Below are 71,424 nucleotides of genomic sequence, written 5' to 3'. Positions count from 1 at the left end.
GAGACCCTTCTTCAGACTGACCCACTCACCCACACCTGCAACAGGCCCCAACACTACAACACGCAACAATCCCTGCGGTACACCACTAGTCTCAAGCCTCCAGTCGGAAAAAAACCCAACCTTCCACCATCACCCTCCGCTTCCTGCTATCAACCCAATGCTCTATCCATTTTTTTCTATTCGAGGGAGAGCAAGCCGACCGGCTGAACAATCACCAATGACATTACTTAGGACTCATGAGGTTAAACTAGATTGGCAGGGGAACAGGAACCAATGCGGGAGTGAGGCTGGAAGTCGATTCGGATGCCAATGAACGCAGGTTGAGTAGACCAGATAGGCAGGAGCATAGACCTCTAACTGGGATAAATGAAACATCATTAGACATGGATGAGGTGACCAATGATTGGAGGGTGTTTCTATTTAAAAAGGGCTGTAAGGTAAAGCCTGGGAACTGTAGACAAGCAAGAATAACATCTGTGGCAGGCAAGTTACTGGAGAGCAAGGCATTTGACAAGGTTCCACATGGTAGGCTGCTCTGCATGGGATCCAAGGGGATAGCTGACTAGATAGAAAATTGGTTTCATGGAAGGAAGCACTGCATGATGGTGGAAGGTTATTTATCAGACTGGAGGCCGGTGTTAGTGGTGTGCCTCAGGGTTTGATGCTGGCCCTCTGCTGTTTGTCATCCACATTATTTGGATGAGAATGTACAAGACATGATTAGAGAGTTTGCAGAAGACACTAATGGGCCTGAGCTATTGGGTCAAGCAGGCTAGGACTTTATTTCTTGGAAAGCAGGAGGATGAGGGGTGATCTTATGGAGGTAGATAAAATCATGAAAGAAATTCATAAGGGAAAAGCACAATCTTTTACCCAGAGTAAGGGAATCAAGAACCAGGGGGCATGTGTTTAAGGTGGGGGGGGGGGGGGGAGGGCAGGGGGGCTGGAAGAGGTAGTTCTGGCAGATATTATCACAACGTTTAAAGAACATTTGAACAGATACTATGGGAGATAATACAATATTATTTTATACATTAGACATTGTTGTTTAAGGTTTGTAACTACTTAGGCATTAGGCGCCTCTCTGTAACTAATTAAGGCGCTCTAGACATTCGTTACCCTTGACACGTGTCTGTAACTGCTGCTCAGGGGGAGGAGAAACATTGATGGATGAACCAGGATAGAAGACAAGGGTGAAAGGTGACATGTGAAGAAATACAGACATCCATCAATGAGTGGGGTTTAATGGTGGAAGGGTAAACAGGGTGACTGCAAAGAGATGAATAACTGTATAGAGGAGTATGAGGGCGAGATAAGGAAAAGAAGATAAGGCTGAAAGAATCCTATAAAAATAGGCTGCCCGATGTACTAAGTGGGCAGTCAGATGGTTGACATCCTGATTGTTCCAGCCGTTGTTTGCAAATAAAGGCTTTTAACTTCTTGAAGAATTCTCCGTGTCATCTGCTTCATTTTGAACACCGGTAACCACGACAAAATTGGCGTAGTCGGCAGGATCGGAAAGAGGCCCGTTCGATAATGGACGACAAGCTAAAGGCGCTTCCAAGCCCGTCAGGGGCTCCCCGGTTCAACAGGTAAAGGGTGGCCACCCGCAAAAAAGGTAGGCGGTTTTCCGCTTTATTTGGACTAATAGCCTGTTGAAAACGGGGGACCACTGGTGGCACAGGAGCGCCCAGGCGGTCCAAGGGCCTCTCCGATCCAAAGAATCTGTCTAAACTATTCTAAAAAGAGGCTGCGCAGTGGGGTAAGTAGAAAATAGATAAGTTAAGAAAGTAGATTTAGTTGAGTAAGAGTTTGTGACGTCACTAAGATCTCGTGGATACCGCCCTAAGAGGATAGGGGACTGAATAGACGAGGCGTCCTGTGGATACCGCTCTAGTTAACTGGGGATTACTCTGGTTAGTTAGGGGTCTGGACGGACAGGATAAAAAGTCCTGTGGGTACCGCTCTAGTTAACCGGGGATTACTCTGGTCGGCTAGGGGTCTGTACGGGCAGGATCAAAAAATTGGAATAATTGGATAACATAAAAAATAAAAATTGCAAAATATTAAAGGAATATAGTAGAACTGTAGAAAATAGAAATAGCGTAGTAGGTAGCCTAGTGACTATAGAGACTGAACAAAGTGAGAACAACGACTGCATTTAAACTGACTGACCAAGTGCACTAAAATAAGACAAGTACAATGAATAAAATAACTGCAGTTGAAATACTAAGTAAGAAATTCCCCGTATCCAAAGAGGATATTAAAAAACACTCTGAAAAATGGGAGAAAAGGACGAAAAAATTGGTTACGAAATGGCCCATGGAATGATATAAATATGATATAAATTTTGATATAAATTTTGATATAAATATGTGTGATGAAATGGAAGTGTTAATTAAGAACTATAAGCCTAAGGATAAATCAAAAACCCGAGTAACGAAAAAGGAAAAAGAACTAGACGTACTTAAATTGTTTAGAATAGAAGGAGAAAGGCTGAGGAAAGCATACCAGAAAAAGAATACCACCCCAAACAAGGGTGAAAACCCCCCAAAACAGCATGAAAGTCAGGAGCTTCAGGAGGAAAAATCAACTCTGTACCCCAGCCTAAGGGACCCTGAGTATCCCCCTCCCTATTTCAGCCAGGACGGAATAAAACAGTGCCCTTTGGTGAAAGGGATAGTGCAGATAGAGGGAGAAGTCGAAGTTTGGAGGAATGGGCAAGACATAAAGGAATATAGACAAAGAAGGGGACAGCGAGAAAAGGAAAGGATGAAGCAGGAGGAACGGGAACTAGAAGGAGACATTAGAAGGTTGCAGGACCTCAGGGACCTCAGGGACAGAAAGATTTATGAGACCCGTCAGGCAGCAGATGAGGGGTGTGAGGGAAACAACAACGCAGAATCACAGGCAAGTAATCAGCAGGCATCAGAGAGAGGGCAAAACTGTGAGAGTGAAGCAGAATTAGAAAGTGATGGGGAAATAACAAGGGAGCGTAGAAGGGAAATAAAGGCATCCATGAAGCGCTTAGAGATTGAGATAAGGGAGATGGAAAGAACTATAGAAAGAGAAAGAAAGGAAAGCGAGGGGTACGCCCAGGAAGGAATGAGGTGGGAAAGCATACAGGTAGAACCACAACAAGAGATGGCAAGCGAGAGACAGGAGCTAAAGGGTGGAATGATGCCGTTACTTGTGAAAAAGGCAGGACAAACTCAGTATATTCCTTGGGCGACCCGAGACCTAGAAGGGCTGAAAAACACCTTGCCCAGCATATATAACGGGGCAGGAAAATGGATTAGGGCCTTTGAGGAGGAAACTACAGGACGATTATTGGCTATGGGAGATTTGAAGGCACTACTGGTGAAAGTAATAGGAACCACGAAATTAGCAGAACTATGTGAAATGGCTGGGATAAAAAACGCAGCAAGTAACCCGATGATTGATGGCACGCCATTTGATCAAGTCAGGCAGAGGGTATGGCAGGCCCTCAGAGACTGTTACCCGCTCAAGGTGGACTTAAAGACATTGAAAGGAGACCCGCTGGGGGACACTGAGAACCCAGCGGCTTATCTGGAGGATCAACTGAAAAAGTGGAGACTCGAAACCAAACAAAACATAGACGGTAACGAGTTGATGACCGCTTTGGTTCGGACCGCTATAGTGGACGTAATGTCTCCTCGAGTTAAGTCCAGACTGGAGGAGGTGGTGGAATTGTCAACCATATCCCACTCCCAGTTCAGGGACCACCTGGTTCATGCAGTCGACAAATGTCGTACGGAGAGACAAAAAATGGTGAACCAATAAGAAGAGGTGCAGAGAAAGTTGATGCAAATGCAACTAGAAGAACTAAAAAAGAAAGAACGTGCGGCTCGGCCGTTGGACTTAACATCGCCCGGTGTGGCCGCGGGACGTTTCGGTGCCCGGGGCGGCTCGGCCGGGGGGCCTTCCATCCCCTTGCGGGGGCTGTGCGTGTCGTTTGCCTCGGTAGGGGTCGAGCTGCCTGTCCGTGGGCGTGGGGAAGAGAGGGGAAGTTTTGTTGCCTCCATCACAGTGAGGGGGTGTTTGGAGTCACTGTGATGGATGTTTGTGTTGGGGTCGGGTGTCCTGTGTTCTTTTCTTTTTTGCTGTATTTTGTGTGACTGCTGAAATTTCGCTCGGTGTTGTGCCGAGTGACAATAAAGTGTTGTTATGTTATGTTATGTTATGTTATGTTATGTGAAAAAGGAAAGAAAATGCTGGCAGTAACAGCAGACCTGGCTGAAACAGCAGAAGTGAACGATACACTGACGCAGAGTGAGTCCTATGGTAGAGCCAGACGGGGGCTGGATAATCCCATGCCAATAATAAATGTCTTTGGGGGAGCTTCTCCTCAAATGTCCTATCAGGGGCAAATCAGATCAGGGAATCAGCCCCGACAGGATTGGGGCCCTCAATGGGGAGCACAAGGAAGGGGAAGAGGAAGGCCAGTAAGTAGACAGGTAGTTGATAGGGTCTCGACCCGAAACGTCACCCATTCCTTCTCTCCCGAGATGCTGCCTGACCTGCTGAGTTACTCCAGCATTTTGTGAATAAATCGATTTGTACCAGCATCTGCAGTTATTTTCTTATACAGTTGATAGAATATGTTGGGGATGTAATCAGGTAGGGCACCTGAGGAGGAACTGCCCACACCGACCGTGACCCGGCCCATACCAACAGGGACCCACAGGGGATGAGCAGGGTTTTAACCCAGGGCAAGCCCTAGCGGGCTCGGCAGGAGGCCCGCCTGGACTCATGAACCCCTATGCTAGATACTAGGGGTGCCCAGAGAACCCGGATGGGAAGGGACTTTACCCAATGATAACGCGACAGGCAGAAGAGGAACCCATGGCGGTTAACACCTATGATGATAGATACTGGGGCTACATATACTTGTGTGCAGCCGCAGTATGCCTCCCACCTTCCCATGTCAGGAAAATTTGTTAAAACTGTAGGGTTCTCGGGAAAAACACAGTTAACACGATGCACAACCCCCGTAAGTTTAAAAATGAGCAATAGAGAAATAGTATTGCCAGTATTGGTGTCCAAAGGAACCCCCATTAATCTGCTAGGCAGGGATGCCTTGTTGAAACTGGAATTAAAGTTAGAATGTACCAAAAATGGCCTGAATGTGGAGAAATTGAATACCCAGCTGTTTATGGGGGAAGCTAGAAAAGCTAATGTATTTTGGGTAGGAAATATAGAAGATCAAATTTGGAATACGTGGAACAGATGTAAAGAGGGAGTAATGACAATATTACCTGAAGCAACCCCGCCCAAGATTGAGCTACATTGTACGGTACGTTTTGACGAGACCCAGGACATAGAGCAAGAGAGGTTGTGGTGCCTGGGAGCATGCGGCCAGCAGCATCTAAGGGCAGAAGCCATAACAATTGGAAAACAAGGGGCAGCCTTGCAAATTAAATGGAACACCTTTCTTGACAAGTGGTATAGTGTGCCAGGAGCTGCACCTCATGTGACATTACTAGTAAATAAGGGACATCAGTCCAGGGACTTGGGGCTCATGATGAAGCAAGTAAACACTATGGTTAACTGGAAAAAAATTACACCGAAGGTATGGAAATCTGAGGACGATAATTATGTCAAGATAGAGGTGAGCCCGGTGTGGCCGCGGGACGTTTCAGTGCCCGGTGCGGCTCGGCCGCGGGACGTTTCAATGCCCGGTGCGGCTTGGCCGCTGGACTTAACATCGCCCGGTGTGGCCGCGGGACGTTTCAGTGCCCGGTGCGGCTTGGCCGCTGGACTTAACATCGTCAGCGCTGTTCGGCCGCGGGACGTTTCAGTGCCCGGTGCGGCTCGGCCGTTGGACTTAACATCGCCCGGTGTGGCCGCGGGACGTTTCGGTGCCCGGGGCGGCTCGGCCGGGGGGCCTTCCATCCCCTTGCGGGGGCTGTGCGTGTCGTTTGCCTCGGTAGGGGTCGAGCTGCCTGTCCGTGGGTGCGGGGGGAAGAGAGGGGAAGTTTTGTTGCCTCCATCACAGTGAGGGGGTGTTGGAGTCACTGTGATGGATGTTTGTGTTGCGGTCGGGTGTCCTGTGTTCTTTTCTTTTTTGCTGTATTTTGTGTGACTGCTGAAATTTCGCTCGGTGTTGTGCCGAGTGACAATAAAGTGTTGTTATGTTATGTTATGTTATGTTATATGATGGGAACAACAAAAGAGGTTGAAATTAGCCCCCAGCACCATCTCTTTTTAGTACAGAAGGGAGAAGGTCAGACAAAGGAAAACATGTTCAACAGGCTGCCACGTGGCTTATGGTCACAACATGATACAGATGTCGGGAAAGTGAAATCCGCAAACCCAGTAGAAATAGAACTAAAACAAGGGGCGATTCCGCCAAGGAGACCACAATACCCCTTAAAGCCAGAAGCAGAGGAAGGCATAGCAATAACTATACAGGGTCTGTTGGAAGCGGGAGTACTTGTTAGAACAAAAAGTCCCTGTAACACCCCGCTATTACCAGTTTTAAAAGCAGACAAGTCAAGGTGGAGATTAGTGCATGATCTACGAGCAATCAATGAGGTAGTGAGAGATTGGCCAGCAGTGGTTCCAAACCCACACACACTGCTGACTAACATTCCACCGGAGGCAGCGTACTTTTCAGTGATTGATCTCTGCTCAGCATTCTTTAGCGTGCCGTTAGCGGAAAGATGCCAGTTTTTGTTTGCATTTACTTACAGGGGCATTCAATATACTTATACTAGGATGCCGCAGGGATTTAAACACTCGCCTCATGTTTTCAATCAGGTACTGAAGGCAGATTTGGAAGGTATATCCCTACGTAGTACGTTAATACAATATGTGGATGATTTGTTGGTCTGCTCTGAAAGTGAGGAGCAATGTGAGCAAGACACCCTGACTCTTTTAGAAAGGCTGGCGCACAGAGGCCATAAAATGTCCAGGAAAAAGTTGCAGTTTTGTAAGCGACAGGTAGAATATTTAGGACGGTTGATCTCCAAGGGAGTAAAGGCTATAGCACCAGATCAAATTGAGGCAATAATTAAAGCTCCCAAGCCTCGGACAGTAAAGTAAATGATGACATTTTTGGGAATGTCTGGATATAGCTCAGACTGGATTGGAGAATATGCTGAACTTGTGATGCCATTGAGAAAAATACTGAAGGAAGGAGGACACACAAATTTGAGAAACTTTTTACAATGGAATGAGGAGCCGGAGACAGCTTTTAACACCATTAAGCGAGAGTTACAGGCAGCCCCAGCCCTGGCCCTGCCAAATTATGAGAGAATCTTTCACTTATACGTTTCCAACAGGCAGGAGGGCTACGCTGCAGCAGTACTGACGCAGGAAACAGGCATAGGTAACGCTAAGCAGCCTGTAGCATACTACAGTACAAAATTGGTGTAAGTGGGCACAGTATACGGCACACACTATGCAACAATCACAATGTATCGTATGCGCCAAAGCCAAGGAACAAATACTGGCTATACCAGACCCTCACAACTATACGCATTGTTCAAGATTAGACTCTTCAGAGGTTAAACAGAGTGCAGGTTACGGGCACCAACTCTTTGGCTGGCTAGAAAACATTCTAGGCGGATGGGGAGCGTGGTTGGTTAAAGTCGGGATGACTATCGGAATCACCCTACTTATAATTGCTATTGTATTGTGTTGTGTTTTTCCATGTATTAAATCTCTTCTAGTGAAAGCTACTGCGAATCAGCTGCCGTTGTTCCAGGATACAGGCACCTCCAAGAGAAACAGATCCCTCCGATAGAATACTATACTGATGAGCAATTTACTCTGGAGAATTACTAAGAACGTAGTTGTAAGGGAAGCTGGGTCTTTTTTCCTACCCTAGACATATGGGGGTAGGTTTTTGGCCGAGTGACCCAGGATATTAGCATGATGGAAGGAGAACACTGACAAACTGCACATTATTTATAAAATCCTAAGTTGGGGGGCTAATGGTTGAGAGTGGATTTATGATTTGAGTTAACAACATGTGCATTTTTGTGGTTTTCTTTTTCTGTGAGACCGTGTAGGTCTCAAAGGGGGGAAATATGGGAGATAATACGATATTATTTTAAACATTAGACATTGTTGTTTAAGGTTTGTAACTACTTAGGCATTAGGCGCCTCTCTGTAACTAATTAAGGCACTCTAGACATTCCTTACCCTTGACACGTGTCTGTAACTGCTGCTCAGGAGGAGGAGAAACATTGATGGATGAACCAGGATAGAAGACAAGGGTGAAAGGTGACATGTGAAGAAATACAGACATTCATCAATGAGTGGGGTTTAATGGTGGCAGGGTAAACAGGGTGACTGCAAAGAGATGAATAACTGTAAAGAGGAGTATGAGGGCGAGATAAGGAAAAGAAGGTAAGGCTGAAAGAATCCTATAAAAATAGGCTGCCCGGTGTACTAAGTGGGCAGTCAGATGGTTGACATCCTGATTGTTCCAGCCGTTGTTTGCAAATAAAGGCTTTTAACTTCTTGAAGAATTCTCCGTGTCATCTGCTTCATTTTGAACACCGGTAACCACAACAAAATATGTATAGGATAGATTTAGAGTGATGTGCACCAAAGGCAGGCAGGTGGGATTAGTGCAGATGGGTCAAGTTTGTCCAAAGGTCTTGTCTCCATGTTGCACGACTATGACTGTATGAGAGGATTGTGAGTGGCTTGATAGAGAACATAGAACAGTACAGCACATGAACGGACCCAAAGGGCCACAAAGTTTGTGCTGAACCCATCTGCGAGTACATGATCCATACCCCTCCATTCCCTGCACTTCCACATCTGAAAGCCTCTTAAACACCACTATAATATCTGCCCCCACCACCACCCATGGTAAGCACATTCCAGTCCCCCACGATTGTAAAAAAAACTTTTGGTGTATCTCCATTAAACGTTCCCCCTCTCTCCTTATAGTTATGCCCTATCTTTGCCTCTTAAAATTTAAATACGATAAAATCTCCCCTCAACCTCCAATGTTCCAGAGAAAACAATCCAAGTCAATGCAACCTCCACCTCTACCTTAAACCCTCTAATCCAGGCAGCATTCTGCTATACCTCCTCTGCACCCTCTCTAAAGCCTCCATATCTTTCCTGTAAGGGGGGGCAACCAGAACTGCATGCAATACTCCAAATGCTGCCTAACCAGAGTCCTCTAGAGCTGCATCATGACTTCCTGACTATTGTACTTAATAACCCTAGCAGAAGAGGGGATGCAGGTTATCGGAAATTGTCCGAACCCCACTTCTTAGAATGGGCCTGTTGTTTGAGCATGAATGCACATCTGGTACAGAAGCAAGGAATCACAAAATGCTGGAGTAACTCATGGGGTCAGGCAGCATCTCAGGAGAGAAGGAATGGGTGCCGTTTTGGGTCGAGACCCTTCTTCAAACTGATGTTAGTGAAGATGAGGGAGTGGGGGCCTGGAAACCAGAAGTTATTGAGGAGACGGAGAGCATGTGAGGTGTTTTGGAATTAGGTGGGGAGGGATTTGACCAGGGGGGATAGCATGGAGTCGAGGTAAGTGGAAATTAATTTGGTGGGACAGGAACAGGCAGAAACAATGGATCTGCCAGGACAGTTCTGTTTGTGGATTTTTGGGAGGAGGTAAAATCAAGCCGTGCGGGGCTGGGGAACAATAAGGTTGGGGGCATTAGAGGGCAGAGCGCCGGAATTGGTCAGATCAGTGATAGTGTTGGTGATTACGGTCTGGTGCTCATCGGTGGGGTCATGGTCCAAGGATAAGTAGGAGAGGGTGTCTGAGAGTTGTCGTCTGGCCTCAGTCCGGTAGAGGTCAGCAGGCCAGACTACCACGGCACCTCCCTTGTCAGCGGGTACAGAAGCAAAGTCACTAAGTGATGGATCTTATGTAGTTGCTGCTTCTGCAGAAACCAGATCTCTGCTGCCCCCTTCTGCTCGTTGCATGTTCACACACCCAACTCTCACAGCCGGTGACATCTCTGTTTTGGACCAAAAGGTTCTTTATCAGCAGCAATCATTTCACTCTCTGACCCCAGCACAATCTCACAAAATGGATTCTGACTTTCCAGCTAGAAATAGCCCATCTTTGCCTCATCCTGGGGACCAGAGTGAGAGCAAAAAAAGAACCAGCTGGTCACCTGCACTGATCCTCAGATTACTTACTCCCTTCAAGTTCCCAGTTTCTGGGAGAATCTTCCCTCTGTGCATTCGCAAGTAACATTATTTAACCAAGGAGATTTCTAAAAGAACAGTTGCCCTGACATCTCATGAGAAGCTTGTCCACAATAGACAATAGACAATAGACAATAGACAATAGACAATAGACAATAGACAATAGACAATAGACAATAGGTGCAGGAGTAGGCCATTCAGCCCTTCGAGCCAGCACCGCCATTCAATACGATCATGGCTGATCACTCTCAATCAGTACCCCGTTCCTGCCTTCTCCCCATACCCCCTCACTCCGCTATCCTTAAGAGCTCTATCCAGCTCTCTCTTGAAAGCATCCAACGAACTGGCCTCCACTGCCTTCTGAGGCAGAGAATTCCACACCTTCACCACTCTCTGACTGAAAAAGTTCTTCCTCATCTCCGTTCTAAATGGCCTACCCCTTATTCTTAAACTGTGGCCCCTTGTTCTGGACTCCCCCAACATTGGGAACATGCTTCCTGCCTCTAATGTGTCCAATCCCCTAATTATCTTATATGTTTCAATAAGATCCCCCCTCATCCTTCTAAATTCCAGTGTATACAAGCCTAATTGCTCCAGCCTTTCAACATACGACAGTCCCACCATTCCGGGAATTAACCTAGTGAACCGACGTTGCACGCCCTCCACTGCGCAAAGATGGCGAGTTGGACCGCCATGTGTCTCCGTTGCAGTAATAGAAGTGAGAGACACAGTCTGTGATGGGGACAAAGATCAGGAAGGTTCAGCCAGAAACTTGGGTCAATGGAGACAGACTGCAGCCACAGACTCCACACGCAGGTCAATCACTGACCTGCCCCACCCCCAGGCTCCACATTTATACTCTCTGCAGGGTTAGTGAGTGGGAGAGTTCAGACCTCACACCCTGCCTCTCCAACCAACATAGGCGCTCAGCCCAATAAACACCAGCAGGCACAGGCCCATTGCTCATTATATGTCCAGGGGCATAGCTTTAAGGTCAAAGAAGCAAAGTTTAAAGGAGATGGATGTGCAGGGGCAAGATTTTAACAGGAGGTAGTGGGTGCCTGGAGCACCCTGTCAGGAGATGTGTCAGTAGATGTGGGTGGTGGGTGCCTGGAGCACCCTGTCAGGAGATGTGGGTGGTGGGTGCCTGGAGCACCCTGTCAGGGCTGGTGGACGAGGCAGATACGACAGTGGTGTTTCAGAGACACGTGGACATGCTGGGAATGTGGAGGCAGGTGAGATTAACAGATCTTGGATCATATTAGGCACAGACACCAAGGCCAAAGGGTCTGTTCCTGTGTAGGAAGGAACTGCAGATGCTGATTTACAATGAAGATAGACACAAAGTGCTGGAGTAACTCAGCGGGTCAGGCAGCATCTCCGGAGAGAAGGAATGGGTGATACTTTGGGACAGACCCTTCTTCAGACTCATCCCGTGCCCAGAGTTCATCCCATGTCCCAGCAGTGTTCTGCCTGTTGCTGTGCTTTACACTTCCATGTTCTATGTACCTGCTCACACCCTCTCATTCTCACTGCAAGGTGGAATTTTACCCAGCAACATTTACCTGGAATAAAGCCCGTCCCAACGTGCGGTCCCCGTCCCTGCAGCGGAGTTCAAACACCGACCCCCTCTCCGGCTGGGATCCCTTTCACTCCACTATCTGCGGTGCGATCATTCCACAGATCAACTGCAGGTGGCAGTGCCTCCTCATCCTTGCACACAAAGTACTGGACAGCGGGTCAGGCAGCATCTGTGGAGAACATGGATAGGTGACGTTTCACAGAGTTCTTGAGTAACTCAGCGGGTCAGGCAGCATCTCTGCGTGGATTTGCACGTTCTCTCAAGTCAAGTCAAGTCAAGTTTATTTGTCACATACATATACAAGATGTGCAGTGAAATGAAAGTGGCAATGCCTGCAGATTGAGCTAAACTACAAAACAGAACACAAAAAATAAATTAATACAGTAAATTAAATTAGTCCCTGATGATATGAGAGTTAACAGTCCTGATGTCCTGTGGGAAGAAACTGTCTCATCCTCTCTGTTTTCACAGCGTGACAGCGGAGGCGTTTGCCTGACCGTAGCAGCTGGAACAGTCCGTTGCTGGGGTGGTAGGGGTCCCCCATAATGTTGCTGGCTCTGGATCTGCACCTCCTGATGTATAAGTCCTGCAGGGGGGCGAGTGTAGTTCCCATAGTGTGTTCAGCCGAACGCACTACTCTCCGCAGAGCCTCCCTGTCCTGGGCAGAGCTGTTCCCAAACCAGATTGTGATGTTCCCGGACAAGTTCTCGGTCAGTTTGTGGATTTTACCCAGGGTTCTCGGTTTCCACCTGCATCTCAAAGATAAGTGGGTTGATTGGTGAAGAACCGGCTGTAAAATGTGTCTGATCTGAGTGAGTCGTTCGGATCTGGAGACAGACACATAGTGCTGGAGTAACTCAGCGGGTCAGGCAGCATCTGTGGAGAACATGGATAGGTGACGTTTCACAGAGTGCTGGAGTATATTCCTTTATTCGTCCCACACCAGGAAAATTAACTCAGTGGGTCAGGCAGCATCTGTGGGGAACATGGATAGGTGACGTTTCACAGAGTGCTGGGGTAACTCAGCGGGTCAGGCAGCATCTGTGGAACATGGATAGGTGACATTTCGGGACGTGACCCTTCAGACGGATGTGGGGATTTGATGGGAAAGTGGAAAGAATAAAATGGGATTTATAAAGAATGAGAGTGAATGGCCGTTTGATGTTGAGCGGCCAGCGAGGGGCAGGGCCGACCTGCCTCTGACTACGAAGGGGTGGAATCAGCTCTTTAATTCGTTGATCTGTTCATGGTATTTCTACCTGATTGGGCCCACAGCCCCTGAGGGGGAAGTGCAAGGACTCCACTGGCCCCTGGTGACCATACTTGACCAATAAAAGTATGATCCAAAGTTGAACAATCATCAGTAGAACATCACAAAAGAATGATGTTCATTGTGCTTTGATGGAATTTCCAAAATTATTCAAAATGTTAAAATTTTCATTTTGGTAGCCACCGTTTCTGTCTTTCTCTGGATCAAGGATACATTCAGTACACATCCTGCCCTGACCATAACTCAAGTTCCCTTTGATCTAATGCCTCCCCTTTGCTAGCTTGCTTCGTTCTGTTCCTGTTTTGCCTGTTAGAACAATGTTAATTCCATAACATCATAAAATTAGTCAGAGAGAGATGCAACATGGAAACAGGCTCTTCAGCCCACTAAACCATTGCCAACTATCAACTGCCCATTTACTGTCATCCTGCCCATTAAGTCCTTTACAGGCCAATTAATCCATCAACCCATGTGCCTGTGGCAGGCAAACACAGAGAGAAGGCAGTCCACCTCCTCACTAAATGCTGCCTGACCTGCTGAGTTCTTCCAGCACTTTGTGTTTTGCCTCAAGACTCCATCATCTTCAGCCTCTTGTGCCTGTCAGTAGGAGGAAACCAGAGTATCTGGGGTGACATCATGGTCACGGGAAGAACATGCAAACTCCACATGGACAGCACTGGAGGATCAAACTTTGGTCACTGGTGCTGCACCACTGTTCCACCCTGGGGCAGCTTAGATTTGTTTTGCACAATAATATTTAAAGTGAACGCTTCATAATACACTGATCAGAGCTGCCACCAAAGCAATGGGTCTGTGCGCCAATATCAGAATGATCAGCATGTAAAGAGTTAAGAGGACCCTGCCGACCCACTGTCCAACGCAGTAAACTCAGCGAGACTGGTTCTGTTATCTCCCTCCCGCCGCTCAGCTCCTCCCTACTGCAGTCATTTGACAAAAAAATTATCTTCCACCCTTCAGGTTTGGAGAAGGGAGAGGGAGGACGTGCCAACAGAAAGTATTGCCGCCATGTCAGAAAAGAAGGATCAGGAGAGCTTGCAGTTAGCGATGAAGATGCCGGCGCTTCCCTCCGGAGATGGCTGCTCGGAGCTGAGGTCGGCCATGCTGAAGTGGTGAGATTCTCATTCTCTATTAAAATGTGGAGGCTGCGAAACCTAGTGGAAAATGTGCAGCAAATTACGAGTGGCTTACTGATAGTTAGGACAGGTTTGGAGGGATATGGGCCAAATGCAGGCAGGTGGGATTAGTGTGGATGGGACATGTAGGTTGGTGTGGGCATGTTGGGCCCAAGGGCCTGTTTCTCTGCCGTGTATGACTATGCTGGACACCTCACTGATCAGGCACTTAATATTCTGCAGCATCTATGCCGTCTCACAGCTCCAGCGATCCAAGTTCCATCCAAACCTTGGGTGCTGTCTGTATGGAGTTTGCAGGTTTTCCCTGTGACCACAGCAGTTTTCTCCGAATGTTCCAGTTTCCTCCCACATCCCCACAGGTCAGTGGGTGAATCATAGAGACATGCTGCATGACCAAGATGCCCAATCTAAGATACTCCCATTTGCCTGGGTTTAGCCCAGAACCCTTTCAAACTTTCCTATCCATGTAACTGACCAAGTATCTTTTAAATGCTGTTATACTAATGGCCTCAACTACCTCCTCTGGCAGCTCGTTCCATATACCCACAAACCTTTACCCACATATTCCCACCACCTTCTGTGTGGAAATGTTGGTGGGTGAAGAACGGTGTGTAGTTACATGAAATTGTAGAATTCAATGTTCGTGCCGTTTGGTTGTAAACTACCCAAGTGAAATATGAGGAGCTGTTCCTCCAGATGGTGTGTGCCCTGACTCTTGCAATGGTGGAAGTCCAGGACAGAAAGGTCAGTGTGGGAATCGGAAGGAGTTAAGAAAGACACAAAATGCTGGAGTAACTCAGCAGGACAGGCAGCATCTCTGGATAAAATGGGTGATGCTTTGGGTTGAGGCCATTCTTCAGACTGGAGTTAAAATGGTTAGCTACTGGGAGATCCAGCAGGCCTTGACAGACCGAGAGTAAACATTTGGTCTTGCCGATGTACAAGCGGCTACATCAGGAATCCCGAGGTGCACGTGAACCATCGTCTCCACTAGGACTGCTGGAGTCCTCACCCCTTTCTGCCTTCTGCAGAGACTACTCCCTCTGCAACTCCTTGGTCCATTCATCCCTTCCCACCTAAACCACCCCCTCCCCACGCACACCCCCCTGAAATCTCAGGAGATGTAACATCTGCCCTTGTACCTCCTCCATCTAGAGACCCCAACAGTCATTGTAGGTGAGACAGATGTTCACTTGCGGCTCCTCTAATCTTCCGTACAGGAAACATTGAAATCCTTAATTTTAGGTAACTAAACCGTCATTTATCACTCCCCACCCCCTTGTTCACTCCCCACCCCCTTTCTTTCTATTACCTTGCCCCTGTACCCCACCTGGGCTCGCATTTATTTCTCCCCTTCCACCTACAACACTGTTGTTCTATAAGGCGCTGGTCAGACCGCATTTGTCAGCAGTTCTCAGCCCCACATCTGGGGAGGAATGTGCTGGCATTGGAGAGGGTCCAGAGGGTTCACAAGAATAATCCCAGGGCTGATTGGGTTAACATATGATGGGCATTTGACGGCACCTGCCCTGTACTCGCTGGAGTTTAGAAGGATGAGAGGGGATTTCATTGAATAGTGAGCGGCCTGGATAGAGCAGATGAGACGAGGATGTTTCCACTAGTAGGAGAGTCTAGGACCAGATGGCACAGCCTCAGAATTAATGGACGTTCCATTAGAGGATTTGACGAGGAATTTCTGTAACCAGAAAGTGGTACATCTGTGAAATTCATCGCCGCAGACCGTGGAAGCCAAGTAATTGGGTCTTCTTAAAGTGCAGATTGACAAGTTCTAGATTAGTAAGGGTGTCAAAGGAAAGATAGATCAGCCATGATTGAATGCCAGAGTACTCGATGGGCCGAATGGCCAAAGTCTGCCCCTATGACTTATGAACCTCACTTCTATACTTAATGCCCTGAATGATGAAGGCCAGCATGCCAAAAGCCTTCTACTCCATCCTATTTACTTCTGACTGCATTTTCAGGGAACTATGTACTTGTGCAACCTGCTCCCTCTGTTCTACAGTACTCCACAGGCCTCTACCATTCACTATGAAGGTCCTGTCCTGACTTCCCAAATTGCAACACCTCAAACGTATCAGAATTGAAATTTGCCATTCATGGCTCACCTACCAAGCTGAGATGCAGTAATTCTCGATAAACATCTTCCAATACCACCTATTCCATTCTCATCTGCAAACTTTACTGGCTATGCCTTATCTTCTCATTCAAATTATTTATATAAATGACAAACAGCAATGGTGACAGGGGAACCCTGCACTTATGGGGTACACCTGTTGCTGAGGGAATGATCACAGGAAAAACCTGCACTAACTGTTCCAAGTGCTTTTCCAGGTGAAGTCAATCTTCTCTTCACTCTTTCCAGCTGAATGCCATCTTTCCTACAGCAAGGAGACCAAAACTGAATATAATGCTCCAAACCTGGCCTCACTAACATCTTGTACAACTGTACCAATACCCCACTTCTATACCCTGACTATGAAGGCCAATGTACCAAACGCCTTCTTTACCACCCTATCTACCTGTGCTGCCACTTTCAGGAAACTATGTACTTGATCCCAATGTTTAAAAAACAGTTAAACAGGTACATGAATAGGACAGGTTTGGAGGGATATGGGCCAAAGGCGGGCACATGGGACTAGTGTACCTGGGACATGTTGGCCGGTGTGGACAAGTTGGGCTGAAGGGCCTGTTTCCACACTGTAACACTTTATCCCCTTGAAATGGTGGTGTCAGTGATGCCTGACAAATTAACTGGCAGTGGTGAAGCCTCGCGGGTCAGTCGGCGGTGTGGCGGTGGATGAAGGCACGGGGGAACCACCGTGAGGGGGAGGGAGGGGGAAGAACAATGGAGGACCCGGCGTGGGGTACTTTGTAACTTTGTCAGTGCCGTTTGTGGCAACTGTTTGCATACCTTGGGTGTGCAAGCAAAGGGTTTCACTGTGCCTTGTCACATGTGACAATAATATATTCCACTACACCAAGTGGACCTGTTGGGCCCAAACCTCTCCTGCATTAGTGAAGCACCCTCTTCCCCACCCCTCCCCTCTTCCTCCCCCCTCCCTCCTTAGGAAATAGATTTAAACTTAAAAATGTGAATAATTTTAAAAATATAACACCGATTTCAATGAAACCTCTTTCATTAGCACCAAAGGGACGACGGTGAGTAAGGTGGGTCGAAAATTGTCGCGCTATCGTGTACCGTTTTGGCTGTAGTTCAGGAACAAACAAACGTGCGAGAGTTGTAGTATATAGATTCCATCCATCCCTCTGCTTTACAACACTCCCCATTGACTCCGAAGGTCCTGCCCCACTTTGACTTCCCAAAATGCAACACCTTGCACATCTGCATTAAAATCCATTACCCATTCCTCCACCCACTTATGCAGCTGATGAAGATCCTGCTGTAATTTTTAATAACCATCTTCACTGTTTAAGGTACCACCTACTTTAGTGTCATCTGCAAACTTACTAATCATGCCTTGTACATTCTCTTCAAAATTGTTATTAATAACCACAAACAGCACTGGGCCCAGTACCGATCCCTGAGGCACACCACTAGTCACAAACCTCCAGTCTGAAAAGCAATCATCCACCACCAGCACCCTTTGCTTCGCTTCAAGAAGCCAATTCACTATCCAGTCTAGCCCATCACCTGCACAAATGGAGGATGACAGGCAGCCCTGCTTGTGACTGCGGCTATCCAGACCAGACCAGACCATCCCACACATCGTGAATGGCTGCTGAGGCTTTCCCCTGGTGGCATCAAGGCCATCCACCCAGCAACTGATGCTGCCCTGGCCTGGATGTCCACCCTTGACCTACAACTTTAGACTGTGCACGCCATACGCAACAAGACAATCCAGTCAACGAGTTCTCCCTGGATCCCATGGGATCTAACCTTCCAGAATGATCTACCATGTGGAACCTTATCAAAGTCCATGTAGCCAATGACTACAGCCTTATCATCATTAATCTTCTTGGTTACTTATTAAAAAAATGCAATCAAATTTGTAAGACTCTATCTCTCACAAACCAGACCATGCTGACAATCCCTCATCAGCCTCTATCTTTGCAAATGATCAGCCATGATCACAATGAATGGTGGTGCTGGTTTGAAGAGCCGAATGGCCTACTCATGCACCTATTGATTATTGTAAATCCAAAGATGCAAAGACCCGAGTTTGATTCCCATGTGGCAGCTTCAGAATTTAAATTTATTTAATGAAATTTGGAATAAAACACTCATTGCCAGCAACTGTCATCATAAAACGTAAAAACACTTTAGTTCACTGATATTCTTCTGGGGAGGAGTTCTGCCATTTTGTCCTGGTTGTGACTGAGACTGACCAGGGACTCCTGTGGAAGGCCCAGAAACCAAACGGTAAACAGCCGTCCACCATGGTGGATCCAAACTGGGGAAGGTCCTCAATGTACAAACTGTCCCGGACATATTGTTCCATGAGGATGAGACATGAGGATGAGACATGAGGAGGTCACCTCAACATCTGATCAGTTTGCATCAGAACATTCCCTGAGTGTCTCGCAAATCTGCTCACCACAATGTTCCTTCAACCTCGTAATCTGCTCCCTAATTCGAGCTGACGGGCTTTTGCCTGTTTATCTGACAGGAGCTGCCGCAGGGTAGGGCGAGGGTACATGGCAGTCATGCCTAATCTCCAGCCCACAGGGTCCCGCCTGCTGACTCAGATCTCTGTCGATATATGGAGCCAGCGTACAAGTCTCAGGCTGTTCCTGGCTGACTGCCTCCACCGTCACATTGTCCAAGTGTAATGAAGTCTGACTGACCATTAGTGCTGGCTTCCTGGGAACTAATCAGCCAGACAAACCCTCACATATGGGCTATGGAGGAGTTCCTTCAGTGTTGTGCAACACAGACAAAAAGCAGCAGAGTTTCAAACATACATCTGACATTTACGAAGTTGTGTAAGGTAGCCAGGGTTCAGTGATGGCTCCATCAGAGCTGGCAAATGGAAGGTACCAACCAGGCACAATATCACCCACCAGAAACATACAGCAACTGTATCTATTCAACCGTAAACTCAAAATACAACAATCCGTACACATCCTTAAAGTTATAGAGTCATCCAGTGGTCCTTCAACCCAACATCCATGCCAGCCACCAGGCCCCATCTAAATAGTGGCATTGCACTCAGTTTGACCCATAGCCCTCTAAACCTTTTCCATCCCTGGACCTGCCTCAACTACCTCCACTGGCAGTTTTTTTCCATTTACTGGTAGTTGACGCAGATACGTTTAATAGGCATTTGGACAGGTGTATGGATAGGAACATTTTCAAAAGATATGGGACAAACATAGTCAAGTCAAGTTTATTTGTCACATGCACATACACGATGTGCAGTGAAATGAAAGTGGCAATGCCTGCGGATTGTGCAAAAAAAAAAGAATTACAGTTACAGCATATAAATTAAAGTTAATACAGAGAAGACAAAATTTAGTCCCTGGAGTTATAAAAGTTAACAGTCCTGATGGCCTGTGGGAAGAAACTCCGTCTCATCCTCTCCGTTTTCACAGCGTGACAGCGGAGGCGTTTGCCTGACCGTAGCATCTGGAACAGTCCGTTGCTGGGGTGGCAGGGGTCCCTCATGATCTTGCTTGCTCTGGATCTGCACCTCCTGATGTATAGATCCTGCAGGGGGGCGAGTGTAGTTCCAATGGTGCATTCTGCCGAACGCACTACTCTCTGCAGGGCCATCCTGTCCTGGGCAGAGCTGTTCCCAAACCAGACTGTAATGTTGCCGGACAGGAAGCTCTCTACAGCCCCAGAGTAGAAGCAATGAAGGATCTTCAGAGACACTCTGAATTTCCTCAGCTGTCTAAGGTGGTAGAGGCGTTGCTTTGCCTTACCCACCAGTGCAGCAATGTGCATTGCCCATGTCAGATCCTCTTTGATGTGGACTCCCAGGTATTTAAAACTGCTCACCCTATCCACAGTAGACCCATTTATCTCCAGTGGCGTGTACGTCCTTGGATGTTGAGCCCTTCTAAAGTCCACAATCAGCTCCTTAGATTTTTTGACATTCAAGAGGAGGCTATTGTCCTGACACCAGAGTGCCAGATCAGCCACCTCCTCCCGGTAGAGTAGGCCTTCTCATCGTTGTTGGAGATCCGGCCCACCACCACAGTGTCATCAATAAACTTGATGATGGAGTTTGAGCTGAACCTGGCCATACAGTCATGTGTGCACAGGGAGTACAGTAGGGGGCTAAGGACACAACCCTGGGGGGATCCTATGTTCAGGGTGAGGGAGCTAGATGTGTGTTCCCCCATCCTGACCACTTGGGGCCTGGCCGTGAAAAAGTCCAGGACCCAGGCACACAGAGGGGTGCTGAGCCAGTCTGGTGGGGACTATGGTATTGAAAGCTGAACTAAAGTCAATGAACAGCATCCCCACATAGCCCCCCTGGCTGTCCAGATGAGAGAGAGCGGTGTGCAGAACCTGGGAGACTGCATCATCCGTGGGCCTGTTCGGACGGTATGCGAACTGTAGTGGGTCCATGTTGCGAGGAAGGAGGGCACAGATGTGCTTCTTGATTAGCCTCTCGAAGCATTTCATGACAACCGAGGTGAGGGCCACCGGTCGGTAGTCATTTAAACACGCTGGAGAGGCATTCTTTGGCACCGGTACAATAATGGATCTATTGAAGCATGCAGGGACCACGGACTTTGCCAAGGAGAGGTTGAATATTGTGGTGAGCACTGGAGCAAGCTGAGTAGCACAAGACTTTAGTACTCGCCCAGATGTACTATCTGGGCCTCCAGCTTTCCTCGTGTTCACACGCGTCAGAGCCCACCTCACCTCATGCTCGGACACCGAGAATGTGTGCACATCCCCGGCGGTGGGTCCCCCTCCAGCCTCGCTAGCCAGCGCCCTGTCGGTGTTGTTTTTAGACGGCGAGCTAGGGGTGTTACCCGTCTCGAACCGTGCTTGACTCAGGATGATGTCCAATGACAGACACAAAATGCTGGAGTAACTCAGTGGGACAGGCAGTATCTCTGGAGAGAAGGAATGAGTGATGTTTCAGGTTGAGACCCTTCTTCATACCTCCAATGCCCTGGTGAGCCTCTTTAGTCAGGAGCTGAAACTGCTGGCAATACCTGGTGGCCAGTGCACAAAGCCTGATCCACCCCACTCACACTGTCCCAACCCCACTCGAGACCACGCACTTGACCCATCACTACAACCCAAATATGGACTACTCCAAATGAACAGAGTATTTATTTATAACTAGGGCATCTATTTATGGAGAACTCAGCATCAGCACACTTATTGGGACTTTGAACTGTTTCAAAGCCAACCTGACCCAGGAGACTGGCAGAGACCGGCCAGTTCTTAACCCTAACCCTTGTCTGTGCTCGTGGCACAATGTGTAGATTTGCTGCCTCACAGCTCCAGTGACCAGAGTTCAATCCTGACATTGGGTGCTGTGTGTGTGCAGTTTGCACGTTCTCCCTGAGACCGTGTGGGTTTCCTCTCACGTCACAAAGACACATGGGTTGGTAGGTTGATTTGTCACAAGTGTGTAGATGAATGCTGGAATGTGGATGAGTAAATGGGAATGTGGGGAAAGTAAATGGGATCAGTATAGGATTGGTGTAAAGTGAATGCTTTGCAGTCGGCACAGAGCCAATGGGCCGAAAGGACTGTCCACAGTTTCCCAGGCTCATCCCTACTGGGAATGTGGGGACAGGTTTTTGGGGAATTATCCCTGGGCAGGTTGGACCAAAGCTTTTATTTGAGATGAAATTTGAGGATTTCATGTATTTCCCCATAAAATGTCTTGTTTGATTTCAAACCATTTACAGCATTGCAAAGAAAGGCGAGGGCAACTGCCAGGAGGAAACGGAAGCCTACAACAGCTGTGTGAAAACGTTAGGATTTAAAGTTGAACATCAGGAGCACTGGTGAGCATCTGAGAGCACTGGTCTAGTATAAGTGTTTGGGACAATCTAGACAGCCTTCAAAAAGTTCAGGAGACAGAGAGCTGCAGAGACATAGGCCCTGATGCTGCTCGACTGGAAATATCTAACACGCCTTTGCTGCTCGGTCTTCCCCCCATGTTCCTCCACCAACGAGGAGACAAAAGTCTGGGAAATGCTCCTTTCTGTATCTCCAATCTCACCATGTCCACCTACAACTGTTCCTTTCACAAAAACTGAAATGACATTTGTTCTAGAGTTCAAGGTTGCATTTTATGGGTAGCTTTATCGCCTGGTTGTACAATGCTCCATCATTCAGAGCTAGAAACACTCAGCTGGTCAAGCAAACTTCACACAGACAGCACCAGAGGTTGGGATTGAAACCAGGGCTCTGGAGCTTTGAGACAGGAGCTCTACCAGCTGTGTCACCCAAACGCCTGTTGTAAGTTTCCGTCAGTTTGGGATTTGAGCATTCTCTCTCCCGTTTCCAATGGGCTCCTGTAGGAATGTCGGGGTTCCTGTCATCTCTCTGCACTGATACGGGGGGTTTGCTCAGGACACCTGATCCTGGTTGGACCCGACTAGATATCACTAGATATCACTAGATATCACTAGATATCACGAGAGAGAAGCCACAGCAAGGGACAAGGATGCCAATTCCGTCTGAAAAAGGTTTACTATTGTCACGTGTATCGAGCTAGAGTAAAACATTTTGTTTTGCATTCTTGCATCAAATTTTATACACCTATCAAATCTGCCCCTCAGCCTCCAACATTGCAGGATAAACAATCCAATTCTAACCCTCTCCCTTTAGCCAAACCCCTCAAATCCTGGCAGCATTCTGGTAAACTTCTTCCACACCCTCTCCAAAGCTTCCACATCTTTGCTGTAATGGGGGCGACCAGAATTGCATGAAATACTTTAAATGTGGCCTAACCAAAGTTCTATAGAGCTGCATCATGACTGCTGTATTCAATGCCGCAATGAAGCATACCATACAGCTTCTTTACCATCCGATCTACTTGTGCTGCCACCTTTAGTGAGTTATGAACATGGACTCCAAGATCCCTCTGCACATCAGTGCTATTAAGGACTTCCCATTAACTCTACCCTCTCTTTACATTCAACGTCCCAAAGTGCAAACCCTCACACTTGCTCAGATTACAATCGCCATTTCTCTGCCCATTTCTGCAGCCGATCTATATCCTGTTGCATCTTTGACAGCCATTCTCACTTCTGCAACCCCTCCAGCTTTGTCATCGTCAGCAAATTTACTCATTAACCCATTTTACGTTTAGGTAGATATAAGGTAGATAGATGGTCAGTCTTTTTTCCAGGGTGGAAATGTCAAAGACTAGAAGGCATGGACCTAAAGTGAGAAGGGAAGAATTTAAAGGACATTTAGGAGGCAAGTTTTTTTTACCAGAGTGGTTGGTTCCTAGAACGCTCTGGCAGCAGGGAGGTTAGAAACAAATACAGTAGCAATGTGTACGAAGCATTTAGAAAGATCGTGAACAGGCAGAGAATGGAGGGATATACGTACCTTGTACAGGCAGATGAGATTAGTTTAGATTGGCACCATGATCAGCACAGCCATTGGGACCCAGTGCCTGTGTTGTTCCATGCACCATGTATGTTCTCAAACCCACCCTCAATACTTGAACCCCCAACCTGTAGAGGTTTGGCTGCTTCGGCCTGCACCCCTCTGTGAAATATGCATGACACCAATTAACACATCTTTCTATTTTTCTGCAGATCTCACCGTCTCTGCAACGGCCAGAATCTATCCCCCTCGTTCTTCCAGAGTTTCCCCATTTGTTTCCATTTGGTCCCACCCATAACAGCCATCTGCTTGGTAAATAAACCACAGCAGAACAACCACATTGACCCGTTTCATTTGGATTGAATTATTGGTGGTAGCCACTGCCAACAGAGTGAGTGGTGTGCACACAACTCATCACATACCTGTGACTTGCAAGAGCCTTTCCTTGGTATGACAGCCATACACCAATGCATTATGGAATGAATTATCCAATCAAGATGCACACTGACCCATGATACAAACAAAACAGAGCTTGGTCTTAAACAAAATCCCTTCACCTTGGTTAGCAATGGGATTGTGTGACATTACACAGAATGGCGTCACATTCATCAACTTTTCAAATCAAACTGCAGGTAATCAAAAGAAGCTGAAAGGCTCAATTTATACTGAAATAAATGATTAACCTGGGATGGGGTTAGTTGAAAATTTCCCACTCTGCATCCTGTACCTTCTGTTCAATATCTCAATCTATTCCAATGTCTTACAGCCCACCTTTGGTTTACTTCGTATCCATCACCAGTCTCCACGCACAGGTGATGATACATTGGTAAATTTAATAAAAACAGAAAATGCCAGGAACATTTAACAGGGCAGTTGGGAGGAAAAAGAGCCAATGTTTCAAAGACTCATCATCTGAAGAGGTCCCAGGTCCTCAACCTCAAACACTAATCCTGGTTTCCTTTTACGTGGATGTTAGGGACCTTCCACATTTGTAAAACCAGTTGCTTGACGTTTTCTCTCCTGAAGAAGCATAAGACATTTCATTCGTCACCAATTCACCATTAATGCAGGCTCTCCCTCATCAGACAGTGACATACATTCCTCAATCTCCCACTCCACACTGATGAAATAAAAATTAACTGCAGGCACTGGAAGTTTGAAATAAATAAAGTGCTGGAAATTCCACGCAGGTCAGGCAGCATCCAAGGGCAGAAAAACGTTTCCAGTCAAGAGCCCTTTCCCAGCTTTACATTTCCAGCATCGGCATTTCTGATGTTTATTGGATTTAAGGCACTGCCCTCTGTTAAAGCTAATAAATCACAAGTGGCTACATTTTCATGCTTTGAGAGATGCAGAATAAAAGCAAGCTGTTCTTTCTATCCATCCCAACAAAAAATGCTGATGATAAAATTAATTTCACTTCCACTTTTAAAGAGCGAAATTAGAATGAACAAAATTAAACAAGTTTTTAATTTCTTATATATATTGAGCAGCTCAGAGGCTAATCAAAAGGTATTAGATCGTGTTAGGTGTTAGATCTAGAGGTTAGTCTGAAGGTGCCAGAGCCCAACGCTATGCCCCAATGACAATCAGGTCATGCTAATTCATGCAGCATTTACATAGCAGGCCACTCGGCCCCTCAAGCCCTGCCGTTCCATGAGATCATGGATGCTCTCACCTTCTGTACCCCTTTACCGCCACCTTCAAATCCGTGAGCCTCTTTAAATATCTATGATCTGGCCTTCACACCCTAGAGCCTACACACACCGAGCCCTTCAGGCAAGGGTTTGTTGCTGGGGTATCTATAGCTGAACACAGCACAAAGCCCTCCATGTCCCTACCATAATGAACCTAGGACCTTCCTTTGCTACTATATGTCATCCAATGTCTACACCCCCTCATCTACAGCAGGGTACACTTGAAGCAGGAGACTGTCGCCCATTGCCACACCAGCCCATCGAGTGGATCAACTCATCACCTCTGAAGAATCAGCCAGTGGGCAGCGAGACCAAGGGCCCCGACAACAGAGAAAGAGAATATAGCAGAATTAAGAAGTCATGTTGCAACTTTACAAAACAATGGTTAGACCAAACTTGGAGTATTGTGCACTGTCTGGCCACACTGTGGGAAAGATGTGCTGCTCAGAAGGTGCAGAGACTCACCGGTTTTTGGTACCCGGCATAGAGGGGGTTGTAGGGGTGAGAGAAGTAGGTTGGGCTTGTTTCCCCAGGAGTGAAGGAGGCTGAGGGATGACGATAGAAGTATACACAATTATGAGCCCTAGATTGGGTGGAATCCTCTTCCCACAGTACACGAAGCAACATCGAAGGGCATGGGTTTAAGGCACAAGGAAGGAGATTTAGGAGGGACTTGATGGGTAATTTAATTCACATGGAAATGGTTCATTGATGAGGTGGTGACAGAAGATGTGGGGGAATCAGGTACAATGACTGTTTTAAGAGACATCTAGACTGGTTCTAGAAAGGGCAAGAATGATCCATCCGAGTGAGGGCAAATGGGCAAAAAGCATGGCATGGATGTGGTAGGGTGAAGGGCTCGTTTCTATGCTTAATCTACAATAAAGATGTAACATGCTGAGGTCAGGACTAGGTTGTTTTCAAGTTACATCTACCAGCGCTGCACTGGCCACTGCCTGCCTTCCTCCCCTGCTCCCCTTCATGATCCCCCTTTCTCCCCCTGGCCCTCCAACCTCCCCTCAAACCCCTCCCTCTGGCCCCTAAACTTCTCTCTCAACCTCTCTCTCCCCCCCCCCTTCCTCTCCCTCAATCCGACTCCACCCCCTGATGCCCTCCCTCCCCCGATGCCCTCCCTCCTCGATGCCCTCCCTCCCCCGATGCCCTCCCTCCCCCGATGCCCTCCCTCCTCGATGCCCTCCCTCCCCCGATGCCCTCCCTGCCCCGCCCTCTCCCGGTGTTGACCAAGGCCCAGCTGAGTCACCCGCAGAAGGCGATGCTGAAAAGAGAACCACAAAGATTCTGCTTGTTTCAAAAATAACCAAATGGAGTATAATTTATTACACCAGACCAGTTAATCATACAAAAACCAAAGGAAACTAGTTTCCTAAATAAAAAAGCATCTGCAAGAAAAGTAACTGCTCAGTGGCCTGACATTACACACACTGTGTACGTACACACACACACACCGCGTGTACACACACCAAATGCACAGACTGTGTACACACACTGCGTGTACATACACACACCGCGTGTACACACACACACACACACACACACCACCAAGTGTGCACACACACACACTCTTGTGGTGCATCACCACTGACATTTGTACAGACCTTATTTTGCCAGATTTCATTTTCAGCTGTGCAAGAAAGGGAACATTTTCAGACAAACTACAGGTGCACTTGCTTCCCACAAGCAGCCCACAGCGCATAGGTAGGTTGCAGGAATGAAAGGAGGTGCTTGGACTGGAGTGTTGGACAGAGAGTGGACACCAGGTCCCCGAAACGGACTCTCCCACAAACAGCCCACATCATTCTCCCAACACGACCTGCCGTGGTGGGCAGGTTCATTGGCATTTGCTGTCTGGGATACAAACACCAATTTGCTTCAAACCTATTAATTTTAATAAATAAACTGAAGTCACGCAACACATTCACACCATGCATCATGTTGTTAAACTTACTGTGGAAATATTGGGTACAAATTCAGTCCGAAAATAGATTTGTGTTGATTTGTTTTAGTGTTTTAGTTATCAGGGAACGTACTGGCATCAGAGACAGGTCCAGCAGGAGCAGTTACTGGGTGGGGTGGACACAGGGGTGGGTGGACACAGGGCTGGGGTGGGCACTGGGGTGGGGTGGACACAGGGGTGGGTGGACACAGGGGTGGGGTGGACACAGTGGTGGGTGGACACAGGGGTGGGGTGGACACAGGGGTGGGTGGACACAGGGGTGGGGTGGACACAGGGGTGGGGTGGACACAGGGGTGGGTGGACACAGGGGTGGGGTGGACACAGGGGTGGGTGGACACAGGGGTGGGGTGGACACAGGGGTGGGGTGGACACAGGGGTGGGTGGACACAGGGGTGGGGTCTACACAGGGGTGGGGTGGACACAGGGGTGGGGTGGACACAGGGGTGGGGTGGGGTGGACACAGGGGTGGGTGGACACAGGGGTGGGTGGACACAGGGGTGGGTGGACACAGGGGTGGGTGGACACAGGGGTGGGTGGACACAGTGTACACATGAGCAGTGTTACTGGGTGGGGTGGACACGGGGGTGGGGTGGACACAGGGGTGGGGTGGGGTGGACACAGGGGGTGGGGTGGACACAGGGGTGGGGTGGACACAGGGGTGGGTGGACACAGGGGTGGGTGGACACAGGGGTGGGTGGACACTGGGGTGGGGTGGGGTGGACACAGGGGTGGGTGGACACAGGGGTGGGTGGACACAGGGGTGGGTGGACACAGGGGTGGGTGGACGGTGGGGTGGGTGGACACAGGGGTGGGGTGGACACAGTGGTGGGTGGACACAGGGGTGGGGTGGACACAGGGGTGGGTGGACACAGGGGTGGGGTGGACACAGGGGTGGGGTGGACACAGGGGTGGGTGGACACAGGGGTGGGGTGGACACAGGGGTGGGTGGACACAGGGGTGGGGTGGACACAGGGGTGGGGTGGACACAGGGGTGGGTGGACACAGGGGTGGGGTCTACACAGGGGTGGGGTGGACACAGGGGTGGGGTGGACACAGGGGTGGGGTGGGGTGGACACAGGGGTGGGTGGACACAGGGGTGGGTGGACACAGGGGTGGGTGGACACAGGGGTGGGTGGACACAGGGGTGGGTGGACACAGTGTACACATGAGCAGTGTTACTGGGTGGGGTGGACACGGGGGTGGGGTGGACACAGGGGTGGGGTGGGGTGGACACAGGGGGTGGGGTGGACACAGGGGTGGGGTGGACACAGGGGTGGGTGGACACAGGGGTGGGTGGACACAGGGGTGGGTGGACACTGGGGTGGGGTGGGGTGGACACAGGGGTGGGTGGACACAGGGGTGGGTGGACACAGGGGTGGGTGGACACAGGGGTGGGTGGACGGTGGGGTGGGTGGACACAGGGGTGGGGTGGACACAGGGGTGGGGTGGACACAGGGGTGGGGTGGACACAGGGGTGGGGTGGACACAGGGGTGGGTGGACACAGGGGTGGGGTGGGTGGACACAGGGGTGGGTGGACACAGGGGTGGGTGGACACAGGGGTGGGTGGACACAGGGGTGGGTGGCACAGGGGTGGGTGGACACAGGGGTGGGTGGACATGGGCAGTGGGCATCCTGGGCAATGGCAGGACCAGGCACCCATGTGGGCATCACTGCTGTGTTTAGGTGACAAAACCCATTCTGCTGCCAACATTGGCAGAACAGCAGGAGGCCCGGGCTCATTTGTCCCCAATGTTCAGGGGCTTTCACCCAAACACTGCAGGGATACGGGGCTAAAGCAAACAGAGCAAAGAGCGTTCATTGTGAGAGGCTGAAATGCCTACGGAGGTCACCCTGGCAGCTCTGGTGGTGCACAGCCATTCACCTGATCACTACACCAAGCCCGATGGAATCCAGACGCAGGGGTGACCAGAGCAGATGTATGAAGTTAGAGAATTAGGTATTCAGGCCAAGATATTGCAACATAATCCACGACGGATTTTACGTTCATACTCATTAACTCCTTTATCCACCTCTGCAAAGTTGTCACGCTGCAACTGCACCATCCTGGCAGCGGGGGCGCTGCACCAAGTGGTCACAATTAAAGCGCTCTAAACCCCACAATTATGAACGCCCACGGTGAACGCCCACGGTGAACGTCCACGGGGAACCTGCACGGTGAACGCCCACGGTGAATGGCCACGGTGAACGCGCACGGTGAATGGCCACGGTGAACGTGCAGTGAACGCGCATGGTGAACGCCCACGGTGAACGCCCACAATGAACGCGCACGGTGAACATGCAGTGAACGCCCACGGTGAACGCTCACGGGGAACGCCCACGGTGAACCTGCACGGGGAACGCCCACGGTGAACGCCCACAGTGAACGCCCATGGTGAACACGCAGTGAACGCCCACACTGAACGCACAATGAACGCACAATGAACGCACAATGAACGCACAATGAACACACAATGAACACACAAGGGACAAGTGCTCGGCGAGGCTTTAATTGTCCACAGAATGTTGATTCAGTCACCTCACGACAGCCAAAGAACAAGCGCTGGACACGATCAGAAACTCACTTCCTTTGGGTTTTAGTGCTCACACCTTTTGGCAGACATCTGAAATAACTGATCATTTAAAATATTCAGTCGACCTTTGCACGGAGGAGATTGGGTGATGAAGCCGAGCTTTTAGCCGCAAGTACTGTAATGACCCGACTCTTCCCCGCCCAGTAGGACAGAGACTCAGAGGTGACATGTTCCCCAGCCCAGACATCGCTACCTTGGTGTGAGTGTAGCAGAGGCGCACACACACACAAACACACACACACACACAAACACACACACACAAACACACACACACAGGAGTGCACACACACACACACACAGGCGCACGCGCACGCACGCACACACACACACACACACACACAGAGACACACACACACACAGGAGTGCACACACACACACAGGCGCACGCACGCGCGCACACACACGCGCGCGCGCACGCACACACAGGCACACACACACACAGGCGCACACACACACAGGAATGCGCACGCACACACACGGGAGCATGCATTCAGCACACACAGGAGTGCACACACACATGCGCACACACACAAACACACACACACACAGGCACACACACACACACAGGCGCACACACACACACACAGGCGCACACACACACACACAGGCGCACACACACACACACACACAGGCACACACACACACAGGCGCACACACACAGGCGCACACACACACACACACACACACACAGGCACACACACACAGGCACACACATACACACACAGGCGCACACACACACACACACACACAGGAACGCGCACACGCACACACACACGGGAGCATGCACACAGCACACACAGGAGTGCACACACACAGGCGCACACGCACAGGCGCTCACACACAAACACACAGGTGCGCGCACACACACAAACACACATATGCGCGCACACAGGCACACACGCACAGGCACACACACAGGCACACACACACAGGCACACACACAGGCATACACATACACACAAACACGCACACACACAGGGACAAAGACGCACAGGCACCCACAGAAAGGCACACAAACACAGGCACACAGAACATGGCCATAAAGACTCGATGTGAGTGGATGCAGACGAGCTGGGCCATATCCTCTGAGCAATGGGTTTCTTCCTCAGTCTCCTGGCCCCTGCGTTTGCTCATCTCCCTCCTGACGTCTCCCCATTGGCAGAGGCACCTTCAGTACTTGCCTGAACGTGGGTCGGTGTGGATTTGGAGTGCTCCCTGCCCCACACTTTGGTGTTCATAAATACAATAGTGGCAAAGGAGGGGTAAAGAAAAATAATGAGAAGTGGGAACAACAACGTGTGGGTGCCAGGCTATCGCCAGCTCCCTCTGGTAGCTCCGTGTGACACGCGTCTTCCCACAGGACCCTGCAGATTCTCCCAATCATTCCCGTAAAGAAAAAAAAGAAACTAAAATTGTTCTCCCCGTGCAGATTATATTACACCCCGTGGTAGTTACAAAGCGGAGCAGCCTCTCAGTCTTTGCGCAGGTTTTTCAGCCGCTTCTCCAGATCAGCGTCGGCATCCTCCAGCACCGCAGCCTCAGCCTTCTTCCCAGCAGCCACACTCAGCGATGCCCCGGTACTCGGCAGGTCTGCAACGCCAAAGGAACAGTGAGCAGCAAGCCAACAGCGGAACAGCCCAAACCACTCAGTCCGCCCCCTCCTGACCACCCCGTCCCCACCAGTCCTCCCGCCAGCTCCCTTGGGTTCACTGGCTGCAGGCCTTTGGAACTGCGCAATCTCACCGGTCAGAATATTCCCAGTATCTCACTACTGACACTGACCGGCACACTCACCCCGGCACACTCACCCCGGCACACCCACCCTACTGACCGGCACACTCACCCCCGGCACATTCACCCCCGGCACACTCACCCCCGGCACACTCACCCCTGGCCCACCCACCCCACTGACCGGCACACTCACCCCGGCACACCCACCCCACTGACCGGCACACTCACCCCCGGCACACTCACCCCCGGCCCACCCACCCCACTGACCGGCACACTCACCCCCGGCACACTCACCCCACTGACCGGCACACTCACCCCCGGCACACTCACCCCACTGACCGGCACTCACCCCGGCACACCCACCCCACTGACCGGCACACTCACCCCCGGCACACTCACCCCCGGCACACTCACCCCACTGACCGGCACAATCACCCCCAGCACACTCACCCCCGGCACACTTACCCCACTGACCGGCACTCACCCCACTGACCGGCACACTCACCCCACTGACCGGCACACTCACCCCCGGCCCACCCACCCCACTGACCGGCACACTTACCCCACTGACCGGCACACTCACCCCACTGACCGGCACACTCACCCCACTGACCGGCACACTGACCGGCACACTCACCTCCGGCCCACCCACCCCACTGACCGGCACACTCACCCCTGGCACACTCACCCCACTGACCAGCACACCCATCCGCAGAATGGCAGCGGGAATGACTGCCGGTCAGCTCACGGGTTTGATAAATCGCCCGGCCGCACAACAGCAACGAGTGCCGGAAATCTGCTCACGTCTGTATCTGCACTGACGCTCCACGTACACCTGTCTACAATCTGAAGCTCCTATACACCTATGTCTACAGTGTATACGCTCCATGTACACCTGTGTCTACGGTGTATACGCTCCATGTACACCTGTGTATACGCTCCATGTACACCTGTGTCTACAGTGTGACGCTCCTGTACACCTGTATCCATGCCGATCGTTGGCGATACTCACTGGACAGCTCGTCGGTCAGGTTCAGTCCAAGTTCATCCAGGACTTGAGAGACAATTGCATCGCTGAAAGGCAAGAGCGAGTCAGTGGTCACAGGTAACGACCCAGGGGAAGGGTCAACTCAGGGGAAGGGTCAACCCAGGGGAGGGGTCAACCCAGGGGAGGGGTCAACCCAGGGGAGGGGTCAGGGGTCATCCAGTTTGAGGTTGAGATTTCTTGTTCTGGAGATTTGACAAGGAAACCTAGGGTGCTGAGAGGGTGAGACAGGATCGATCAGTATTCCTTGCTCCTGTCTCTGCCCCCAGACAGCAACATGTCTACCCTGGACCACCATGATCCACCACAGTGCAGTTCACCAACACCAGTGTAACCCCAGCAGGGAAAGAGTTGCAGGCCGCCACCATCCCGTGTGTGAAACACTTCTAGAAATCACCCAGCCTTAGTGTTTGTCCCCTTATTTTGAATTCCAATAACCAGAGAGAATCACCTTGGTCACTCCCTCTTCTCCCATCGAGCAGCACACACATGTTTGAAAGCGCTTCTGCCAGATTCAGGAACGTCTCGACCCAAAACGGCACCCATTCCTTCCCTCCCGAGATGCTGCCTGACCCACTGAGTTACTCCAGCATTTTGTGTCCACCTTCCTCCCTGCTACCATCAGACTAGTGAACAATGTTCCCATAAGCTAGGATGTGGTCTCAATCTTCTCATTGTGGCCCTTACTCATTTTTAAAATCTTTCTCTGGAACTGTGACACTTTAACATTGTAATACTATATTCTGCCCACCAGTATTTCTTCTTTGCACGACCTGTTGCCCTTGATTCCCCCCCCGAGCCACTCTCCTCGATACCCCCCTCACGGAAACCACCTCCCCCCCGGCCTCCCCTCCCCCAACAACTCACCCACAGGAACCCCCTCCCCCGAACAGGTCATTGCCGACACTGTGCTTGCTGTGTACGCAGGTAATGTGACCTCTGTCCCCCCCTCCCGGACCCTGTTCCTGACCCCCGTCCCCTTCGACCTGTGACACATTCCTCACTGACCTCTCTTCCTCGTCATCTTCATCGCCCATGGCATCATCAATGGCATCGTTCATCATCTCCTCCTTCATGTCCATGATCTCCGTCTGCTTCTCAAACTCCATCATGATCTTCTGAATTTGGGGTAACTTCAGCTGTAAGGCAGGGAACGTGGGGAGGGGATGTGAGTCGCTCTGACCAATAGCTATGATTCATCTAAACTTGATGTTCAAACATGATCCACAGATCCTCCCAAATGCTCAGGTTTGGACAGATAGGGTTCTGAAAGGGAAGGACTTTTATGGTTACTGACAACAGAGCCCCTGTAGCGACTGAATAACGAGTGTGGAATTTGCCCGTGTCAGACATCTCACATTGTAGCTCACCTCTCGCCCCTCACACTCTGTGGAATAGTACTTCAGTCAGTGCCCAAAGTCCCTCTATCTGGCAACTACACAGTGCTACAACTGGCCATTCTGTGGCCTGACACCACTGTTGCACAGCCAAGGACCATTCTCTGGGTTCCTTTCCTCAGTGTCTCCAACCTCCCTTTGTAACCCACACTCAACCAATTTCTTCCACACACCAAAGACAAGAAAATAAGATTAGTTGGCCAATCATCCCCTCAAGCCTGGCCCACCATTCCACATGATCACAGCTGGTCTGCCTAGACCGTATTCCCATCCCCCTTCATTTCCCAATCTTTCAACAGCGCAACTCCAGCAGCTCTAGTCATCTGGTCGGGGTAGCGTCGGGGACAGACAGGTCCGGTGATCAACAGCCTCTGTGACTCGCATCTGCTCTGCACCTCGAGATACTCCCACTACATCAGCCCATCATGCCCCTCCAGAGACAGACACAGAGTGCTGGAGTAACTCAGCGGGTCAGGCAGCATCTCTGGAGAACATGGATAGGTGGCATGTCAGGTCAGGACTCTTCAGTCCCAAACCGAAACCTCACCCATCCTTTTTCTCTGCTGCCTGACCGGCTGAGTTACTCCAGCACTCTGTGTGTCTTCTGTATAAGCCAGCATCTGCAGTTCCTTTCTACACATGCCCCTTCAGAGTCTTGTACTTTTCTAAACTCCAAAGAATATAGCTAGATTTTTCTCAAGTCACATTTCAAGAGAGAGTTGAAGTTAGATTTAGCTCTTGGAGCTAAAGTAATTAAGGGGTATGGGGAAAAAGCAGGAAGGGGGTACTGATTTTAGATGATCAGCCATGATCATATTGAATGACGGTGCTGGCTCAAAGGGCCGAATGGCCTACTCCAGCACCTATTTTTCTATGTTCCAATGTCAGGATAATCTCCCAGGAGTTAATCTGGTGAAACTCTTTGGACTGCTTCCAATGCCAATGCACCCTTCTTGAATAAGGAAGTCATCCTGCCAACTTCCTTGTTCATATAATCACACCTGTCACTATAGTTGTGCCCAGAACACACTCGTCACCAGCAGAACACATTCGTCACCAGCAGAACACACTCGTCACCAGCAGAACGCACTGGTCACCAGCAGAACACACTGGTCACCAGCAGAACGCACTCGTCACCAGCAGAACACACTCGTCACCAGCAGAACACACTCGTCACCAGCAGAAAGCACTCATCACCAGCAGAACACACTCGTCACCAGCAGAACACACTCATCACCAGCATAGCTGCTGGTCAGCTCACCTGGCGGTTCATAGTGGCCATCGCCTTAGTCACGCCCTTCATGGCCTGGGCCATGGTGTTGTTGGATTTCAGAGTCTGGATCTTCAGTGACACAGCCTGGATGTTGGCCTTCATCATGATGAATTTCTTCACATAGCGGCGAGTTCTCACCAAGTCTTTTGCCATTATTTTCACTGCATCCTAAGGTTTGGCAAAAAAAGTCTCATTTGTGGGAAGTGCATTTATTCAGTCCAGAAACAAGCCACTATTTTTTTACTATATAAAAATGAATGGTAAATGCTAATACAGGTGAGTGTACAAGAGGCAATGATGAGAGAATTTACAGCACAGAAACAGGCAACCCAGGACTCTGCTTCTCCCTCCCTGTAGCAGAGCCGCTGCCTCTCAACTCCATGATCTCGGTTCAATCCGTCCTCCAGCCATTTCTGTGTGGAGTTTGCACGTTCTCCAATAGCACGGAGACTTCCAGCAAGAGCTCCCACATCCCCAAGATATGAAGTTTTTTTTTTGTGTTTTTTTTTTTTTAATTTGAAAAGCATATGTACAAATAGAAATAAAAGACACATTTGTTACAGAGTTCTTACATAGCTTCAATTTTTAAATTTTTAAAGAGAGAAAGTAAAAATAAAAAAAACTATAAACTATTGGGAAGAGAGAATAAGAGGATTAAAAAAAAAGATATAACTATAAAAATTAAAGGGAGTAGATCCGGGAGACAATAACCACAGTTGTACATCCAACCCCTAACTCAAGTTTCAACTTTTAATTTAAAAAATTTATTTTAGTCCTGTGCCAAACCCATTTACTTTTCTAAAAATTCAATAAATGGAGACCATATTTTTTTAAATAACTCAGGTTTGTCAATTAAGGCAAATCTTATTTTTTTCCAAATGCAGGGTCTCTGTCATTTCCGTAGTCCACATTTTAATTGTGGGGGTTATTGGTTTTTTCCAAAATTTAAGTATTAATTTTTTCGCAGTTATTAGACTGTAATCAAGAAAATATACCTGACTTGTTGTAAAATTTGTAGTATGTTCTGATAATCCTAATATAATTAATTTTGGATCCATATCCAATTGTTTGTTAATAACTTTAGAAACTATTTTAAAAATCTCCAACCAGAAGTTTTGCATTTTTATACGTTATGAAAATATGAGTTAAATTAGCTTCTTGAAATTGACATTTATCACAAATAGGAGAGATACTAGGAAAAATCCTATTTAATTTCGTCTTCGAATAATGTAATCTATGTATTATTTTAAATTGTATTAAGGAATGTCTAGTATTTAATGAACATTGGTGTATATGTTGTAAACTTTCATCCCATATATCTTGCATTATGAGTTGATTCAATTCGTCCTCCCATGCTCGTCTATAAGATTCTGATGACGGAATGTCAGTGTCAAGGAGAGTATTATAAATAAAGGATATTAATTTATTTGAATTATAATGTCGATTCAGGCATACATCAAGTGTTTCTGGACCTCTAAACTTATATTCTTGCATGTGTAATTTTACATAATCTCTAAGTTGTAAATATCTAAAATAATTATTAACATGTAATCCGTACTTCTGCTGTAAATCCTGAAAAGAAAGAAAAGTTCCCTTATGATAAAGATCTCCCACCCTTTTAATTCCATAACTTTTCCATTGAGCAAATCCTCTATCTAAGACAGACGGTTTAAAAGAAGGGTTATTCGTAATAGGAAGGAAAACAGATAATTTACTCAATTTTAACGTAAGATTTAATTGTTTCCAGGTACGGATAACACTGTGTATAATGGGATTACCTCCATATGTTTTTTTATTTAAATTTATTGGAGCTAAGAGGATCGCACCAATATCAAATGGTAAACAATCCTCTTTCTCCATCTTTAACCAATCCGGTTGTTGATCAGAATCATCCAACCAGCAGGTTATATTTTTAATATTAACCGCCCAATAATAAAATAAGAAGTTAGGTAAGGCAATTCCTCCATTAGTTTTAGACTTACATAGATGTCTTTTATTTATTCTATGAGTCTTGTAGTCCCAAATAAAATTAGTAACAATTGAATCAATTTTAAAAAAAAACTTTTTTGGAAGATAGATCGGAATTGCTTGAAATAAGTATAGTAGCTGTGGGAGAAAGATCATCTTTATAGCATTACTACGACCAACTAATGATATAGGAAGTGTTTTCCAAAATTGGATATTTCTGTGTAATTTAGTGAGTAAAGGAGGAAAATTTAATTTAAATAAAGAAGTATATTTCCTAGCCACGTAAATTCCAAGATATTTAAACTTTTCATAGGCAATTTTAAAAGGAAATTGTTGAAGTATGGCCGGATTATGCTCCATTATTGGCATAATTTCACTTTTGTACCAGTTAATTCTATAACCTGAAAATGAACCAAATTGAGTTATGAGATTTAATAAATTCGGAATGCTAATTTCTGGCTTTGTAATATATATTAATACATCATCCGCATATAAAGAAATTTTATTGGTTGTATGTTTAGTGTTATAGATATGAAGTTTGGTACTTTAATTAGCCAGTGCAAACTGCCCCGAGTATATAGGCGAATGGTAGAATTTGTAAGAGTTGTTGGGCATGTGGAAACTACATAGTACAGTTGGTGTAATTGGGAGCTCGGTGGTCCACACACACTCAGTGGGCCAAAGGGCCTATTCCCATGCAAAGGGCTTAAAGTCACCACTGCAGCTTCCTGTTCCTCATTTATTGAGCTCTTGCTTAAACACTTGTTAGTTGACTCAATCCTTCCTCTGTGTTTCACACTCAGAGAGGAACACTCTCTGTTCTACCAGATCTGGTCATTTAATTAGCAAGGCATTTGATAAAGTCCCTCATGGTAGGATGACCAAGATTAAGATTCACAGGATCCAGTCACTTAACTGCTTAGATTCAGAACTGGCTTATTCATAGAAGACAGAGTGTTGCGATGGAAGTGTGTTACGTTGGCTGGAGTCTGTGACCAGGGGAACATCGTGGGGATCTGTGCTAGGATGGTAACTCCATCATCCATTTCCACCCAGCTCGGTCAAGTGTAAGACCAGGCCAGGACCACACTGGCTCGGCAACATTGGGCAAGAACCAAATGTGACACAAAGAAAGACATTTTATTTTACACACCGAATAATTGACTCTGTAAGAGGAGTAGCAGAGGCAGATTCAACGGCAGTGTTCAAAAGGGGACAAGATAATAATCTGGCAAGGGAGTATTTGCAGGGTAGAGCAGAGGATGACGGATGGGAGAGGATGTGGGATGGGGTAGCGAATGGTTCTTGGCCCCATGTCGTGACCACCCTATCATTCTGGAAGTAAACCTCTGTCACGTTTAATCAGAATGTTTTCAAATTTCAGCAACTGTTTTTCATCCCACTCACGGGTCATTTTTGCCATCTCACTGACCACTCACTGGACTTGCAGCACCTTTAACACTTTAAGACAGCGATTCTCACAATCAGTACGATTTGATTTTTCTGGTCCTGATACAGAATGCTGGAGTTTAACCGGCCTCCCTCCAAGAACAAACACCTCAAACAGTGCTTTCAGTAATTTAACACCCCATGGGCAGCCCAAGCTAAAACATAACTAATCGACTGATTGCATCCGTAGAGTCCAGTGTTCATGGCCACGAGTGACAGCAAAGACATGCTGGTCACAGAGGTATGAGCTCTCAGCTGATCCAACAGGTCACCACAGATTCCCTATCACCCTGCAAGCAGGGCATGGTACTGCCATGAAATTGCTCACCGTGAAAAGATGTACTCCTTTAAACTGGAGATGTAATAGACAGGGGCCACTGATTCCACCACTGGCACAATATCACTGGAAATACCACTGGCACAATGGTTTAATTACCAGCGTCTAGTTTTATTTTAAATTTCCAGCATCCGCAGTTTTTGTAATTGTGAATGTATTTAATGCGCCAAGCGCAGTCAAGCAGGGCTCGTGTAGACGGGGAACATGTTGATCAGCATGGGCAAGTTGGACCGAAGGGCCTGTTTCTACATTCTATATGACTCGCACACCAGGTGAAATTTATAAAAGCCACTTAACCTACAAATCCACATATCTTCTTAACATAGGAAGAACCCGGAGGAAACCCCCGCTGCAAACTCCACACAGACAGCACCTGAAGTAAGGATTGAACCTGGGTCTTGGTTCTATCCGCTGCGGTAAACAATTTCACAGGTGTCCACCTTCTGGAGAAGGGATTGTCTCCTAATTTCTGTTCCATGTAGCCTGACCTATATTATGCGACCCCTGGTCTGGACACCAGCGTTCGGGAACATCCTCCCTGACACTGCAGCACGATAGGCCAACAGTTTATCCCCCGTGAGAACCATTGGTTCCGACAGAGACTGCCGGATACCTACCATCTGTCCCTGCTTTGCCATTTTCTTGATGTCGGCGATGACTTTCTTCTCCTGCTGCTCCAGCTTCATCCGCTCACGGTCCATCTCCCTCATGGCCCGGGTTAGGGCCCGCTGGTTCTGCCGCAGCATCTCCTCTGGGGTCTTCCTCTTTCCAAATATGGCATTCATGGTGCTTCACTGTCTGGTACAGGGAAGAGAAACCAGCGAGAGGGTCAGCAGAGTCTGACCACTGAGTTAGGACATCCACAGCCCTCCCCTGCACCTCCCTTCAGCTGCCAACTTATCCTCCCCACCTCAGCCTTCTCAGCAGCAGGCCAGTGCTGCCACGCCTGTCCTGCCCCTCACACAGTAACACGGTTTCCTACTTCAAATTGTGCTTTCTGAGGGGAGCATTGTTACCGTGCGTGCCATGGCTGACCCCACGATCCCCCTGGAGGGCAGCATCTCACCGGGCAACCAGGCGGTGTGGCAGTGGGGCTGGCAGCCCAGCCTGCTGCTCCAGTGGCAACAATGCCACCCACCCAAAGCCAGGTCGCAGTGGAAGGGCTCAAGCACATTGAAGCATCCACCTTGGGTATAGGAGGGCACCGTGAGGACCCAGCAAACTCACGTTCCCCCTCCACCCCCAACCCCTACCACGTTCCCCCAACCCCCCCCCACCCTCCACCCCCTCACCCTCCACCCCCAACCCCCCCCACCCCCAACCCCTACCACGTTCCCCCAACCCCCCCCACCCTCCACCCCCTCACCCTCCACCCCCAACCCCTACCACGTTCCCCCAACCCCCCCCACCCTCCACCCCCTCACCCTCCACCCCCAACCCCCCCCACCCCCCCCACCCCCAACCCCTACCACGTTCCCCCAACCCCCCCCACCCTCCACCCCCTCACCCTCCACCCCCAACCCCTACCACGTTCCCCCCCACCCCCAACCCCCAACCCCCAACCCCCAACCCCCCCCCCCACCCCCCCCCCCACCCCCCACGTTCCCCCTCCACCCCCAACCCACCAGTCTCTCCCTCATCTCCCCACCCACTCACTCACTACCACACCCTTCCCTACCCGACCCTACCCACTCCCCACACCCCTTGAGGGGGAGGGGGAGGGACTGAGGGGGGGTCGGGGTCGAAGTTACCGGTCGCGGAAGTTGTTTGCTGTTGTTGGCGCTGATGTGACGTCGGTCGATGGCGTTTCTGCGTCGTGACGCATGGTATCACGTGATCAGGTCGGCGTAGGTGGGGCAGGGCCCGGCGTAAGGGGCGGGGCCCAGCGTAGTGGGCGGGGCCAACGTAGTGGGCCGGCGTGGGGCGCGGGTTCGAGTCCCGGCACCGCCACGCTCCGTCCGAACCCGGGCTGTAGTGACCACCGGCCCGGGCTGCAGCAGAGGCAGGACGTGGCCGACGGCGAGATACGAGAGCGCCGTGCGGACTCTTTTTCAGATCCCTTTTTAAAGTCTTTCCCCTTTCATTTTCAGCCGATGAGCTGCGCCTCCGCAGCCTGGCGGTGGAAAAGACTCGTAATTCACCTGAGAGACACACAACATGCTGGAGTAACTCAGCGGGACAGGCAGCATCCCTGGAGAGGAATGAGTGAGGTCTCGGGTCGAGACCCTTCTTTAGACTGAGGGTCAGGGGAGAGGGAGACAGAGATAAGCAAGGGTAAAATGTGAAAACGAGACATCAAAGGGGATGCAGTTCAAGGAGTTCACCTTATCTGTGACCCTCGTGACTTTATGCTCCACGGAAAAGAGGGCCTGCCGCTCCTTCGGACTTTCAAGACCTGGTAATATCCTCCACTCCTTTTTTTTGCACTCTTTCCAGTTTAATGACAGAAAAGCTTTCTGGGACAGGGTGACCAGTGCTTCGCTCTAATCCTTCAATCAGTTGTTTTATATCTACGCATTATTGACCTTCCTACATAATGATGCGTCAAGTCTGCCTTTCCCCAAGACATTGATTTCCTTCCTGTAAAACCTGGGCCAAAATTCTCCACTGTCGTAGCCATGGCCTTATCTAGATTTTATATAATTTGAGACTGATTTTCGAAATGCTCCAAGTCTTGGAAATATTTCATATTAGGATTGTATTTTTGTAAGATAAAATAGGGCAGGAGGGAATGGAGAGACCCAGGGTACAAGTATAGTTCCCTGAAAGTGGTGTCACAGGTAGATAGGATGGATGGTGCCTTCCCTTCATCAGTCAAGGCACTGAGTACAAAAGTTGGAATATCATGTTATAACTGGATACAATGATGGTGAGACCACATTTGGGGTACTGCAGTCCGAGTCACTATGCTGGAAGAATAATGTTATTAAGCTGGAAAGGATGCAGAAAAGAATTACAAGGATATTACCTGGATTGGAGGAGAGTATAAGGAGAGGCTGCATCAGCTGGGACGTTTTTCCCTGGCGCATAGAAGGCTGTGGGTTCACCATGTAAAGTTATATAAAATCGTGAGGGTCATGGATAAGATGAATGGCCAGTCTTTTCCCAGTGGGGGAGTCAAAACTCAGAAGGCATAGCTTTAAAGAGGAGAAAAGGTGTATTCACTGGATGCATTCAAAAGAAAGTTAGAGCACTTAGGGCTCTCCTTCAAGCCATTGCACTTTGACAAGCCCGTTGTATACAGGTATCTGCTCTAATATCTGCCTACACGCTGCTCTATGAAGCACTTTTACTTCTTGATGCAAGTTAGGAAGGATACACGTGGTAATGACTTGGATGAAGATTAAAAGTACCATTAGCAAATTTGTAGATGATACAAAGCTGGGTGGTAGTGTGAACTGTGAGGAAGATGCTATGAGGTTGCAGGGTGACTTGGACAGGTTGTGTGAGTGGGCGGATGCATGGCAGATGCAGTTTAATGTGGATAAGTGTGAGGTTATCCACTTTGGTGGTAAATATAGGAAGGCAGATTATTATCTGAATGGTGTCAAGTTAGGAAAAGGGGACGTACGAGATCTGGGTGTCCTAGTGCATCAGTCACTGAAAGGAAGCATGCAGGTACAGCAGGCAGTGAAGAAAGCCAATGGAATGTTGGCCTTCATAACAAGAGGAGTTGAGTATAGGAGCAAAGAGGTCCTTCTGCAGTTGTACAGGGCCCTAGTGAGACCGCACCTGGAGTACTGTGTGCAGTATTGGTCTCCAAATTTGAGGAAGGATATTCTTGCTATTGAGGGCGTGCAGCGTAGGTTTACTAGGTTAATTCCAGGAATGGCGGGACTGTCATAGGTTGAAAGACTGGAGCAACTAGGCTTGTATACACTGGAACTTAGAAGGATGAGAGGGGATCTTATCAAAACATATAAGATTATTAAGGGGTTAGACACGTTAGAGGCAGGAAACATGTTCCCAATGTTGGGGGAGTCCAGAACCAGGGGCCACAGTTTAAGAATAAGGGGTAGGCCATTTAGAATGGAGATGAGGAAAAACTTTTTCAGTCAGAGAGTTGTAAATCTGTGGAATTCTCTGCCTCAGAAGGCAGTGGAGGCCAGTTCTCTGACTGCATTCAAGAGAGAGCTAGATAGAGCTCTTAAGGATAGCGGAATCAGGGGGTATGGGGAGAAGGCAGGAACGGGATACTGATTGAGAATGATCAGCCATGATCACATTGAATGGTGGTGCTGGCTCGAAGGGCCGAATGGCCTACTCCTGCACCTATTGTCTATAAAGGTTTGGGTGACTTCACAAGTCAGGGATAACGCAGGTTTCAGCAGAGGGAAGGCTTGTGGCTTCAATAAAGGCAACGTTTTAAATTCCCCCAAGTATTATCTGAGAGACATTGATCAGATAGGCAAAGCAGCATTTTTGTTTGCAAGAACTTTTTTCGAAAATCTACTGTGTTGGCTTCAAATTGAGCATAATTTTTAAAAATTGCAAGTGATCGTGGAAGAAGTCAACTGGAATTTTTTTTTAATTGAAATACAGTACATTCTCCTCAAGCATGAACATATGGTGCCAATGTGCAGGTGGTGTGAATAAAACATACCAGCTAAAGAGGTACAATTCTTACCAAAAAACACATAGATCTGAACCTTTTTTTGGAGAACCTGTTTTTTTTCCTCTCATTCAGGTGAAGATAAACCACACAGATTCCCTCTGGGGCAGGTTTGCAACAGAACATCTCCTCAGTATAAACATATAAACACATGCATTACACATGACAGGAGAGCTGATCACAGGCCTCAGCTTCATGAGTAAACCAAGGTTCCGTCAGGAGAGAAACAGTGGGGTGAATTCCTTTGGTGTCGATCAACAGGGATTCTATGTTGTTCTAGATTTCCACTGTTCGGGTTGAGTGATAAACATCATATGCTCAACAGAATTGGATTCGTAACCACATTATCACCAGATTGGTCACTTGCACAGCAACATGCATCACATCTTCCTTGACATTTGTCAGCAACACTCATAATCCTGGACAGAAAGAGGTTCTGCTGAGCTGAACCAACAGAAACATTTCTGCAACAGCAGCACTGTAACATAGTGCACAAAATGACTGAGAGCCAAGGAGGAAGATTTGGCATCAAACCAGCCCTCAGACCAAAGGCAAAAGGAACTTGAGGCTATCCCAATGTGACATGGGTTCCAGATTCAGGCAGCAACACAATTGTAACCGAGAGTTGGACATTTCTGATTAAACGCCAGGCAATGCAAACATAACGAGTGAAGGGAGACATGGTGCAAAGTTTCAAGCCCGTTTTTATTCAGCTTCCTGGCTCACATCACACTGTTCTTATTGATCCCGGGGAAAACTGGTGTTGGAACAAATCAGAAACACTGCGCTGCTCCCCACAGGTTTTGCACTTCATGCTACAGCAGCCCCAACTGCACCAGTTCAACACCGCCCTTCACCAGGATATTCACCCTGGGGACAGCACAGCGCCCCGTGTCCTGTGAAGGGCCTGCCTGGTCTCACTCTTCTACTTGCACCCCAGCCCCTCAAAACAGAAAGCAGGGCTTTCAATCCAGCCACAATAACTCACTGCATGGGCCCAGAGCTAAACAGGTGTTCCAGGTCAAGTAACTGTACCTTGCCAGACAACCTCAGAAGGGGATTTGGGGGGAGGTTGGTCATAAGGCTGACGTAAAGTTAAATTGCCAAGCAGAACCATCGTCAGGAGGGGATTACATTTAAAGGGATAGTTAGATGTAACAGTTATTTTGTAATTAGTTTCAAGATAAGACTGGTCAGTAAAAATTAAACATCATAGACTGGGCAAAATCTTTTAAATTAAAACTGAACCATGAGCTAGTTTAAAACACAGTGGTTGCATACACCAACATCAGAATAACTCGGTGATATGAAAACAGGTGCATTCATGAGCAGCATCACTAGAGTATACAGCCACGTCAGCACTCGATATTAATGAGAGCCCCTGCTTCGAGGTGGAGGTGCAGGTCGGGACTGAGCGCTGTGATTATTTACAGAAGGATGCACCGGTCTGGCACTGCAGACAGAAGCACTGAGCCGAGCAGGGCCCTGGCAATTGCTGGCAGCCTGTGGGTACACAGCTATGGAGAGGAACCTAAACCTTGAACAACATTGTACATAGTCAGGGAAATCACCTGCGGCACAAATAAGGGGAGGGAACGTTTCAGTTAAAAAAAATAACTATACAACTTAATGAACAGGCAAAACATTCAAAACAGACTGGACACAGCTTCAGAGTAAACGTCTCTCTCTCTCTCTCTCTCTCTCTCCAGATCCACCAGGGCCTCCCTCCTGTGACGGAGCGGAGCAGTGCCATCCTGCATGTTCTCACCTACAGAGAAACCTGGCAACAGCAGAGGTGAGAAGGCCAAGGGGGTCAGTGGGACTAATATTCTGGAGCCATTTAGGAAATGTATTATGATAAAGACAGCAGCACTCCCAGTGAAATACATTTACAATTAGTTTAATTGGGGGGGGGGGAGGGGGTGTGGACGGGAAGGGGGGGGAGCAAAATCTAGTTCAAACTTCCTGGCATGCTTTGGAGCTATGACAACAATCAAGCAGTCCTCTTTTTAAAATAAAAATTCCAATTCCATGTCTTCCTGTGACATTATGCTGAGGGGTTGGAGAAGTGCCTCCTCATCCTCTGTACCCTCCTGGTATCGATCGAGTTTATTTTAATGTTTTTATATGTTTAAGTATGTCAGATTCTCTCTCTCTCTGGCTTCAGTTTGTGCGTTCTAGGCCCTATTTAAGGCATCGCTCGAAGTAAGTGGAGCCAATGTAGCCACCCCGCATGGATCGTTGCACGTTCTGTTCAAAGAGGCGTCTGTTGTTCTGAAGGACCTCTGCTGCTTCCTTGTTCAGGGGGTCCTCGGGGTTGGGTTCCTGACAGCGAGAGAGGGGGAAGGAGAGGTAGAAAAGAAACATTTACATTACCAACAGCGTTCCCACAGATATGCCATGGGCTTAGAAACATGCCTTTCAGCATCCCTGCACCCCCCTCCCCTCCCTCCTCCCTGCACCCCCTTCCCTCCCTGCACCCCCTCCCCTCCCTGCACCCCCCTCCCCTCCCTTCTCCCTGCACCCCCTCCCCTCCCTGCACCCCTCCCCTCCCTTCTCCCTGCACCCCCCTCCCACCTCCCCCCTCCCCTCCCTGCACCCCCTCCCCTCCCTTCTCCCTGCACCCCTCTCCCTCCCTGCATCCCCCTCCCCTCCCTCCTCTCTGCATCCCCCTCCCCTCCCTCCTCCCTGCATCCCCCTCCCCTCCCTGCACCCCCCTCCCCTCCCTGCACCCCCTCCCCTCCCTGCACCCCCTCCCCTCCCTCCTCCCTGCATCCCCCCTCCCCTCCCTCCTCCCTGCATCCCCCTCCCCTCCCTCCTCCCTGCATCCCCTTCCCCTCCCTGCACCCCCCTCCCTCCTCCCTGCACCCCCTCCCTCCTCCCTGCATCCCCCTCCCCTCCCTGCACCCCCCTCCCCTCCCTCCTCCCTGCACCCCCTCCCCTCCCTCCTCCCTGCATCCCCCTACCCTCCCTCCTCTCTGCATGCCCCTCCCCTCCCTGCATCCCCCTCCCCTCCCTCCTCCCTGCATCCCCCTCCTCTCCCTCCTCCCTGCATCCCCCTCCCCTCCCTGCACCCCCTCCCCTCCCTCCTCCCTGCATCCCCCTCCCCTCCCTGCACCCCCCTCCCCTCCCTCCTCCCTGCACCCCCCTCCCCTCCCTGCACCCCCCTCCCTCCTCCCTGCATCCCCCTCCCCTCCCTCCTCCCTGCATCCCCCTCCCCTCCCTGCACCCCCTCCCCTCCCTCCTCCCTGCATCCCCCCTCCCCTCCCTTCTCCCTGCACCCCTCTCCCTCCCTGCACCCCCCTCCCTCCTACCTGCATCCCCTCCCTCCTCCCTGCACCCCCTCCCCTCCCTGCACCCCTCTCCCCTCCCTGCACCCCTCTCCCCTCCCTGCACCCCCCTCCCCTCCCTGCACCCCCCTCCCCTCCTCTCCCTGCACCCCCCTTCCGCTCCCCCCTCCCTGCACCCCCCTCCCCGCACCCCCTTCCCTCCTCCCACCTCTCCCCCCCTTTTCCCGTACTGCTGGATGTCCCAAATCACCAAAGATCAGTTCCTGTGCAGTGTTGCATGGGATGCAAGGATCACACAAGCAGGAGACGGGCATTCATACTGGTCAGTCCATTGATCCAACAACATAATACCGACATGTGGACTAACTCCATGTAACCCCTCTCCTGCACATGCCTTATATTGGCCTTAGTTAAAACACATCTCTTTGTTTTACCTTTGAAAACAACTGCACTGCTGGTTGCCAGCCATTTTGATACATGGCCCATGAATATGCCCAACAATTGTCTGCTGCTAATACAGAATATTCTTCAAAATGCCACTGTAAAGTAGCTTCCAACTTCCAAACATCATCCTGTGCCACTTGTTGACTTACCAAAAACAGGTACTGCAGTCCATAAATTATAGAATTTATCGTTAGCACGGGTTTCCAGTCCTCTCTGTGCAAGGAAACAGGAGAATCAGAATCAGACAGCATTGAGACCTGTCTCAATCAGCCAAAGTAATCCTATTGTAAAACATCAAACCATTCTCAACTCACTGAAACTTTAGCACGTAGTCCTTCCCTTGCTGTTTACAAGTTTACTACAGATGAATGGTGTTAACTGACTTTGTCCATTTTGCCATTTATAAAAGAGATTAAATGCTTTGAAGAGTGGTTGCACTAATGCAAATCTTGCAGCGTTTCATGGAGCTCCCCAGCTGGGCAGCCATTCAGCTGCCAAATGGATGGAGCCGGCAAAGGAGCAGTGAGACCAAGGAGCTGGTTGGTAAGTCACAGACATCTTGAGAGGCTCGAGACCAAAGTGCATAGAATTACACAGGCATGAAATAGACCCGGTCAGTGCATAGAATATTTACGTTTATTTCAGGAGGGCTTGTATACAAAAACAGGGATGTAATGCTGAAGCTCTATAAGGTGCTGGTCAGGCAGCTTTTGGAATATTGTGAGCAATTTTGAGCCCCATATCTGAGGAAGGATGTTCTGGCTCTGGAGAGGGCCCAGAGGAGGTTTACAAGAATCATCCCAGGAATGAGTAGCTCAACCTATGATGAGCGTTTGTCGGCACTGGACCTGTACTCGCTGGAGTTTCAAAGAATGTGGGGGGACCACATTGAAACATACAGAATAGTGAAAGGCTTGCACAGAGTGGATGTGGAGAGGATGTTTCCACTAGGGGGAGAGTCTAGGACTAGAGGTCATAGCCTCAGAATTAAAATAGGTTATTTTAGATAGATGAGGAGAAATGTCTTTAGTCAGAGGGTGGTGAATATGTGGAATGCTTTGCCACAGAAGGCAGTAGAGGCCAAGTCGGTGGATATTTTTAAGGCAGAGATAGATAGATTTTTGATTAGTACAAGTGTCAGAGGTTACGGGGAGAAGGCAAGAGAATGGGGTTTGGAGAGCTTTAGATCACCCATGATTGAATGGTGGAGTTGACGATGGGCCGAATGGCCTAATTCTACTCCTATCCCTTATGTCTTTTTGTAGTTCTCCAACAAACTCCCAAATGAATGGTCACCAGTGCTCATCCCAGGGCCCACGCTGACGTTCTGTCGGGCTGTCTTGGTCCGGTGAGAGGCAAAGCAGCAACACCAGAGAATACAATCCAGGGCCAGAGAAAAGAAGTGTCACAGACAATATTTTTGCATAGATTCCATAAAACGAACAGGTCTCCAACAATATAAAAGGATCTCAGTCTGGTGAAGAGGGTGAAGGTGGAAGGTTGCTTCTCGGATTGGAGGCCTGTGACTAGTGGTGTTCGGTTCTGGGCCCGTTACTGGTTTGTCAGCTACATCAATGATTTGGATGAGAACATACAGGGCAAGATTAGCAAGTTTGCTGATGATACAAAACTTAGCGGATTTGCAGATAGTGAAGATGATTGTGAAAGATTGCAGCAGGATCTGGATCGATTGGCCAGGTGGGCGGAGGAATGGTTGATGGAATTTAATACAGAGAAGTGTGAGGTGTTGCATTTTGAGATGTCGAACAAGGGCAGGACCAACACAGTAAATGGTAGGCCTCTGGGTAGTGTTGTAGAGCAGAGGGATCTAGGAGGCACGGTAGCGCAGCGGTAGAGTTGCTGCTTTACAGCGAATGCAGCGCCGGAGACTCAGGTTCGATCCTGACTACGGGTGCTGCACTGTAAGGAGTTTGCACGTTCTCCCCGTGACCTGCGTGGGTTTTCTCCGAGATCTTCGGTTTCCTCCCACACTCCAAAGACATACAGGTATGTAGGTTAATTGGCTGGGTAAATGTAAAAAATTGTCCCTAGTGGGTGTAGGATAGTGTTAATGTAAGGGGATCGCTGGGCGGCACGGACTTGGTGGGCCGAAAAGGCCTGTTTCCGGCTGTATATATATGATATGATATGAGGAGTGCAGGTGTATGGTTCCTTGAAGGTCGAGTCGCAGGTGGATAAGGTAGTCAAAAAGGCTTTTGGCACTTTGGCCTTCATCAGTCTGAGTATTGAGTATAGAAGTTGGGAGGTCATATTGCAGTTGTATAAAACGTTGGTGAGACCGCATTTAGAATATTGTGTTCAGTTCTGGGCACCATGTTATAGGAAAGATATTGTCAAGCTTGAAAGGATTCAAAAAAGATTTACGAGGATTTTGCCAGGACTAGAGGGTGTCAGCTACAGGGAGTGGTTGAGTAGGCTGGGTCTCTATTCCATGGAGCGCAGGAGGATAATGGGGGATCTTATAGAGATATACATAATCATGAGAGGAATAGATCGGGTAGATGCACAGTCTCTTGCCCAGAGTAGGGCAATCAAGGACCAGAGGACATAGGTTCAAGGTGAAGTGGAAAGATTTAATAGGATTCCGAGGGGTAACTTTTTCACACAAAGGGTGGTGGGTGTGTCGAACAAGCTGCCAGAGGAGGTAGTTGAGGCTAGGACTATCCCATCATTTAAGAAACAGTTGGACAGGTACATGGATAGGACAGGTTTGGAGGGATATGGACCAAGCGCAGGCAAGTGGGACTAGTGTAGCTGGGACAATGTTGGCCGGTGTGGGCAAGTTAGGCCAAAGGGCCTGTTTCCACACTGCATCACTCTATGACTCTAAGAGGGGACAGTGATATCAGTCCACATGTGGTGCCAGCTTGAGCCAGGCCTACCCCATTGATCCCACTTATTCCTTGTAATTACGTTTCCCCGCAGGTCTTTAACCAAGTCTCATTGAAAGACAGCTCCTGATCTGCTTGCACCAGCACCTCAGACTCTCATTCCAGTAACTCTGTTCTTTAGTCAATCACAATAAATCTGTACCTGGCAGTGGAAAATGCTTCCCAGTGTTCCACTGAATGGGCTCAGGATTTTAAACAACTCCTCAGTTTCCTCCCACACTCCAAAGACGTACAGGTATGTAGGTTAATTGACTGGGTAAATGTAAAAATTGTCCCTAGTGTGTGTAGGATAGTGTTAATGTGCGGGGATCGCTGGGCGGCGCGGACTCAGTGGGCCGAAGGGCCTGTTTCCGCGCCGTATCTCTAAAGGGCGGCATGGTGGCGCAGCGGTAGAGTTGCTGCCTTACAGCGAATGCAGCGCCGGAGACTCAGGTTCGACCCTTACTACGGGTATTGTCTGTATGGAGTTTGTGCGTTCTCCCCGTGACCTGCGTGGGTTTTCTCCGAGATCTTCGGTTTCCTCCCACACTCCAAATACGTACAGCTTTGTAGGTTAATTGACTGGGCAAATGTATAAATTGTCCCTGGTGTGTGTAGGATAGTGTTAATGTGTGGGGATCGCTGGGCGGCGCGGACTCGGTGGGCCGAAGGGCCTGTTTCCGCGCTGTATCTCTAAATCTAAAAAAACGAAAAATTTGATAATCTCTTCATTCATATTTCCTTATGAAACAGAAAGCCAGCATTTGGCCTGTTGAATATGCTAGCTCTCAGTAACTTCATTTCCCACTTACTTCTGTCACATGCCCAAACCCCTGTCACCCAGCTGCACCTGGGTAATTTACAGTGGTCAATTAACCTACCAGCCAGCAAGTCTATGCATGTCAGAGGAAACCAAGCACCCGGAAATCCACACAGTCACAGAGACAACGTGCAAACTGCACTCAGACAGCGCCCAAGGCTGGCACTGAACATGGGTCACTGCACCTATAGGCTTCTTAATGAAATAACCAATCACGATTCTAACTTGCAGTGGTCAGATTTGAATTTTTAATACCTGATCACTGCTCCAGTTCTTTGGACTACGACACAGTGTGTAGCCCCGAACCAGCCCCACTTTTCAGATTTCAAAGTTTTGTACACACACACATCTCCTACTGATCCTATCCTGTTTAAAAATGTGTCCTTTATTTTGTGTAAAATGTTGTGTAAAATGTATCACTTGACGCTCCCTTGTCTTTTGCAATGAACACACTGAACGACATTAAAACTCCTTCAAACGTTCCCCATGGGTTGTGGTTCTGACTCAGTGACGAGTGTGATCATAGGTGAGCCACGTTAGCCACTGGAGAAGGATGAACCACACACCCTGTCATCTATCAGTCAAGGGAATCAAGGGATATGGGGAGAGGTTGGGCACAGGTTACTGATTGTGGATGATCACAATGAATGGTGCTGGCTCGAAGGGCCGAATGTCCTCCTCCTGCACCTATTTTCTATGTTTGTATGTAGTCGTGCATTGGCTGGCTGGGTCAGGCAGAGCTGCTGGTGACATGTAGCTGTGGGTGGATTACCCGGCTACAGACCACGATTAGTGCATCAATAAAGTGCAGCGGCTCAGTGGTAGAGGGAAAGAAGCTCCCAGTCTGTTCTTGTGTTTGCAGAAAGTAACAGCAGCTAAGGGCCTGGCACAGAAGAAGTGCTTGTTAGAGGGAGTGCAGGGAAATCACATTGAGCAGTACTTCTTGACAAGTCAGTGGAGTGAAGTCCAGCGATGGGTAGAAAACCACAGTTGGCAGGATATCATTACCCCTGTTACTGATGAGGAGGGAACAAGCGCGATAGAGGGGGATGTAAGGGGTGGTGAGGTTAATCTGCCAGTCAGGGAAAAGAACGGGCTGAAACCTAGAGTTAAATGGCCTATGGCATGTGAAAGGAAGGAATGGGAAACTGTTAATATAGATTTGGTAAGTGTAACTAGAGGGAGGAAGTGAAACTCAAAGCAGGCAGTAGAAGAAGCACAAGCAGCTCTGAGGCGTACAGGCATTGTTGGCGGGGTGCAGCAAGGGAAAGGCTTGGGGCTCAGCACAGGGAAACCAGTGTGGAGTAATGCACGTTCAACAGAGAGGAGAAATTGGTTATAGAGCAGGGACGTCGTCAGGAGGAGCAGTGAGATGTATACGGGCAATCGCTCAGGTTAGGCAGGGACAGTGGATGAACTGGGAGAGTGTAGCAAAGAGGAGGTTTAGTTGGAGGGACCTGTGTGTATGGAGGCGGGTCATGTACGTTTACTTTTAAGGACTATTTATGATGTGCTGCCATCACCGCAGAACCTCAAACAATGGGTGGGTGGGTGACCTGGCATGTCCCTTGTGTTCAGAGGTGGCAACGTTGAGGCATATTTTGTCAGGTTGAGGATTACAGGGAGACCAATGATTTGGAGATGCAGGTAGATTTGGGAGGAAAGCTTGCTGTTCCCCAGGAAATAATTAGTACTAGTTTGAGGCCTGATATAGTGTTATGGTCAGTTAGTCAGTGGGACACCAGAAACAATTGTTGAGCCTTCCCGAGTTGTCGTGGACCTAACTCAACGAAACACCAGTGAAGCGAGGTCCCCACTTGATAACACCAATAATATACTCAAATCTATATGACCTTTTTAAGAGCTAGTTACATGTAGGTAGCTATTTTTTTGCATAAGGAGTTATTTATTGTCCTTAGCATAGGTTGGTATATTCAGTTAGATAGTTAGATAATATTTTGGCTTTGGGCTTGGTTTTCTTAGTTGAGTGCTTATCCTGTAGTTATAGCACAAGTACTTTGTGTTTTAATTGTAACTAGACCAAGTGGACCCGTTGGGCCCAAACCTCTCCTGCATTGGTGCAGCACCCTCTCCTCACCCCTCCCCTCTACCCCCTCCCCCTTTCCCCTCCTCCCCCCCCCCTCCCTCCACCCCTCCTCCTCCTTTCCCCTCCTCTCCCCCTCCCTCCCTACACCCCTTCCCCTCCTTCCCAATAGATAGATTTAAACTTTAAAATGTGAATAACTTTAAAAATATAATACCGATTTCAATAAAACCACTTGCATTACCATTAAAGCAACGACGGTGAGTAAGGTGGGCCTAAATTTGTCACGCTATCGTGTACCATTTTGACTGAAATTCGATCGCAAACAAACAAACAAATGAGAGTTTTAGTATATAGATTTGTCCAGCAGAGTAATGTCTTGCCCCAGTCTGCCACCTAGTGTTCTCTGACATTCTGTGCACATTCACCAAACACCTCTTGTTGCTTTTTGAGACTGCCAGTACCTGTAGTTTCATGACCTTTCCCATGGTTCTAAGTTTATATGGACCAGTTAACCTGCATTAAGTAACTCCCATGCAATAATACCCTGTACTGTCTCTGTTTAAAATATCACGGATTAAAAGGCAACTGGCCAAGTCACCGTGGATATTTTGTGTTCTTTAATTTCATTCACCTGAGATATAAGATCAGCCTCGGTTTAATGCTTCATCCAAAGTCAGCTCTTTAAAAGGCACAACACTCAGAGATACAGCACAGAAAAATGCCCTTCAGACAGCAGCCATCACCAACCCATAGGTAACCCATGTAATCACAGAAACAACAAGCAAACGCCACATAGGCAGCACCCTCTGGTGCTGTGAGGCAGCAGTTCCACTAGCCATGCCACTCCTTTGCAATTAGACAAGAATGACAGCCTAGGTTTATGTTCAAGCCTCGTGTCTATCTGATCGAGGCCAGCATGCTGCCCAGCCAAGCACAGCTGAGACTCGACCTACAAGATGGTGAACTTGTAGCTGAGGGTTACAGCATTTAGAAATCATGAGAAGCAAAACACGCAAAGATCAAAATTCCAATCTGAATTCAGCCTACCTGAGGATGTTTAGACAAACGTTGCCTTCTAAGTCGATATTTGGATGATACACCATGGTTTCACATTTCACCTTCGGAGGATCATGAGGATATCCTTGTCCAACCTGTGAAACAACCACACATACACACACAAGAGCCTCCAAATTGTTACCAACATATCCAACAACAGGGAACTCTTCCGTTGGATGTGGATAATTACCAGAAACCAGGAATGCTGAGTTACACACACTTTTAGCAGTAGTCCTCTCAGTGTTGCACCCAGCTGAAAGCAGAGGAACACCAGACACTAACAGTAGAGGGTGGTTCCCTCAGTCATCGGCAACATATCCATGCCATTTGAAACTCAACTATAGAGCTAAATCTTTGTCGTCGTGTGTTCCCACATCATACCCATTGCTAATCCTAACAAATACCACGATGCACCATTGTGCTCCTTCTATACAATTTCAATTTAAACAGTTCCACCTGTTCCCCTTCGGATCCGTCTACACTTCACGCTGCCTCGGGACAGTAGTCAACATAATGAGGAAAACGCGCTCCTCCAGACATTCGCTCCTCTCCCACTCCCATGGGACAGAAGCATTAAAGCACGTAGCAAAGATTCAAGAACAGCTTCTTCCCTGCCGTTAGCAGATTGTTGAACAGTCCTGTCACGCACCAAGGAGGATTCTTGCTCCCCCACCTGTATCTGCAGCTCTAACACTATATACAGCATTCTGTTTCTTTTTCCACTTTGTTCCACCTTGATGTACGTATTTGCTCACATATGGTACGATGTGCCTGGATACAACCCAAGGATCTCACTATCTCGGTACACATAACAACAGCAACAAATCTGAAGCTAATAAACCTGGAGGTGATGCTGTTTCTACAATAATAATTTGGTCACTTTCCCAGGGGGGGGGGGGGGGGGCTTTCAGCAATAGCTTGTCCATTAACAAAGCAAACACACACAGAATTTGGCAGTCAGCATGGGGCTAGCAATCAGGGTTCACAACCCGAGTCCGACTCTGCACATCTGTGCAGCGGCACATCTGCCCAGCTGCTCGGCACTGATGGAGATAGGGGTAAACTGCAAGGTAAGTTGGGCAGACAACGAGAATCAGGCTCTTTGCCACAACGGAAGCAGATGTAGAAAGCTGGATCCAGGTTTACTGTGCGACTGGCAAAAACTGGGGTTTTCTCGTTGGTGAAACTGAGGGGGTATTTCCCTCCAAACCTGTCCTATCCATGTACCTGTCTAACTGTTTCTTAAATGTTGGGATAGTCCCAGCCTCAACTACCTCCTCTGGCAGCTTGTTCCATACACCCACCACCCTTTGTGTGAAAAAGGCCACAGTCTCAATGGCCGAGTATCGACCAATGGAGACTGGGGCCATTCAGCCACTTGTTTGACAGATATCAATACAATGGCCACAGGCCCCTTTTAGCTATAGAGTTTGGGGAGGAGATGTGCATTGAAACAGCACAGTGTTGAATCATGAGCCTTGCGGAATGAATCCAGAATATCAGGTGAGGGCAGGAATAAGGGGACGAGGGGCCGCACTGTCAGGGCTGGGGGTTAGGGGCAACAGGGGGACGAGGGGCTGCACTGTCAGGGCTGGGGGTTAGGGGCAACAGGGGGACGAGGGGTTGGAGGGGGATGATGGGGTGCGCACACTGCAGCTGACAGCGCAGGGGGACGATGGAATGAGGGGGTGGTCACAGGGGGACGAGGGGCCGCACTGTCAGGGCTGGGTGTAAGGGGCAGCAGGGGGACGAGGGGCCGCACTGTCAGGGCTGGGTGTAAGGGGCAGCAGGGGGACGAGGGGCCGCACTGTCAGGGCTGGGTGTAAGGGGCAGCAGGGGGACGAGGGGCCGCACTGTCAGGGCTGGGTGTAAGGGGCAGCAGGGGGACGAGGGGCCGCACTGTCAGGGCTGGGTGTAAGGGGCAGCAGGGGGACGAGGGGCCGCACTGTCAGGGCTGGGTGTAAGGGGCAGCAGGGGGACGAGGGGCCGCACTGTCAGGGCTGGGTGTAAGGGGCAGCAGCACACGGCAGCAACTGCAGCAACACTCTCCTTTCAAGTGGAACTGTTGATTGGCCACGGTTAAATTCCCCAAATGATCGTTTTTGTATGAGGTGTCATTGATTACTCGGTCAGGATTCACTTACCTTAAAACTAAATACAAATTTGCCTCCTTTATAGAAACCCTAAATGCAAAGAGAAGAAAACATTTAAACCAACCATTACTAACTTTATTTATAAGCATATCTTCATCATAATACATTCTATGCTGTTCAAAAAGACAGTCAATCAATTGAACATTTTCCCTCCACTCCAACACTCGACACACCACCCCCCTTCCCCTATCCCCACCACCCACCCCACAGCCTCCCCCCCACCACGGCCCCCCCTCCCCACCACGGCCACCCTCCCCACAGCCTCCCCCCCACCATACCCCCCTCCCCACAGCCCCCCTCCCCACCAGAGCCCCCCTCCCCACCAGAGCCACCTCCCCACCACAGCCCCCCTCCGCTCACCCCACAGCCTCCCCCCACCACAGCCCCCCTCCCCACCCACCTCACAGCCTCCCCCAACCACAGCCTCCCTCATGCCAGGGGCAATCTTTGAGTTATAAGTCAGCACCACCGTGCTGTAGAAATGACAGGGAGCTTCACATGTGCACGGTTAATGGCAAAAGTGTACCCATCCCTGGCACAGGATGTGAAGAGTAACACACCTCCCCCACTGTGGGCACCCCTCACTGTGGGCACCCCTCACTGTGGGCACCCCTCACTGTGGGCACCCCTCACTGTGGGCACCCCTCACTGTGGGCACCCCTCACTGTGGGCACCCCTCACTGTGGGCACCCCTCACTGTGGGCACCCCTCACTGTGGGCACCCCTCACTGTGGGCACCCCTCACTGTGGGCACCCCTCACTGTGGGCACCCCTCACTGTGGGCACCCCTCACTGTGGGCACCCCTCACTGTGGGCCACTCTGCAGTTACACTCTCCCTCCACCTTTCTTTCCTGGTGGTCGAGGTCACACAGATTTGCAGGCATTGTCAAGGTCGCGATGGCAAGTTACTCCAGTGAATCTTGGCGCTTGGACACGGTGCTGCCACAGTGTTATGTGAATCGTTCTCACGTTCATGTTTCTGCCCTGGACAGTGTCAAGCCTCAATACCCGGTGTGATCATTTGGTGCAGCTCTGGCTCCACTATTCCTCTGATAATCAAGCATCACTGTGAGAGATTACATCGTTTCCTTCCCCTACCCACCCATGTTTCAGACAGACGTTGCCATCCTGCTGTCTATGACTCCCACAAACAGCTGAGCCAAGCCCTGCTCATCACTCACCTCATCTGGACAGATGATGAGTTTGAAGTTGAGGAGGTCGTCGGGATCTGGGAAAACTATCTCACAGGTTTTAGGTAAATTCAATTCATTTATATCTGAAGGGAACAAAAAAGAGAAAGCAGTAAGAACCTGGATGTGAACAGCAGAAGTAAAAGGAGCAGACAAAGCGATGGAACTGGCTGGTTTAGCAATGGGAAATGGAATATCGAAACAGAGATTTATTGTGCTTTTGAGACCAGTTCCACATCACAGCTATGGGTTTGTGACCTTGCAGTTACAGAATATCCATGTCGTTTTTAAAACTGTGAGGGTTCCTGCCTCCAACAGTGGCTGGGCAGCGTGCTCGGGACCACCAGTACCTCTGCACGACAGGGAAACAAACATCAGGGGCAATGTGTAACTTCTCGTTGGCCCTGTAGAAAGCCCTCACTGATGTGTCAGGACTCAGTGAAGAACACATTTTGAAATTTATTATAAAAATGAGCTCTTCATCCACTTTGACCGTGCATGTCCCATACTTCCAAAGTTTAGGATCTACACAAATCACCATGATGTAGAGCTTTTCCTCCATCTCCGAGACTTTTTCTATGGGAAGGAGTCGTCACTGCCGGGTGACGACCTCCTCCTCCCATCTCCAACATTCGTCCACAGATTCCCCTGCCATGACTTGTACTATCGCTGAACCTTTCTGTTTCTAACTGCTGGCGACACATCCGTCTTGACTTCTCTACTCACCTTACCCAAATGTTCTATACTTTTATCAGGCCTGCTCTCAACCTTCGATGTTGCAAAGAAAACAATCCAAGTCTGTCCAACATCTCCCTGTAGCTAATACCCCCTAATCCAGGCAGCATTCTGGTAAACCTCCTCTGCATCCTTTCCATAGCCTCCACATTCTTCCTGTCGTGGGACGAACAGAACTGCACACAATACTCCAAATGCGGCCTGACCAATGTCTTATAAAGCTACATCATGACTTCCTGACTCTTATAATCATTGACCTGACCAATGAAGGCAAGCATACCATGTGCTTTTTTTAACGCTCTAACTAGATGTGTTGCCACTTTCGGGGAGTTATGGACTTGGATTTGACGATCCTTCTTCACATCAATGCTGTTAAGGATCATGCAATTAATTGTACATTATTCCCTTACATTTAATCTCCCAAAGTGCACCACCTTACATTTGCTTGGAGTAAACTCCATCTAGCATTTCTACACCCATTTCTGTAGCTCATCTACATCCCACTGTATGTTTTGACAACTTTCTCACAGTCTGCGACCCCAACAATCTTGGTGTCATCTGCAAACGTACTAACCAACCAATCTAGATTTATGTCCTAAAAGCTCTACATATATATAAATGAAATTAATATATATCACAAACAACAAAGGTTCCAGCACAGATCCCTGCGATACTCCACTGGTCACAGACCTCTATACTTGTACACCTAGAGCAGCTTAGAACCGACCTCAGCCACAGAGTCTTTGTCGACCTCCTTGTTCATCGACAATAATCCCACGCCCGCATTCATTCTATATTCTCAATGGCCTGCTCATTCAAGGATCTGTCCAGATGCCCCTTAAATGCTGCTACTGTTTCTCCTTCTACTACCTCCCCAGGCATTCCAGATAAGCTTTGTGTGAGAGATTTACTCCTCAAATCCCCTTTCAACCTCCTCCCTCTCACCTTAAATCAGTGTTCAATAGTTTTAGACACCCTGCCAAGAGAAGAGACAATGGCTACCTACTCTATCTACGCCATGCATAACTTTATATATCTCCCTGTCACCCCTCAGCCTTCCTTGCTCCAGGGAAACAGTCCCCGCCACTCCAAACTCTCGTAACTCCAGCCCTCTATTCCAGACATCCGTGTGACAGTTTTCTGCACCTTCTCTCATTTAAACACATCTTTGCTGTAATGTGCGGCCAGAGCTCCACACAGTGTGGGCTAACCAACATTTTGTACAAAGTAACATGGCGTCCCAACTCTTGTATTCAGTACCTCAGCTGATGATGTGAAGGGTGCTACACACCTTCCTTATGACCCTGGCTACCCGTGTCGCCACTTCTGCAGAACTATGCACTTGTACCCCAAGATCCTTCCATTCAACCACACTCCCTTGGACCCTTCTATTCACTGTGTACGTCCTGTCCTAGTTTAATTTCCTCGCATCCATCACTTCACACTTGTCCGAGTTCAAATCTACCTGCTCTTCCATTGCTCACCTTCCCAGCTGATCCCGATACTGTTGTAATCTGAGAAAACATTCTTCACTGTTCAATAGACCACTCATTTTGGTGTCATCTGCAAACTTACCAATCATGTCACCTAGATTCTCATCCAAATCAGTAATATAGATGACAAGCAAAAGTGGCCCCAGCGCCGACGTGCAGCAGACTGCTGGTCACAGTCCAATACAAACCACCATCTGATTCCTACCACCAAGCTCACCTTGTACATGGAATTCTGCTATTACGAGAGAGTTGCATTCCTAAGAAACCTCATGTTATAGAAAATTATGATATAAAAACAGTTTTGTCAGTGGGGAAAAAGGGGCTAGACTCGTCTTAACAAATTTAGTTTTCCTGCAGGATTCTCAAAATAAAACTTTTAATTGTTATATATTTATATAGTTATCTTAAGCTAATTTATCAATGATCGTATGTTACATGGTTTAATATGTTTACACAGGACCAATCGAAGCAACTGCTCGTCAATCCATCACTTAGTTCCCCAGAACTCACAAGCTTCCATGTCCTTCTCCATTATGAACACAGGAAGTGTTCAGTACTGATCTTTCCCAAGTCCCATGGCTACCCACACAGATTACTGTGGATCCTTACGGGGCCCTTTCTCTCACCCCAGCTACCCTTTTCCTTTCAATATACTACTGGATTATTTTTGGATTCTCCTGTATTTTATCTGCCTTGGATATCTTCTGGACCCTTTTTTGCTCTAACTTTCTAGGATGTACTCTTACAATACTTATACCTTTCAAGGGGTGCATTTGTTCCCAGCAGTCTGTGCCTCACATATCGTCTTTGACTTGACCCTCAATGTTCCTAATATTGCTGGTCTTGCCCTACATTCTAACTACTTTTAGAAGCTTCATACACACCAGATTTCCCTTTCTCTGCTAACAGCCAATCAACTTTTCACAGTTTCTATCGTAAATGCCTTCCCTCAATTTAGGACTTTAAGTTAAGGACCAATCTTATTTTTTTTCCATGACAATCTTGAAACTAATAGAATGACTTCATGCTGCCATGGAAAAGCAGCCAACATAATCAAAGATGTCCCACCCCGGTTATTCCTTCATCTTTCTGCTCCTGAGGTACAAAAGCTTGAAAGCAAGCATCACCAGACTCAGGAACAGTTTCTTCCTCTCTGTTATCAGGCTTCTGAACGGTGCTTTGACAAGCTAGGGTACTGTCCGATTCACCTCTCCGACAATGAGGACATTGGACTTTGCCAAAGGAACTGATGCGTGACAATGCTGAGAACTATATTCTGCACTCTGTATCTTTCCCTTTGCTCTATCTATTGTATGAGTTTGAACTGATTGTATCTATGAATGGTATATCTGATAACATATATATCTTTCTGGATAACATACTAACCGACATACTAACCACTTGCACAGCCTCATTGCTTGAGAGGAGGTTGAGTGCAACCCTTTCTCAACATGGGCCATCTACATGTTGCTTCATAGAGTCAGAGCTAAACAGCTTGGAAACAGGCCCATCAACCCGACTCATCCACGCCAACCAAGCTGGAGTTCTGGGCTAGTCCCATATTCCTGCATTTGGCCTATCGTTGATAGGTCCATTTGTCTCAACCTTTCCTAAATAAAGTTAGACACGGGATAACAACAGGGTCAATTGTGCCGATGCTTGCATGCTGTAGGGAAAGTGGGGAAGTATCATTAGCAACAACGCTTCCCACTCCTACCACCCAGGTGAATTCTAAGCTCATTTTGAACAGGTCAGCTGGTTCCCTACTGAATAACCAACCATTCTTAACTCATCTAACCTATCAACTCCCATGCAAGGTCACATTTTGTAGGTTTATCTCTCCATTTCAATAAATGACCTTTGTCTCCAGCCTCCCTCCACCCCGATCATTGTTGTACATTCCCAGTTCAGATAATCAGTCATAATAAACTGAGGATAACTGGGAAATGGACAGTAAATACTAGTCTTGTCAGCAAAGCTCACATCGCAAGAACAGCTTTCTCCATGTGTTGTAGAATGGATGCAGAAGCACACTTCCAGAGTGTGAGCCTTGGACTCTGTATGACAAAACCACAAACAGTTCAGTTTTGCCGATAACTTAGTTCAGTGCATGCCCAATGACGCCGCCAATCACTGCTCTCCCTACCATCGCAATGCTCCATGTTGCATTCTCTCCAATAAAGTTATAATTTATTTAGGTTATTGATTCCAGGATATGTGTCTGGAGAAGACACTAAGAGCTCAAAGTTACTTTGTTGAGTTACTTCATGTTGCATTACAGGCAATTTGAGATTTATTTAAATGCACTAATCGAGTAATCCATTGCTTTCAGTACACACAACAAAATGGTTACAGGAACAATTCAGGCACTGGCACCCTCAATCAAGAAATATAAACTACTAGTCACATTCACATAACCCTGACAAGGCAATCCCCTGGAAGATGTACATGATCAGCTTTCCCCAAGCTAAATATTCTGATTCTGATCGTTCTTCTTACCATCACTGTTCAAAGCTTCAAAAGGAAGGAACACATACCATTGTGGGAACGAGGGAGCGTTTAAAAAAGGAACACATGGATACACAGACATCAGCTGGGGAGACACATAGGCACATGCACACATCAAGGAGAGGGGGAAGACGGGGTATGGGTGTGATGGGTTTGGGGCAGAGGGGCAATAGAGGGGAGTTGGGGGGGGGAGGGTGGGGATGCAGATGGGGGTTAGAGTGTGCATGAGATGGGAATGGTGAGGATGGGAGGGGAGAGGGGAGGGGAGAGGGGCGGGGATAGAGGAACCGCGGCGGCGGGGGGGGGGGGGGGGGGGGGGGGGGGGAGGGGTTGGGAGGGGTGGGGGGAGAAGAGCCACAGATGAGAGTGCGGATGGAGGGGCAGGGAGTGGGGGAGAGGGGTCAGAGGTGAGGGCGGGGGTTGAGAGAGGGGGGAGCGGGTGGTTGAGAGGAGGCGGGTGAAGGGATAGAAGAGGCACAGAGAGGAGAGGGGGTGCAGAAGGGGGGGTAGGGTGTAGGTGAGAGGGGTTGGGGGTGAGAGGAGGAGTGAGCAGTTGGGGGGGTTTGGGGGATGAGGGGTTAGGGGGGTGAGGGGTTGGAGGGTGAGGGGGCAGGGTTGGGGTGGGGGGTGAGGAGTTGGGGGGGTGAGGGGTTAGGGGAGGGGTGCAGGGTTAGGGGTGAGAGGGGTTGGGTGGGGGCAGGGTTGGGGTGAGGGGGCAGGGTGGGGGGGTGAGGGGGCAGGGTGGGGGGGTGAGGGGGCAGGGTGGGGGGGTGAGGGGCTGGGGGGGTGAGGGGCTGGGGGGGTGAGGGATTAGGGGGGGTTGAGAGGGTGAGGGGGGATTGGGGGGGTGAGGGGGGTTGGGGTACGGGGTGTTGGGAGGGTGAGGGGGGGTTGGTGAGGGGGGGTTGTTGGTGAGGGGGGGTTGGGGGTGAGGGGGGGTTGGGGGTGGGGGGGGGGTTGAGGGTGGGGGGGGTTGAGGGTGGGGGGGGGGTTGGGGGTGAGGGGTGGTTGGGGGTGAGGGGGGGGTTGGGGGTGAGGGGGGGGTTGGGGGTGAGGGGGGGTTGGGGGTGAGGGGGGGTTGGGGGTGAGGGGGGGGTTGGGGGTGAGGGGGGGGTTGGGGGTGAAGGGGGGTTGGGGGTGAAGGGGGGTTGGGGGTGAAGGGGGGTTGGGGGTGAGGGGGGTTGGGGGTGAGGGGGATATGGGGGGGTTGGGGGTGATGGGGGGTTCGGGGTGGGGGGGTGGGGGTGAGGGGGTGAGGGGGGTTTGGGGGTGAGGGGGGGTTGGGGGTGAGGGGGGGGTTGGGGGGATATGGGGGGGTTGGGAGGGTAAGGGGGGGTTGGGGGTGAGGGGGGGGTTGGGGGGATATGGGGGGGTTGGGAGGGTAAGGGGGGGTTGGGGGTGAGGGGGGGTTGGGGGTGAGGGGGGGTTGGGGGTGAGGGGGGGTTGGGGGGATATGGGGGGGTTGGGGGTGAGGGGGGGGGTTGGGGGTGAGGGGGGGGTTGGGGGTGATGGGGGTGATGGGGTATCCCTCACTGTCCCTCCTCGCTGCGGGCTGACGGGGGGTTCGGGGTGGGGGGGTTGGGGGTGAGGGGGGTTGGGGGTGAGGGGGGATATGGGGGGGTTGGGGGTGAGGGGGGGTTGGGGGTGAGGGGGGGGGTTGGGGTGAGGGGGGGTTGGGGGTGAGGGGGGGGTTGGGGGTGAGGGGAGGGTTGGGGGTGAGGGGGGGGGGTTGGGGGTGAGGGGGGGGGGTTGTGGGTGAGGGGGGGGGGGTTGGGGGTGAGGGGGGGTTGGGGGGAGGGGGGGGTTGGGGGTGATGGGGGTGATGGGGTATCCCTCACTGTCCCTCCTCGCTGCGGGCTGACGGGGGGTTCGGGGTGGGGGGGTTGGGGGTGAGGGGGGTTGGGGGTGAGGGGGGATATGGGGGGGTTGGGGGTGAGGGGGGGTTGGGGGTGAGGGGGGGGTTGGGGTGAGGGGGGGTTGGGGGTGAGGGGGGGGTTGGGGGTGAGGGGAGGGTTGGGGGTGAGGGGGGGGGGTTGGGGGTGAGGGGGGGGGGTTGTGGGTGAGGGGGGGGGGGTTGGGGGTGAGGGGGGGTTGGGGGGATATGGGGGGGTTGGGAGGGTAAGGGGGGGTTGGGGGTGAGGGGGGGGTTGGGGGGATATGGGGGGGTTGGGAGGGTAAGGGGGGGTTGGGGGTGAGGGGGGGGTTGGGGGGATATGGGGGGGTTGGGAGGGTAAGGGGGGGTTGGGGGTGAGGGGGGGTTGGGGGTGAGGGGGGGTTGGGGGTGAGGGGGGGTTGGGGGGATATGGGGGGGTTGGGGGTGAGGGGGGGGGTTGGGGGTGAGGGGGGGGTTGGGGGTGATGGGGGGTGATGGGGTATCCCTCACTGTCCCTCCTCGCTGCGGGCTGACGGTGAGCGGGGGGATTCCCGGTGCCGGCGCCCCCGTCCTCCCCTCCCCTCCCCTCCCCTCCCCTCCCCTCCCCTCCCCTCCCCTCCCCTCCCCTCCCCTCCCCTCCCCTCCCCTCCCCTCCCCGCCCGGCGGCCGCACTCGAGCCCGAGGCTGCCGGCGCGGCCTAGTTGCCGCCGCTACCTTTCTGGATGCGGAGCTGGGCGGCCGACGCCTTCTTGGCGCCGCTCTTGGCGGCTCCGGCGGCGTCTTCTTCCTTCTTCTGCTGCTTCAGCGAGAAGAGCTTGATCATGGTGCGGGGACGCGGAGACGCGGGGCGGCGGCGGGTCGGAGCCGGGAGACGGAGCCGCTCGGCCGGGCAGCGCAGGGCAGCATGGGACAGGGTCGGGGGTCAGCGGGGCCGGGCCGGGCCGTGGGCGGGGCAACGTCTGGGCGGCGTCCGTGTCTCTGTCTGACTGTGTGTGTGTGTGTGTGTGTCTGTGTGTGTCCGACTGTGTCTGAGTGTCTGTGTGTGTCTGTGTGTGTCCGACTGTGTCTGAGTGTCTGTGTGTGTCTGTGTGTGTCCGACTGTGTCTGTGTGTGTCTGTGTGTGTCCGACTGTGTCTGTGTCCGACTGTGTCTGTGTGTGTGTCCGACTGTGTCTGAGTGTCTGTGTGTGTGTGTCTGTGTCCGACTGTGTGTGTCTGAGTGTGTCTGTCTCACTGTGTGCATGTCTCACTGTGTGTCCGTCTGCCTGTGTGCCTGTCCGTCTGTGTCTGAGTCTGTGTGTGTGTCTGTCCATGTCTGTGCCGTGTGTCTGTCTCACTGTGTGTGTCTGTCTGTGTCTGACTGTGTGTTCGTGTCTGTCTGCATCTGTGTCCGGGCATCTGTGTCTGGGCCATGTGTCTGTCTGTCTGACTGTGTGTGTGTCTGGGTCTGCGTATGTGTCTATGACTGTCTGGCATAGTGTCTGGGGCACTGTGTGTCTGGTGCATTGTCCATGTGTGTATCTGGGACAGTGTTTGGGGCATTGTCTGTGGGTGTGTGGGTTTGAGTTTGTGTCTGGGGCAGTGTCTCTGTCTATGTGTGTCTGAGTGTGTGCCTATGTCTGGCATGGTGACTGGATGTGTGTCTCAGGCAGTGCCTGAATGCGTGTCTGGGTCTGTGTCTCCGGGTGGCTATTTTGGGTCCACAGTTTGGATCTGGGTGGCTATGTGTCTGGGTTGGCAGCAGGACAGGGTCTGAAGTCAAACTCTCAGGTTCCCCCTATCCCTGTAGGATGTTGGGGCACCTTTGGGTGACACTGGGTGTCAGAGTGCATGTTGTAGAAGGCTCCAAGTACCTGGGTTGGGTGGGAAGTGACGAGTTTACCAGGGAGTTGCGGAGGGAACAGTCTCTGCGGAAAGGAGAAGATGGGAAAATGTGATTACTGGTGGGATCCCATTGGAGGTGGCGAAAATGTCGGCGGGTTATGTGTTGTCTGCGATGGCTGATAGGTTGAAAGGGAACTGTGTCCCTGTTGCGACTAGGGAAGGGGAAGCAAGAGCAGAGATGCAGGGTACCGAGACACATGTGAGGGATTCAACCATAACCAGAGTTCTCCAATACAGACAACTCAGAAAATTGAGCAGAACAGGACATTCGGCCCACAATGTCTTCACCGCCCTCTGCCTCCTATCATCAAGCCAATTTTAGATCTTATTAGCCAGCTCATCTTGGATCTCTAGTGCCTTATTTTCTGGACCAGCCCACTATGCAAACCTTTGTTAAATTCTTTATTAAAGTCTGTCCCACCCTTGTGGGGTGATATAAATGCGCATGAGTGTTCCCTAACGAGAAACTATCAACTATAAAACCTGGTCCGGTAGAAGAATCAAGACCTAGAAGGCTTTCAAACCTAAGTTTAAAGTGAGAGGAGAAAGATTCGATAGGAACGCGAGGGACAACAAAGGGTGGTGGGTATATGGAATGATCTGCCAGAGGAAGTATTTTAAGCAGTTACAGTAACAGCATTTTAAAAGGTATTCTAATGGGTGCATGGGCCAGGCTTGGGCAGATGGGACAACTTGGCACTGGAGCTCTGGCTCCACTAGAGTAGGAATGGGTCTGGTAAAAGGTCACAGTTAGGTGGAGTTTTATTTGGGCATGAATGCAAAGAATCAAAGGACATGGACCCAATAAACATGGCAGGTTTAACAAAATAATAATCTGGCTCTCATTAACCAAGATAAAGAATTAACAAATAGATAACCAATCATTAGCAGGAAATCATCAAACCAGGGGAGAGTACACAATAAACACATTTTGTTCGGCTGAAGGGAGTTACACTGCTTTTCATAGACATGTTAATGCCAAGTTAACACTTGAAAAATATAGAAAAGTGCTTGGTGAGGTTGCACTTTGCAGATGTTTCCGCACTGCCCGATCACTCTGAAAATCCAGCCACTGGTGTTAACAGAAAACGCACGTAACATCAGCAACATGATTAGATAACGTCGCACAGGGATGCGGAGTGCAAAATAATTCAGAGGTTATTCTGTACTGTGGTCCTTCCTTCTGCTGACTTGCCCTGTGTCAGGGAATGCACCATTACCTCAGTCACAACATCCTGTGTGGGACACCATCTCCACTCAGTGTCTTACTCCCCACAATGTGGTTTAGGGCAAACCTGATGAATTTTAAAAGACTGATAAATATATATATTTATTATTTTTTTTCAATAGGTGCAGGAGTAGGCCATTCAGCCCTTCGAGCCAGCACCGCCATTCAATGCGATCATGGCTGATCACTCTCAATCAGTACCCCGTTCCTGCCTTCTCCCCATACCCCCTCACTCCGCTATCCTTAAGAGCTCTATCCAGCTCTCTCTTGAAAGTATCCAACGAACTGGCCTCCACTGCCTTCTGAGGCAGAGAATTCCACACCTTCACCACTCTCTGACTGAAAAAGTTCTTCCTCATCTCCGTTCTAAATGGCCTACCCCTTATTCTTAAACTGTGGCCCCTTGTTCTGGACTCCCCCAACATTGGGAACATGTTTCCTGCCTCTAATGTGTCCAATCCCCTAATTATCTTATATGTTTCAATAAGATCCCCCCCTCATCCTTCTAAATTCCAGTGTATACAAGCCCAATCGCTCCAGCCTTTCAACATACAACAGTCCCGCCATTCCGGGAAATAACCTAGTGAACCTACGCTGCACACCCTCCATAGCAAGAATATCCTTCCTCAAATTTGGAGACCAAAACTGCACACAGTACTCCAGGTGCGGTCTCACCAGGGCCCGGTACAACTGTAGAAGGACCTCTTTGCGCCTATACTCAACTCTTCTTGTTACGAAGGCCAACATTCCATTGGCTTTCTTCACTGCCTGCTGTACCTGCATGCTTCCTTTCATTGACTGATGCACTAGGACACCCAGATCTCGTTGAACTCCCCCTTCTCCTAACTTGACACCATTCAGATAATAATCTGCCTTTCTATTCTTACTTCCAAAGTGAATAACCTCACACTTATCTACATTAAACTGCATCTGCCATGTATCCGCCCACTCACACAACCTGTCCAAGTCATCCTGCAGCCTTATTGCATCTTCCTCACAATTCACACTACCCCCCAGCTTAGTATCATCTGCAAATTTGCTAATGGTACTTTTAATCCCTTCGTCTAAGTCATTAATGTATATCGTAAATAGCTGGGGTCCCAGCACCGAACCTTGCGGTACCCCACTGGTCACTGCCTGCCATTCCGAAAGGGACCCATTTATCCCCACTCTTTGCTTTCTGTCTGTCAACCAATTTTCTATGCATGTCAGTACCCTACCCCCAATACCATGTGCCCTAATTTTGCCCACTAATCTCCTATGTGGGACCTTGTCGAAGGCTTTCTGAAAGTCGAGGTACACCACATCCACTGACTCTCCCCTGTCAATTTTCCTAGTTACATCCTCAAAAAATTCCAGTAGATTTGTCAAGCATGATTTCCCCTTCGTAAATCCATGCTGACTCGGAATGATCCCGTTACTGCTATCCAAATGCTCAGCAATTTCGTCTTTTATAATTGACTCCAGCATCTTCCCCACCACTGATGTCAGACTAACTGGTCTATAATTACCCGTTTTCTCTCTCCCTCCTTTCTTAAAAAGTGGGATAACATTTGCTATCTTCCAATCCACAGGAACTGATCCTGAATCTATAGAACATTGAAAAATGATCTCCAATGCTTCCACTATTTCTAGAGCCACCTCCTTAAGTACTCGGGGATGCAGACCATCAGGCCCTGGGGATTTATCAGCCTTCAGTCCCATCAGTCTACCCAAAACCATTTCCTGCCTAATGTGGATTTCCTTCAGTTCCTCCATCACCCTAGGTTCTCTGGCCCCTAGAACAATTGGGAGATTGTGTGTATCTTCCTCAGTGAAGACAGATCCAAAGTAACGGTTTAACTCGTCTGCCATTTCTTTGTTCCCCATAATAAATTCCCCTGCTTCTGTCTTCAATAATATGTTGTATCTCCCCCAACATTCAGGGTCTAGCAAGATTCCCCCAAGGTTACCAGCTGAATTATTACAATTCCAAAGCTCTGTTGGTCTTTAGTGCAAATACCAGTAGAACAGGTATTCCATAGCTTACCTGCTTTAATCCATGTTGTTTTAACTGAGATCCTGTCTGACTGCACAGCAGGCCTTACAATCACACTCAAGTACGTTAAAGCAGAACCCTTTGTTCTGGCCTGTATTCCTCTACCTGGTCATTAATCATATTGCAGTCTGAGCAACGGTGGTCACCTGCTAAGGTTTCCTTTCTAAAATTAAAATAAAACACTGGATAAAAATCTACCAAATAAATACCAAGTAAGTCTAAAGAAGTGGCTCGACCTATAACATCACCTATTCCAATACTCCAGAGATGCTACCTGATACACTGAATTATTCCAGCACTTTGAGTCCTTTTGTGGATTAACCAGCATCTGCAGTTCTTTGTTTCGACTAAATAAATTATTTCTTTTCAGGTAAAAATGCTGTGAAGAAATGTTTGTACTTCCAATGTGAGCAGTGAGGTAGGATGAAAATTCTCTCTTTCCAGAATAAGGTGAGGAATCTGGTAGCAACTACAGCAATCTCTTATCGTTACATGGGCCAGAGGTTTAATGTACTCGGGAGGGCTAGGTGGTCAGACAATCAGACGTTCCTGAGCAGAATCAGTCTCGTCTCTCATACATGGGCCAACTCTCAACCTTCAGGACTCCTGGGAGAAGCCAAGAACAAACAGCTAACGAGCTGCCTTGGAATCACAGCAGTCAGTCAGAGACATTCACAGCCGGAAGAGGTCCTTCAGCCCATCATATCGATGCTGCCTGGCTTCAGGAAAGAAAGAGTCCAGCAACCTTGATACCGATGGACTTTTTAGTTTTATTACTGAGCAATGTAGGATTATCCCTCAGAGAAAATGACTTTATTTGCTCTTGGTTTACTATGATCCAGTATGAATTTCAACATGAAATACAGACAATGTATATTACACATTATTGAATTCTTTAATACATACAGTTTACACATAAAAAAAACAACTGGTGCCGACCTCTGCCAACAAACCCAGGGGCAAACAAAACGTCTCCATGCTACTTCTCCGGCTGCATTTAATTTCAGTTCTAAAGGTTTTCACATCTGGACTTCCTTTCCATGGACTGTCCCAGGCTCAGGTTTGTACAGGTAACAAGTCTCGTCACCCCTGCAGAGCAGAGGGATCTCTCCTCATTCCAACACCATCAGTCTGAGGGCCACCTCTCAGGTCTGTTGTCAACCACCCATCCAAAGCTGCAGCTGAGGGGTCCCGTTCACAGCGGCTGGGCCTCGTCGAGTCGTTGTCTCTTTGGCTGCGTAGGGCCACCGTCAGCCTGCTCCGTATGGCCGCTGCCATCCTTGCAGTCAGTTTGGTCACAGTGCGTGCTGCCCGCCTCCAGTGCTTGCTCGGCTGCGCTGCTGCCAAAGGTTTGGCCGTTGAAGACATCCACCAACTTTTTCTCAAAGAATGACTCGAGCATCAGTACAGACTCGGCCACCTCCTTTTTCTCCTTCAAAGGAATTCAGGGAACATGAATTTTTCTTTGTTAAAAGATCAATTGAATTAAAAATGAGTTGGACATAAACTACAATAAACAATTTCATTGGTAATCCAACAGGCACTACAGACTGCATTCATGAACATCCATAAAATATGCCACCCTTGACACAACGTGATCAGACAAAATGAACCCAAGCCGCGTGCGACATGCAAGGGTTGATCTCAAACTTGGTTACAGCTGCCATTTTATAGAGTGTGAGAGTGGAGATATGGGAAGAAATACCAGCATTCAAACACAGCCTGCAGAAGCACCTGCAGTGTCTGATTCTAATTAGAATTAGAATGAGTGGATGGGATGAAGAATAGTTAACTTCTGTGTGAATGAAGGCAGTGAAAGTTGTGCTCGCTGCCTTTTGCTTAATCAGCAATGTCTTGAGTCGGCAGATGAACAGTGCAAAGGGCGGAGGACAATATATTCTCTTCTACACCACAGGGAAGGTTTTAGTCTGTTGTGCACTAGGGAGCAAATAGAGAATAAAGAGTGTGATAGGAATGAGTCACTAGACAACAAGTGATCAAG

The 71,424-nt window shown here is 49.3% G+C and overlaps 3 protein-coding genes and 1 long non-coding RNA gene across 8 annotated transcripts in view; 1 reads left to right on the top strand and 3 right to left on the bottom strand.

Moving 5' to 3' along the window:
* Nucleotides 1-13,980: 13,980 nt before the first annotated feature.
* LOC144611568 (uncharacterized) lies at nucleotides 13,981-24,036 on the top strand. The gene is made up of 3 exons (XR_013549541.1): nucleotides 13,981-14,149; nucleotides 22,040-22,138; nucleotides 23,909-24,036. It is a non-coding gene; the product is annotated as an uncharacterized LOC144611568 (long non-coding RNA).
* A 4,809-nt stretch (nucleotides 24,037-28,845) lies between these two features.
* chmp2a (charged multivesicular body protein 2A) lies at nucleotides 28,846-40,984 on the bottom strand. 2 transcript variants are annotated; one of them, XM_078430726.1, is made up of 6 exons: nucleotides 40,912-40,984; nucleotides 39,778-39,958; nucleotides 35,395-35,574; nucleotides 33,745-33,875; nucleotides 32,704-32,765; nucleotides 28,846-31,550 (listed from the first exon to the last, which is right to left on the bottom strand). In XM_078430726.1, the coding sequence occupies exons 2-6, from the start codon at nucleotides 39,943-39,945 to the stop codon at nucleotides 31,432-31,434; spliced, it is 660 nt and encodes a 219-aa protein (XP_078286852.1). In that variant the 5' UTR covers nucleotides 39,946-39,958; nucleotides 40,912-40,984; the 3' UTR covers nucleotides 28,846-31,431. The 2 variants fall into 2 exon arrangements, with proteins under 2 accessions (XP_078286852.1, XP_078286853.1); XM_078430727.1 differs by having other exon boundaries at nucleotides 40,817-40,925.
* Nucleotides 40,985-43,670: 2,686 nt separating this feature from the next.
* ube2m (ubiquitin conjugating enzyme E2 M) lies at nucleotides 43,671-65,189 on the bottom strand. The gene is made up of 6 exons (XM_078430729.1): nucleotides 64,988-65,189; nucleotides 57,656-57,750; nucleotides 56,465-56,503; nucleotides 54,312-54,415; nucleotides 47,656-47,719; nucleotides 43,671-46,097 (listed from the first exon to the last, which is right to left on the bottom strand). Exons 1-6 carry the CDS (start codon nucleotides 65,094-65,096, stop codon nucleotides 45,957-45,959), a joined length of 552 nt encoding a protein of 183 aa, XP_078286855.1. The 5' UTR covers nucleotides 65,097-65,189; the 3' UTR covers nucleotides 43,671-45,956.
* A 4,983-nt stretch (nucleotides 65,190-70,172) lies between these two features.
* Nucleotides 70,173-71,424, bottom strand: part of LOC144611564 (E3 ubiquitin-protein ligase TRIM33-like) — a 51,448-nt gene continuing 50,196 nt past the window's right edge. For all 4 annotated transcript variants that reach the window (XM_078430722.1, XM_078430725.1, XM_078430723.1 and 1 more), the window contains one exon: nucleotides 70,173-70,854. In XM_078430722.1, coding sequence (XP_078286848.1) covers nucleotides 70,618-70,854 — 237 coding nt within the window. In that variant the 3' untranslated portion in view covers nucleotides 70,173-70,617. The remainder of the gene's footprint in view (nucleotides 70,855-71,424) is intronic.

Source organism: Rhinoraja longicauda, chromosome 40 (genome assembly GCF_053455715.1).
Source record: "Rhinoraja longicauda isolate Sanriku21f chromosome 40, sRhiLon1.1, whole genome shotgun sequence".
Lineage (NCBI taxonomy): Eukaryota > Metazoa > Chordata > Chondrichthyes > Rajiformes > Arhynchobatidae > Rhinoraja > Rhinoraja longicauda.
This window is presented reverse-complemented; position numbering and strand designations above follow the sequence as displayed.

Bases quoted from the DNA above. Each gene is read 5' to 3' on its own strand.
- chmp2a (XM_078430726.1), bottom strand. From the start codon at position 39,945: ATGAATGCCATATTTGGAAAGAGGAAGACCCCAGAGGAGATGCTGCGG. The intron at 35,575-39,777 runs GTAGGTATCCGG...GCCAAACCTTAG, and splicing joins TGGCAAAGCAGGGACAGATG to GATGCAGTGAAAATAATGGC. The intron at 31,551-32,703 runs GTGAGTATCGCC...TTGGCGTTGCAG, and splicing joins CCTGACCGACGAGCTGTCCA to ACCTGCCGAGTACCGGGGCA.
- ube2m (XM_078430729.1), bottom strand. From the start codon at position 65,096: ATGATCAAGCTCTTCTCGCTGAAGCAGCAGAAGAAGGAAGAAGACGCC. The intron at 57,751-64,987 runs GTAGCGGCGGCA...TGTTCCCTTCAG, and splicing joins CCAGCTCCGCATCCAGAAAG to ATATAAATGAATTGAATTTA. The intron at 46,098-47,655 runs GTAAGTCAACAA...TCTCGCTGTCAG, and splicing joins GACTGCAGTACCTGTTTTTG to GAACCCAACCCCGAGGACCC.